The sequence below is a fragment of the Paroedura picta genome, chromosome 1 (genome assembly GCF_049243985.1).
Source record: "Paroedura picta isolate Pp20150507F chromosome 1, Ppicta_v3.0, whole genome shotgun sequence".
NCBI lineage: Eukaryota > Metazoa > Chordata > Lepidosauria > Squamata > Gekkonidae > Paroedura > Paroedura picta.
In genome coordinates, this window is record NC_135369.1 from 124,151,175 (window position 1) to 124,223,263 (window position 72,089).

Genomic DNA, 72,089 nt, shown 5'->3' on the forward strand with positions numbered 1-72,089 from the left:
CAACGGCCCTTCTGAATAAAATTTCAGTTTCCAAAACAGGATGCATTGCTTGCAAGGCAGGCTGTAGTAAAACTCCATAAAGCTAAGAAATGATAAATCCTAGCTGTAATATACGAAAGACTAAGAGAATAATTAGTGTAAATGAAGTTGAATTTCAGCGCAATCTGAATGCCAGTTTGTTATATGAGGAAGAGAAATGTGGACCCACTACTTTCATTGTTAGCAAGAGGTTGTGTTTGCCAACAAGATTTAATGAATAATTGCCACAAAAATATGAACACAAATCACCAAGCACATTGATCTTCAGCTGGGAGAATGTGGCCAGCCTAAAGTACTGCTAACATAATTTGATTGAATAAGTATTATTTTTGGGGGGTGGGGGTGGGGAGGAGGATAAGCATTTAAAAATAGGTTTTAGACCATAGGTGTCTTCTGCATTTATAAAGGCTGACTACCAGTAGCTTTCAATTTAGGAAGGTGGAACTAATCTATTGATGCTGATCAAGGTAGATTTCAGCAATTTGTTTTGTGGGGAAGGTTAGAGAGAATGCCATTGTCATTAGAATGAGCAAGCCCCCCCCCTGACTTCAGCCTGGTCCTAGGTATTTACAAGAGTGTGTTTTGCAATAGGAAGCATCCCCCTCTCCATTATTGGTGAAGATGGTTCTCAGTATCAAAGCCATCAGCTGGGTCTGGCATGTGATCTGACATGAGCGATGATGCCACCAACAGCTGACCTATCACAAGACCTTCAGGCGGGGGTGGAGTGGGAGAGTCAAAGGGATCCTTATTTGTTACTTTCCAGTACAGAGCTGCCTGCTAGTTGACGCTTGGAAACAGATTGACTAACATAATAGAATGATTTTGTAATCTGTCGTAATACCATAAGCTACAAGCCCATAGACTTTGACCCCTCACAGGTATAATAATAAGCTCCTTTATTCAGCTGCACATGCTCCCTTGATGGGGGGAGTCTTTTTCTAATTATATATCCAAAGCATATGTTTTGCTCAGAAACAAAGCATTATATTCATTAGGGAAATCCCATAAACTGGCTTCTCTTCAGGAGCCAGTTAACTAATTGTCAGTTAAGAAGTTGTATTAATATCATACTGTAACCATCAGTCACCTAATCTGACAATTTTATTAAAATTATAGCAATGTCCCCTTGATGCAGCTCAGGTTAAGGGTTTTATCAACATTCCAGTTAGGAGACTTTTGTTTAGATCTTTAGAAATCAGTTAATATATGCCTGTCATATAACATTTTGGACCTGATGTGATTAGTTTATCTTTAGAGGATAGACAAGAGGAAAGGTAGTTTCCCCCCTTAATAAATCCATCACTTTCATTTTCAGTGATTATTCTGGGATTTGACATGCATTTTCACATAAATAAATTAAATCTGTCAAAACTAAAGTATTCTAAATCTGCTGGAATGATTTAAGCTACTTGGTGAAACTTTAAGTCCTCAATTTTTTATTATAGAGAGTTCAAGGCCTTAGCTTTGTGTGGGACTTACAGCATCCCAGGGGACTTCATGGCCAATAAAGATGGGCCTATACAATATTCTTGGACATTCTGCTTTGCCTGATGGCTATCTCTAATGTAACATTTCCCTTTCAAGAGACAGCCAGAAATGAGCAAAATCTTAGTTTGTCATTATCAAAAGCTTCCCAGCATGTACTAGATACTGGAGATACATTAGATCCCCTTATGTCCATAATACATGTATCTTCTACTCCTTGCAAAACACTAAAATGTGGGCTTTGTGCCTATGAGTTTCTGGATTCAAATTGTTGCATCTGTAGTCCAAAGATAGCAATACTGGGAGATATTGGTGAATTTCTGTTAGCAAAATTATGTTCTTACTAGTAAAAGAGCCCATTGTATCCTAAATACAATGGGCGCTAGGAGGCAGTGGGAGAGTAAAAGATTCCTTACCCTGCGCTGGGTTTGCTGACTGGGGGCCATTTTTAGCGGCGGCTTGATCAGCGGCAGTAGAGGCTTGAGGGCGGAGGCGGCTTGACAATGAAGGCTGGCGGCCATTTTGAGCGGCGGCTTGATGGCGGCGGCGGTGGCGGCTTGATCGGCGGCGGCAGAAGCGGCTCAAGAGTCTTGAGGGCGGAGGCGGCTTTACGGCTGGCGGCCATTTTGAGCGGCGGCTTGATGGCGGCGGCGGCGGCTTGATCGGCGGCGGCAGAAGCAGCTCAAGAGTCTTGAGGGCGGAGGCGGCTTTACCGCGAAGGCTTGAGCGGTGGCTTGATGCGGCGAGAGGCGCTTCGCGCCTCTCGCCGCACCAAGCCACCGGCCAGGGAGCCCCCCGGCAGCCGCGCTTTGCGCGACTGCCGGGGGCTCCCTGGCTGGCGGGCTGACGTGTCGGAGGCGCTTTGCGCGACTGCCGGGGGCTCCCTGGCCGGCGGGCTGACGTGTCGGAGGCGCTTTGCGCGACTGCCGGGGGCTCCCTGGCTGGCGGGCTGACGTGTCGGAGGCGCTTTGCGCGACTGCCGGGGGCTCCCTGGCCGGCGGGCTGACGCGTCGGAGGCGCTTTGCGCCTCCGACGCGTCAGCCCGCCAGCAAGGAAGCAACTGCGAGCCGCGCTTTGCGCGGCTCGCAGTTGCTTCCTTGTGAGTGGGGTGGGAATCGACCGAGCCAATCCTCTGTCAGCATCTCTTGGCCGATGGTCCGTCAAGAGGAAGGGGCCAATCGGCACCCTTCCTCATCCCGGACCGAGCCCGCCCTAACTCCTCCTACACAGCCCTTACGGCTTTATTTAGTCCGTGGTGCCCGTGGCGCCACGGACGGTGTAAAGATGGATTACCCAAATGATCTGAATTAGTATAAGACAGCATTCAATCATGCCATCCTTGGCAGAGTTACACCTTTTTTTTTTGCCACAGAGTAGGCATGATAATTTGCTCAATCTCATTGAGTTTTCCTCAATTTGCCTCTCAACCATTTCATTTGGTAAAGTTTACTTATAGTCACTGATTGTGACTAGATCTTTGCCATCAGTTCTGCCAATATATTGGATTTGTCCTGGGTTGGAGGAAAGAAGAATAAGAAATAATGGTATGTAACACCTGAAGCATGGTTGAGAAAATACTTGCTCAATGGGACCAAAGGTAGAGACCCCCAATAGTCCACCAGGTACCATAAACCATCCGATTTCAGAGGAGAACAGTGCGACATAAATAGGAAACAGACATGTATGACCAAGAAGATGTCTGCTGATCAAACAGCTGCACCTGATTTCAATGAGTAGTGTGAGAGAAATAATTGTTTTTCTATAAGTTTAAAAAGATGGAGCCTGTAAGAATATGTGCTTTCTCTTCCCCAAGATGAATTTTCATATGCAATTCTGCTTTGCAAAATCAGTTGCTCTTTCCCACGCAAAGTTCACTCTTTCTCAGCTAGTGTTATTTTTATCCCCCCAAATTACTGCCAACAGTTAAACACAGAGAAGACTGAAAAGCAGTTGTGAGACAGGAGTCACAGACCTTTCAACAATTTGGTTGCTGCTGTTGCCATGACCAACCTCCTCCCCTCCTGCAAGCGAGACGTCTAATGGATTCTATTTCTTGACGCATGCTAGAAGTCCTGGTGGCACACACAGGTGCTGCTAGGCTCTTTAAATTGATATTCCAACCTTGGAGTCTGTTTGAAATGTCTGATACAGGACTGAGCCGTGTTAAACAGCAGCCTAAGATGCTTTATTTTTAAAAAAATCTACAAAATGTTTAATGGAATTCAAATAATGACACTATTCTCTACTGTAGTGGTATGTGACAGTATTTAAATCACCATTAACGCTCACCAAATTATTGGAATAAAAGGAACTGAAGCAATTTTGGGGTGATAATTTGAAGGAAAATGAATTAGTTTAGTTCTGAATAATGAATGATCTGTTGCCTTGTAAACTTGTAATCTGCTTGGGAAACACCTAACTCATAAGGATTGTCTTGCAAACAGCCTACTTATGTCAATGTAACCTGTGTCATTTTTGTTTTAAGAATTTCCATCCAACAGTTTAGGATTTAGGCCTAGGGAGCCAAAGGTTACAGAGCATGAGCAGTAAATTAGTTGCAAAAACCCCACCCCTCAGTCAGTCTGGCCCTGCAGCAGGAGAGAGAAGGCCCAGAGTTTGACTGAGGGAAACTACTAATTCTTTTGCAGGCCCAGTCCGGGGAGTGAACTCCTGAGCAGTAGCAGCAAGTCAACTCCTGAAGGAGCAGATGAGAAGCAGCAGCCGTGCACTTCTATATGTTCAAGTTTGGACTTTCTTCTTCCAACGTTTGTTGCGATTGTTCTGTTCTGAGTGCCCTTTTGGAAGGACACTGAATATTTTGTTCCATTAATGTTGCTCTGCTCATAGCCATTGTGATTTTGTTATTTACCTAGTTATGCAGTTCTAGAGTTGGTGATAAATATTGTTATATTGAAACTGTTAATGTCTGGAATGTTTTTTTTTTCTTTTGAAGCAATTTCCTAGCTTGTCAAGCCATAAAGGTGCTGTCATTTATTGATTTGAACCCCTCTCCATTATAAAGGGTTACATCTCCCCAAAGTATAAGCTTAATTTTTAAAAGAGATGCTGACAGAGGACTCTCAGTGCTGTGTACATACAGCAAAAGATATATATCCGTCAGTTTGTAAGACATTTTTTAAACAAGATGTTTAAAATGTTAGTTAAAATGTCAGTTTAAAAATGCTAATTTAACAAACAAGGGAAACAGAGGAAAGGGACCTTTCAAATAATCCTTTACATCTTTGTTATTCCTCTTCCACATCATTCCCAGAGCCCCAGTTGCTAGAGTTAATCACACAACCCTTGTTAATTTCTAGAGATGCAGCAGTGGCCTCTCCAGCTTTCATTGTACTTATTTACAATATATTGCTATTCTGTTCTAATTCCTCTGAAAAACAGCCGTTAATCCTGCTCTTCATAAAGTGTGCAACCTTATTGGAATATTGAACCCATTCTCTGTGTGAAGCTGCTCTCTTTGTGGATGAGATGGGAAGGGAAGAAAAAGAGTAGGGAAGGGAAGAGAAAAACCAGAGCTGCCCTCCTCTCTCTCTTATGAAGCTAGAGAGAGACCTCTCTTGGATGGTGGGAAAATAGAGAACGACAACTGCTTTGCAGGTTTCCAAAAGTATTCACAAAGCTCTAGTCTGGTTAAATCACCACTAGCGGAAGACGAACCTAAAGGAATACTTCATCACATCTTTCCATCCCACTAAGGAAGATGTTGGCCCCTCTGAATGTGGCCAGAGCATTGTTAGGCTAAACAAATCCAGGATCATTTGCCTTGTCTTTGTGAGCCTTGCTGCCCAAACTTTCTGAAACCCAAACAAGACAGGAGCTACTGAAGTTGATGGTGTAATCCAAGACTTTGCATACAATTGTACTTCATATAGAATATATAGACAACCATAAAGTTGTATATAACATTAATGGTGCAAGCAACATTGAATACTGGGTACAACAATCCCCTCTCCCTTTTAGAGTCCATGACCCAGTTTCTAAAGTTAGTATATTCAAGCCTTGCTAGGCCTGTACACAATACATTGGAATTGCATATGTGCATGCATTTTTTTCTGTGCACAGGAGGACTTTTACAAAAGAAATTAAGAGCCTGCTCCTTTGACCTACAGTGGTTCAATCCAGGAAATCTTTATCATGTCTAGTTGATCCAGATATGCCTATAGCTGACCTCTTGGCTGAAGATTATAATGGAATCATGGAAACCAATAGCTGAAGAATAAGAATGGCCTATTGAGTTACAACTGATTCATGACGACCCCGGTCATGGGGCATTCAAGGCAAGAGATGAGCAGAGAAGGTTCACCATGTAGCATTCTTCTTTGGTGGTCTGCCATCCAAGTATTCACTGTTGCTGACCATTCTTAGCTTTGAAACCCTAACCATCTCAGACCAAGATCTTCCAGCCCTAGCCTGGTGGAAGAGCGCCATTTTGCAGATCCTGTGGAACTGTGACAACTCCAACAGGGTCCTCAGTTCTTCCAGGAGATCATTGTACCAGCCAGGGGCCAGGACTGAAAAGGCCCTGGTCAAGGCCAGGTACACCTCCCGTGGGCTGGGAACCAATAGCATATTCATACCCGCAGAGCATAAGGGCACGGCACAGGGACATAGATGGTCCCTCAGGTATGTTGGTCCCAGACCTTGAATGGCCTTAAAGGTAAGTACCAGAATCCTGAACTAACCCACTAACTTCAGCAGGATTGGAGAAGCTAACATATGCATATGTCTGTAATTGCTCAGTGAACTTGGTCAATAATTGTTCTGATTTAACATAGTATTCAATTGCTGCAAAGTTTTCTGAGATATCTATTAATTTTTCTCAAAGCCAAACCTGGCCATTCAAGATCATGTTCCAAGACGGATCTAGTGGTTTTGATGTAGTGGTTAAGAACAGCGGCCTCTCATCTGGAGAACCAGGTTTGATTCCCCACTTCTCTTCCACATAGAGCCAGCTAAGTGACCTTGGGCCAGTCACAGTTCCCTCTCAGAGCTCTCTCAGCCCCACCTACCTCACAGGGTGTCTGTTGTGGGGAGATGAAGGGTAGAAGATTGAAGCTGCTCCGAGACTCCTTCAAGGAGTAAAATAGTGGTGTTCACAAAACCAGCTCTTCTTTTCTCAGTTGTGAATTAACAGCTGTATCATTTAGAGAATGTTTGAAAGAAGGAGCCATTTTTCTGCAGCAAGCAGGTGATCTTCACAAAACCATCTCAATTAACTTAATAATGCATTTAAAAGGTTACTAAGTATTCTTACAGGGGCAACAGGCTATAATTGCTAAAGAATTCAGCTAAGGTGTTACTTGATTAATCTGTGGGGGTTAATTTTTTATTGGTTAGGCTGCAAGTTAAGGGCACACTTGTTTACATTTTGGAGCTATTTTTGTTTCTGTTGTGTTCGTGTAATAAAGAAAGAATGAGAAAATATTAAAGATGGCCTTTTCTTCAGGAAAAAAGTGGTATTTTACAGTTGAATAAACAAAAGCCGTATTACATTTTTGTTATCTCAAAAAGCTAATTTATACTTAATTGATTAATTAGTTGTTGATAATGATTGACAATTGTTTTAATCAATTAGCAGCCTTCATTGTTTTCCTTTTAGAGATGGGTAATTGAAGTGGATAGTAAAGTAAAACAGGTTAAACACCTGAAGGGCTGAACAGCATTTATTCCAGCAAACTAGTATTTTCCTAGTGTGCTAGAGCAGGATTGGAACTCTGGTCTTCCCTCTAAAATGCTTTCAGGCAATGCAGGGAGTGGCTTCCTTTTTGATCCATTTTCATGCCAGTCTTTCTCCATCCAAACGAGAACAAGCAATCAGAAAGTGTGTGGCATTTGCAGAACCTTGACCAAAGGGAAACTGTTGGGCTAGAAAAGTGGTATTATCTATGCACAATGGATGAGAGGAAAATTCAACCTTGATTGCAACAAAATCCAGAATAGTGGCAAAGTTTCTCTAATCATACTTGATACAATAAAATTAATTTCCCTTCCAGTGTACACAAAGTAATTTCCTGGGTTATTGATGACTAGGCTGTATGCACAGTCATTTTCCTCAGAGGAAGGAATTGTTGATACAAAGTATCATACACGGTTGTTACAAGTGGCACCAAGGCTGAAAGAAGATGCAAGGCAAAAGCTGCTTTCTATATTGGGGATGGAGAAGTCATTGCCTAAGGCAGAGGAGGAACCCTGACATGCCCAAAAGCGCCCCATGGTGCCTCTGTTGGCTGTATTCCAACTAGTTACAGGTGTGTCTGATGGGGTCACAAAGAGCTTTTCTGTTGGCTGGTCTTATGCCACTGAAGTTCCATGTCACATATATCCGTTGCTTTTCTAAATATATTAGAAGAGATAATGTTCCTTCATATATACAATGCACTAGGCTGGGGCAATATGCTAAAATAGTTGCACTGGTCTTTCACTTTGGATGACATTTAAGTATTTGTCACTCCCCCCCTCCATCTGTTTGACTCAAATGAACAAGAGAAATGGCATGAAGAGGTGTTACGTTAAGTGTAGCTAGACTGCCATCTGCTGGTCACATCTAGTTCCTGAAAACTGTTTGCAAGATGGTTAGTATTGTGGAAGCTCCTCCTTGGTGGTAGCCATAAAATCACAAGAGCAAACACGACAGGGAAAATTTGAAAGTGCACTTTCAAGTGTTTTCCAGCACTTTAATGGTCATTTAGTAATCACATACGTCAGTTACTGTGCATTTCTACCACACCCAAATAAAGCTTTTGCTGCTTTAAATGTTCCCTTCCTTCTTCCTGCTAACAAAACATACTAGATGTTGCTAGATTCAAATGGGTAGCTGTGTTGATCTGAAGTAGCATAACAAAATCAGAGTCCAGTGCTACTGGACTCTGATTTAGATGCTGCTAGTTAGACTGGTACAATGGGTGGGAATCTTCTGAAAATCAGGATGGGTGAGAGGAGTGGGCCAATTCCGTTTTTCAGCTGGAAAGCACAGGGAAATAATAACTCCCTGTAACTTCCGGAGTTTTCTAAGATTGACTGTGTCCTGCCTAGAATGGTGGTCTGCCTACCCGTGCATCAAATCATCTTGGGGTACTTTACTGTAAGATTAATGGCCAAGGTGAATTGTAACACAGGTCTTAAATTGAAATTCATTTTCAGATAACCTTTATTGGCATAACATTAGATGTGCATAGACAACAGAATGTAAAATTTCCAATCAGAGGCATATGAAAAACAATTAAAGTGCCTTATAATACAACCAGTCTACATTAAAGAGAGGTTTGTCCTTAAAATAATCAGCAAAACTTTTGCAATATCCACAGTCATTGAAGGCTCCTTGCTCAGCATCTTCACCAGATGTTTTTCTCTACACAGGTCTTAAATAAAATACAGGAGTTGTTTGTCCCTTTTAAATTCTGCAAGTAACCCAGAAATACCTTGGCCTGTGAACTTTGTAATGTTTTACATTCAGACATTTATGTCCTTTCACCTTGCTAGATACTACTTTTCAGAAGGTAGCAGAGAAACAGGACTATGCTAGGTTTTAAACTTTTACCTTCTTGGCTGTGTGTTCTCATACCAGTTTAGTGCTCAGCTGGTGGAAATCACATGATTTATGCTCTATGTTTTAATTATTGTTCTTATGTTTTTGAATGTGGATTTTCTCTGTTAGTTCAATCAAGTTGCTTCTGACTGAAAAGAAGAGTTCATTTTTAACTCCTTGCTTTTCACTATCCAAATGAATCTCAAAGCAGTTTACAATCTCCTTCCCTTCCTCTCCCCACAACAGGCACCCTAGGAAGTAGATAAGACTGAGAGAGCTTGAAGACAAACTGCTCTGTGAGAACAGCTATCAGGACTGTGATCAGCCCATGGTCAGCCAGCTGGCTGCATGTGGAAGAGATTAGAGGCCAATGCTCTTAATCACCACACCAAACTGGTGACCCTATGAATTAATGACTTCCAAAACATTCTGTTAACAACAGTTCTGCTCAGGTGTTGCAAACAAAGGGCTATGGCTTATTTGACCATCTCACGGTGAGTGTATCAGAGTGCCTACCTAGGTTCAGTTCTGCACTTTGCCATGGAAGCTTGCTGGATGACTTTGGACCAGTCACGTACCTTCAGCCTCATCTACCTCACATGGTTGTGCAGTCTGGGCCCAGAATACCTGATGGGAACATCTACCTCACCATGCCCCTTGCAGGGCTTTATGCTCTGTGGGTATGAATATGCTGGTGGTTCCTGGCTGACAGGAGCTGTACTTGGCCTTGACCAGGGCCAAGGCCTTTTGGGTTCTGGTCCCTGCCTCGTGGAATGAGCTCCCAGAAGAGCTGAGGGCCCTGTTGGAGTTATCACAGGGCCTGCAAAATGGAGCTCTTCCACCAGCCTCTTGGTCAAGGATAGGGCCAGAAGATCTTGGGTTTCCTTCCCCTCTCCCCACAGCTGGTGCCATGAGTTCATTGAATTACAGCTGACAGCAATCCATAGGCTGTGTGCTGTCAGGGCTTTGAGGAAGGTGGGAAATGGGTTTTGATTTGACCTGCTGCCATTGATGGGATTTAATTTTAGTAACTGGGATTGGTTTTGTAGTTTGTTTTTATTGTGGGACTTCAATGTTGCATTGGCTGAATTTCATATTAGAATATGTTTAAAGGGGGAAGCTAACATATTTTTGGCACTGCTGTATATTGCTGAAGCTCTTCTATGTTAGCCTTAAATGCAAATTGGAAACAGCCCAAGAAGCAGAACTGCTTCACCTACTTTGGCAGCATGGTTGTGTTGTATAATCCAGGGGTAGTCAACCTGTGGTCCTCCAGATGTCCATGGATTGACTACCCCTGCTCTAATCCCATTATAAACCCTAGCTCAAATAACTCAGACAAGTCCAATCCCGTTGGATCTCAAAAGCTAAGCAGGGCCAACCCTGGCTAGTATTTGGATGGGAGACCTCCAGAGAGGTCTCCTCCAAGGATCACGAGGGATCATGAGGCAGAGGCAGGTAATGGCAAATGACCTCCAAATATCCCTTGTCTGGCTGTCAGGCAATCCTCAGACCTCCTAGCTGCATTACACATGCCGTGTAAGCACAGAGTTGTCATATTACGGCACAAAAGCAAACAAGCTACATTGATTTAAACCTGTACAGTTAGTGATTTCTACAGTCAATTACTTATCAGGGACGTGTTTATTTATAGATTTATTCATTCACTAGAATTAAAGCCCATTGTACCTAAAATACAATGGGCGCTAGCAGGTGGTCCCCCTCCCCCGGGGGGGGCGAGCAGGGGTCCCTGGAGATGGCCCTGTAGGCTGCAGGCGCATCGGCAGCTGGGCGCAGCATGGCAGGGGTCCCTGAGCGTTTGGAGGGGTGGCCACCGCATGGATGGTGGGGAGTAAGTAGTGAGTCTGGGGCAGAGCGAGAAAGAGGGAAGGGCAGCGTGAGGCAGGGAAGCAAACCTGTTGGAGCTGGAGGAGCTGGCATGTCGGCGTGGTGCGGCGGCCAGGAGGAGGATGTCAGAAGGCAGGGCTGTGGATGTTGTAGCAGGTGGGCGGCAGCGTCCTCATGTCGGCGGCCATTTTGGACGGCGGGCTGCAGCTTGGAGGCGGGCTCATGGTGTCAGTGGGCAGGAGGGTGACCCCTGAAGGTTGGGGCTGGGGTGTGGGAGCGGCTCGCAGGCCGGTGGGGGTGGGGGAGCCGCGGGAGGGAGCGGCACCGGCGGCATAAGGGCGGCAGGCGAGGCGCGGTCGGCATGGGCAACGTGCTTGCAAGGGCGGCGACGCTGGGGGAGGCGCGTGTGGGAGCAGGAACGGGCGGGAAGCAGCGGCGGTGATGGCAACGGGCAAGCTCCGGGGATCAGTGGCGAGGTGCGGCAAAGGGCAGCGGCAAAGGGGCGCGTTGTCCGAGGCCCTTTCGTGGGAAGTTGGGGGGTAGTGCGGCTGGAAAGGAGCAGGGCTGGCGCGTCCCTGCTCCTTTCCCCGCATCGAAGTGTACTGTATGGTGGCCAAGGAGGCAATGCGCACCTCCCCATTGCCTCCTTGGTCCAGGATTGACACTCGGAGGGGTGAATCGGGAGCCGCTTTGCGACTCCTGATTCGCCCCTCCGAGTTTTTATCCTGGACAGAGCCCGCCCTAACTCCTCCCAACTTGCCCTTACTCTTTATTTAATAACCGCGGAGCGGTTTACAGATACATACCCCACCCCTCTCAGCATGCTGCCTTGGGGTGGCTTCAAACAATGTTCATAAAAACCACACTTTATTTACAGTGATTCAGACTAGTACAATAAATGCTGAGATATCAAAATACAAGGTAAAATGTTAAATGCATTTAAAACTAAGAATCATAAAATTATAATTAAACAGCAATCTACATGAAATGTGTACATATATGACTATTATTAGAGCCTCTTGTGGTGCAGAGTGGTAAGGCAGCAGAAATGCTGTCTGCCCATGAGGCTGGGAGTTCAATCCTAGCAGCCGGCTCAAGGTTGACTCAGCCTTCCATCCTTCCGAGGTCAGTAAAATGAGCTTGCTGGGGGGTAAACGGTAATGACTGGGGAAGGCACTGGCAAACCACCCCGTATTGAGTCTGCTATGAAAACGCTAGAGGGCGTCACCCCAAGGGTCAGACATGACTCAGTGCTTGCACAGGGGATACCTTTACCTTTACCTTTTTATTACTATTATATTTAAAAATGCAGAAATATTTATTTCCCTGTGAAATTTTTTGTGCATCTTGATAGTGGCAGCACAAAACTTCATGGTGCATTGGGTTGTTTGGGGATTCTCATCATATAAATGTTTATAAAAACACACACAAATATAAGTAATAATTTACATATAATGTTCAAACTGTAAAACTATCTTAAAACAGTCATAAGAGCTGCATAGCCATGTTATTTCTTTTAAGAGTATCTCGGTTTTCAGTTTTCCAGTGGTGGGGGAGATATTCATACAGAAGGAATCCAATCAATGTTTAATTGTAATTATCTTGCTGTTCATTAATCCCAATCAAATGCCGAGCAGAAGAGCTCCATCTTAGCTCTTCTGCGAGCTCATTCCACCAGGTGGCGGCCAAGACTGAAAAGGCCCTGGTCATGGTTGAGGTCAGACATACTTCTTTTGAGCCAGGGACCACCAATTAGTTCATGTTGGACAATCTTAATGTCCTTTGGGGGTTATAGTCAGCCAAGTGGTCCCTCAGGTACACTGGGCCCTAACCTATTACAGGAGATGCCAAGGACTGAGTCTGTGCCAAACATGTTATCTGACTTATTTATTATGTTATTGTTTTCTTTCACCAGACACATTTTTCTCAGTCCTTCATGATCAAGAATGATTTGCTTCTTCAGCCATTTGCTTCTTCAGCTTCTTCAGCCCCCCCTTGCCTATTATACGTAGTATTCAGAACAACAGATATACCAAATCCTCATCAGAACCAAATTTATTTGGAAACAAGTCTTCTCTGTCTTTCATAGTTTATTTTCTAAATTCTAGAGATTTACAATGGTTGCCAATTTGTGGTTGGGATACACCTAGAGAGTTGGGTGGATGGGCAAGCCTTGGGGGAAGGACAGAGACCTTAGCAGTGTATAATGCCATAGAGCCCCCTTCCCAAGCAAGCATTTTGACCAGGGGCAATTGATCTCTGAAGTCTAAAAATCAGTCATAATTCCAGGATGGCCTCCAGGCCTGGATGTTGGTAATCTCAATACCCTATTTCAGCAGGTCCCTTTTCCCATTAAAAACTATTTACTGTCTGCTCCCCATATAGTACTCAGGCAGGTAATCACTTGGGAAAGCCAGCTGCACCCTCTCTTTTTAAAAGTGTTTATAAAGCCCTACTCTAAAGGGAGGTTGCTAGTTCAGTATCAGCTCACTCTACTAGAAAGCAAACAAAGTGGCACATTTTACGACCAGCCAAGGGCCATTTCACACAATGGGCAATGTTGCTAAATCTGAGCGCTATTGAAAAGTGCTGGAATCAGTAGCGGCAGGTCTCAGTAACTCAAACAGCCGTTTCTATCGAAAAAAGGCTCTCCCACTAGCGTTGTTTTCGTAACACACAAGTTTCGGTCTTGCAAAAATCACAACAAAGAAGGTGATATTTTTCCGTGCTTCCGTCCCTGGCCGTCAATCAAACAGAACAGCCAATTAACTGTTGTGTTCATGCTTCCCTTTAAAAACTGTTTTTTAAAAACCTGAAAACACCAGTAGCAATGCATATTCGTTCATTTGATGTATCAGAAAGACCTTTTTTGCTGGCTTAGGAGCTCGCGCTTAATCATTTACACGCTCTTAAAGTTTACAAAAAATCCCCCCCTGAGCTCTTTCTGGCTGAAATTACGGGCAGTGTCGAATGGGGGGCTGTATTGTGCTTGGAAACTTTACAGACAATTGCTTGTGGAGGGATTTCAGCCAAAAAATCATCGCTTATTCGTTGCTTTTGCCGGTTTAAGGGGAAAAAATGGCAATCACGATGCCGGAAGTTTGGGTGCGAGAGCTTAGGGAGAAACATGCTTGCTACCACTATACTGAGAACGCACATGTCTTTTTCGGATGTATTGCAGGTTGTTCTCAAAAGTCTAGCGGTTTTTTACAGTGAAGCGATTTTTGCGGGAGTGTTGCACATTGTGTACGTTGTGAATAACAAAAAATAGGTGGCGTTACACAATGGTAATACTTCAAGCAACATTAACGCTGTGCAGAATGGCCCCAAGTTTTATTTAAGGTAAGACTTTGTTGGCCTTCAAGGTGCTTCTGGGCTCGGACGTTGTTCTGCTGCTTCCTTCCAACTCGGCTACCCACCTGACATCTTCTAGAAAGAGTCCGTGGGGACGATTGTATCATAGGTGGTTCAAACAAGACCATTTTCCGGACCCGCCAGCAGAGGCCGGTAGGATTCACATCAGCCATGGGGGGGGGGGCGCCTTAGCATGGGGAGCCGGACTAAAGATCCCGAGAAATGAAAGCAGCAGCGGACTGTCATAATCCGCCGCGTGGTCGTTGTTCGTTCTTCATCACGCCCGCACTTCCTTGACGAGGAGGCCTTCCAATCTCGTGTCAAAATGGACGGACCTTGGGGTCTCGTAGCGCCAGAGTCGCAGCCTTCCAAGGCCGCCGGCGTCGCCGGGCTCAGTCGCCAGCGGCAGAGCAAAGGCCAGGCAGAGGTCGCGCGGGTCTGAGGACCACAGGGCGCGTGCCAGAGCAGCACTGGCCCCTGTTGCGCGTGCGCGCGCTCCACCTCCGTACGTGGGCGGAGAAAATAACCCGGCGAGGCCAATCCGATCCCAGCCTGGGCAAGGAACCGGAAGCGCGCGTGACGTCACAACGGCTGCGGGGGTTCCTGCGCAGTGACACGTCTCCCTACCTGTCCGCGCCGGCGCTGCCCGAGGCCGAAGTTGGCCCAGAGGCGGGGGCCCGGGAGGAAGCGGAAAGGGCGGGGCAGGGTCCGGCTTCTCCTGCGGCGGCGCCGGTGTCTGTTCTCGCGAGGCCGGGGCCGGGCTGGCCGTGGAGGGGGCGGGGCGAGGGAGCCACCATGGCGGGGCAGCAGTTTCAGTACGATGACAGCGGCAACACCTTCTTCTACTTCCTCACCAGCTTCGTCGCCCTCATCGTCATCCCCGCCACCTACTACTTGTGGCCGCGGGACCAGCACGCCGGTGAGTTCCCCGTCCCTCCCGTGTCCCCTGCCGGCTGACCGGCCGACCGACCTGGAGAGCGCGGACCCCTCTGCGCAGGCAGGCCCGGGGGTCTCTCGGCCTTGGCGGCCTGTCGACGACTCCCGCGCCCCCGCGCCCTGTCTCCGCCTGCCTCGCGCCTCTCGGGGGTGGTCCCGCCAGTTGGGCGCGCGGACCCTCTCTAGCGGGGGCCCACAGCCACCCTTTTCTCCGGCCCCCTCCGCCGCCGGTGTGCTGCGCCACGTGGGATTGTTGGTCATGGACAGCGGCGCTTCTTGGAATCTTTAGCTGCGTATGGGAAGCCAGTGCAGGCGTTTGCTTTGGGGACAGGCTGTTCATCGATATTTATAGTGCTGTATGCGTGAAAGCAGCCCGAGATGCTGCGTGTTTGGAAGCAGCCATGGTTTGGAAAGTCCTATTAGGTTTGACTGACGCTGCCTACCCGATCGTTGCTGGGCGTGCTTTGTGCTGATTTTCCTAGGAGGAAAAATCATCATCTCTTCCATCTGTTGTTAAAGTGAGTTTGTCCCTTAACACGGGCATGGTGGACTCTAATCTGGAGAACGGGGTTTGATTCCCCACTCCTCCACAGGCAGCCAGCTGTTTCCTTAGGGCTGTTCTCACAGAGCAGATCTGTTTGAAGTCTCTCAGCACCACCTCCCTCACAGAGTGTCTGTTGCAGGGAGAGGGAAGTTTGTAAACTCCTTTGGGACTCCTTCGGGTAGTGAAAGGTGGGGTACAAAATACCAGCTCCTTTTATCTCTCTAAAGAAGAAACTTTATAGTCTCCCATATTGTGATTATCACACATCTAGCAATCGATCATTATTATTAGGTGACTGAATGTAGACAGCAGGTTGTAGCCTCATGAAGATCCCCATAGCTTCAGTGAATCTCTCAGGAGTGTCAGTTCTTAGGTGGGTGAGTTGTGTATGTAACCATGTATGTGTGTGTTACAAACTTAAATGGACTCCGGGGAATGGTGGAGGACAGGAAGGCCTGGAGGATCATTGTCCATGGGGTCGCGATGGGTCGGACACGACTTCGCACATAACAACAACATGTGTGTGTTAAGTGCCATTAAGACATTTCCAGTTTAGGGCAACTATGAATTAATGACCTCCAAAGCATCTTATTAACAGCCTTGCTCAGGCTACCCAGCCTTACCATCCTTCAAGAAAACTGTTTCAGTGTTAAAAATATGAATGTTCATCATTAGAATTAGATTGTTAGCCACAGTCTGTAACTTGCTCAGTTATGGGACCCCTGGATACCTGTTTGCAGAACTCATAAGATTGTTCTGACTTACACTGATTGTAGTTAGCTACTGACTTACACTGGTTTTTCTCCTACTTGATATCCATATCTTTTGGAACCCCAAGATAGTGTTTTTCCTAATCCTTGGTACAGTCAGTAGCATCAGCTATCACACCATCTTTTCTCACATTGTTCCTTTACCATGAAATATTTCCTTGCAGCTGAGTGTAACCTATAGTCATTGTTAACTTCCATCCAGTGGCATCACCAGATAATTCTATTGTGCAATTTCTTGGTGACCATCCTGTCATCCTAAATATGACATCTTGTGTGCTCACCTTGATACGGTGGTGATGGAAGGTGAAGTCAAGGGGCAGTCCCTTTATGGTGACCCCATAAGATTTTCAAGGCAAAGAGAAAGATTGCCATTCTGCCTCTGAAGTTAATCTCCTGACCCTGCTTAGTTTTCAAGACCTGATAAGACAGGGCTAGTCTGGGCTGAAATCCACAAATTTTAGCTTTGTTTGGCTAAGATCGAGTGTAGTGTGTTATTTGCGATTGCCGTTGACCTCTGTTGGCATTTACAAGGGGAATAATGAAGGCTCTAAGCATTTAGTGATGGTGAAAAAATTACTTTGCTGCTGCCATCTTGGAAGATTCAAGGAAGTTCTGTAGTATTGCACTTTTCCTCCTGATCCACTGAGTAAAGTCGGGATGATTTTTGGCAGAAAACATTCAGGGAAAGGCACCATACCATATGGAGTGGCTTTTAAAGTTATACATTGGGAGACTCATTTCATTTATATTTAGAAAATATGTAGGAGCCCTACAAATGCTCTTGAAATACTGAGAAGCCTTTGAAATTATTGGAAGAACCTGATAGTAGGTAGAACTCTTGGTTATGTCTAGGAGCGTAGTTTAATTTTTAAATGCTCCTGGGCATGTAGATTTTTGTACCTCTGCTTACAGAGGTAGTGAGGTTAGATTAAATAAGTTAGCAACAGAAGCACACGTATAGCTGTTTCCCCAAGGATTTTCAGAAGGCTATTGTAACATGGGTGATATTTTCTCAGCTGGATACTTTTGATACTGTCATAGTTGGAACACATTCATGTGATTTGTGTACCCTGTCATATTCCATTATAATAACATTATAAATTCAACCTATGAGATGCCTACTACAAAACAAAATAGAAATAAAGTGTTGCGATATTAGTAGTGAGAGGGGAGTGGGGTTAGCACATGACTGAGCAGAAAATTTTAGCTATTATAAATAATTTCACTGTCCCCTCCAAAAGGAGGTCAAATCTGCTTCCCAAGTTTGAAACTCTTTTCTGTGTTACAGTATTAAGGGTTTTTTTTTTGTAATTCATTAGTGGAGTCTGAAGGAGTGTTGGTTTGTAAGACTTTCTTAGAACTGGTTGGGAATAGTCCAGTATTCTGAAACGTGGCTGGGGAACTTGTATCTAAAGAGAGAGAAGAGAAGATGGTTGTGTTTTTCTGTACCCTACTTTTTACTATCTGAAGGAGTTTCAGAGCAGCTTTCAGTTGTCTACTCTTCCTCTCCCCACAATAGACATGCTGTGAGGTATGAAGCTGATAGAGCTCTGAGAGAACTGCAACTGACCCAATGTCACCTAGCTGCCTGCATATGGAGGAGTGGAGATTCAGACCCAGGTCCACTGCCCTTAATCACTACACCAGAGCATTATTTCCAGATAAACCAGTTTCATCTTTAACACTGATCCCCTTATTCCCCTATAACTTCATGATAATTTGCCATTCTTCAGATTTTCTTCTGAAGCTTTCCAATTTGTCAGCACTCTCCTTGAAGTTGTAAGTTTTATGCAGCGTTTAGAATGAAATCATACGCACGTTTTCAAGGGTAACTTAAAATCTTAGTGTTTGAGAGGCCTCACTTGCTTCTGGTTTCTTGGAAACAGATGGTAGGTTTGGGCTCATATTCTACCTAAATGTAGAATTGCATCCTGAATATCCACATCACCGTCTCAATATGCAAAGTAGCTTGTGTTTCCCCTTTCTCCACCTCCTTTGAAATCAGGTATAGAGGCAAACAGCTGTTCAGGCTTCCAGCGAAGAACTATATGTAAACGTGTATATCATATTTCATTGTGATTCTCTCCCCCCCCCCCTGGCCTTCTGATCAGGCACTATATTGCCTTTCTCCCTTTCAGCCAAGTGTGGCTGATCCATCCATGAGGTGCAGAATGTTCCCTGCATGTACATGCCATCTCTCATTGTAGTATTCTCAGTCTTCAAGGCAGATATTGCATTGTATCCCATTTTTCATTTATCTTCCGTCTTTAAAAAGAAGAACATAAGAAGACTCCTGCTGGATCAGACCAATAGTCCACCTAGTCCAGCATCCTGTCTCTCACATTATAAGAATAGAAAATCACACAGTGACCAAACAGTTTGTCTGGATTGCTAGTAGCAGGGCATAGAAGCAGAGGTTTCCCCCTGATGTCTCTTTCCCTAGTGTGTACTGTATTTCATTCTGGTATCTACATATTGAACTGACTTGCCATATATATTACAAATAAAATGTTATCCAGCAGAATGCCATCTAATATAATCACTTGGGTTATTAGAGAATCCTGCCAAATGTTTTGTTGTAACTGGACTGGACTTTTGCCCTTGTTGTAAATTTTATTTTTATTTTATTTATTTATGCACATATTTATCGACCGCCACTCCCAAACAGTTGGCTCATGGCAATTCACAACGAGGTCCACATGGACAATTACAATAAAAACATAAAATCACATAAAAAACAAACAACAATTGCCATCAACAGTAATGGCGGAAGACATAACTATTCTCTTCCCCCCACCCACCCCTGACCGATGACAACAGGCCCCAGAAGTCCACAGAAAAACCACCATCACCCTCAGGATAGATGGCCATGAACAGATGACAGGCATATGCCTCCACCAAGCCTATACAGGGGCCTATCAGGGAGGGACCAGATCTCTCTAGCCTGGCCTCAACCAAATGCCTGGTGAAAGTCCTCTGTTTTGCAGGCCCTGTGGAATGCTGACAGCTCAGTCAGGGCCCTCAGCTCTTGGAGCTCATTCCACCAGGTCGGGGCCAGGACTGAAAAAGCCCTGGCTCTAGTCAAGGCCAGGCGAAACTCCTGGGTGCCAGACACAACTAGCAGGCTCCTGCCTGCAGAACACAAAGCCCTGCGAGGGGCATAAGGAGACAAGCGGTCCCTCAGATAAGCGGGACCCAGGCCACAGATAGCCTTAAAAGGTAAGAACCAAAACCTTGAACCTGTTCCGGGAGCCAATTGGTAACCAATATAGCTGCCTCAGCATAGGCTGGACATGGGCCCTCCAAGATGATCTTGTGAGGATCTTAGCAGCCGCATTTTGCACCAACTGGAATTTCCAAGTCAGAGACAAGGGAAGGCCCACATAGAGCAAGTTACAGAAGTATAGTCTGGAAGTGACCATTGCATGGATCGCTGTGGCCAAATGTTCCAGATACAGATAGGGCGCTAGCAGCCTAGCTTGGCATACATAGTAAAATGCCAGTTGGGTTACCTTCGTGATCCCAGCCTCCATAGATAGGGAGGCAACAAAGATCACTCTCAAATTCCTGGCCGCAGGCATAGCTGTAAGCTGACCTCCATCCAAGCAGGGGAGGCGCACTTAAGGTACTTAATGTTATGTCAACCATGCTAATCCAGAAAGTCTGCAGCCCTAAGGTCCCACCATGCCGCCTCATGCGGCCGTTTGTATCAAACCCTGTTTATATCTTATTATTGATATTGATGTGGGACTCATCTTCTGGCACGCCTCGTCACACGAAAGTGTGACGTCCTTTGTCCCGCCCATGAAGTGAACCAGAAGTTGGAAGGCCGAGCCAGCAGCTGTGCTGGGGCCTGGGCAGCTATTGAACGACCTGCTGGGCCCAGGCAGTGGTTGTCCTGTCCCTGAGGCTGAGGCAGCAGCCGCATCAGTCCCAGGGGCCAAGGCAGCCTCTGCACAAAGCGCAAGGGGCTGAAGCGGTGGCTGCCCCACCCCCGAAGCATTCACAGCAGCCACACCGGCCCCTTTAGAGCATGCTTTCTCAACCAGGGTTTTTTGACAGCCTTGGGAGGGTTTCCCAAATGGGTGAGAGTTAATTAATTTTTAATATATTGTTTAAATTTGTTAAATGTTTATTGGGTGATATGATAAAATATGATCATGTTGACCCGCCCTGCTCCAATGGCCAGTGATTGGCCTGGGTTGGGAAGGGGAGAGTCCCTAAGTGGGTGTGTAGACAGCTATGCTTCCCAACGATATTTAGCATGATCGCATCAGTTCTGGGGTTCCTCAAAGTGTGAAGAATGTTTCAGGAGTTTCTCAGTGGTAAAAAAGTTGAGGAAAGCTGCTTTAGAGTCTAGACATACCCTGCCTGTTGCTGCTCTAGGATAGGTTATTTGCTCTTAAGGTTACAGCATTCTATTAGTCATCCATTACCTTGAGTCTTTGTCTTGGCTGGCTGTCTATTGTTGGCACCATGCGAAAAAGGCAGCCATCAAGATGGAGCTCAGGTGAAAGGGCTCCTTGTTGCAAGTTATCCCCAGATGGAGTCAGCCAAGATGGACCTTGTTTCCCTTGTGTCATCTCCTCTGTTTGTCCACTCCTCCTTGTGCCAGTCCTCTTTCTCTTCTTCCCAGGAAGAGATACAGTCTAGCAATTGGCATTCCCACATTTCTGTCTTCCCTAGGTGTTAAATTCCTGCCAGGGTGTGAGATAGCTTTTGATCTCCATTGGCTTAGAAGCATTTGTATAACTTGTGAAAGCCACTGCCTGGATGAGGGAATACTAGCCAGCAATTAACTTCTCTTCTGTTTCCTGTCCCTTTTCCAACAGAGAAACATTTTGGAATGGATATGTTTTGGGTTTTTTTTTGCAAAAGCTAAAGTGGAAGGCACTCCTCTACACCAGAGTATTAGCTGAACATTATAAAAGATGCTACATGCCACTGAGAAGACATGAGCTTTCAACCATAAACCATGATCAAACAGCATCCTCATCATATGAACCTGTTCCTCCAAGGGGATGTACAAGCCCTTCGAGACAGGCTTACTCTTCAATCCCTGAACAGGTTCTCCATTGACCTACAGACTTCAGTAGTGCTTGGCCTGAATTGGTTCTAAACCATCCCTATTACCTTCTCCACTCACTTATTCAGGACTTCCCCAGAACTACCTGACTCAGCTGTTAAGGAGAAATATAACTTGATGTCACCTACATGTTTTAGTACTAGTTTCCTACAAATCCCTGGACAACCGCTTCCAGTGATTTCATTGAGATGTTGATTAGAGATTAATATGGACCTGATAGAATTTCCCTTTTTTTCTGTTGAATTGTTGTTTGGGGGTTGTTTAACCAATTTGGTTCCATAGTGCCATAAAATGTTCAAGAGACAAGTATTTGCTTATATGAAGTTTGTATGAAACACTAATAATATGTCCATTGACAAAGCCAGCACGCATTGGGACTTATATGAAGTAAGAATTTAAAAACATCTGAAAGTGAAGAGAGACAACTCTATTTGGATTTATTATTGCCATATTGGTGTCCCAGTGCATCTGTAATATTTCATATTGCTGGCTAAAAAGGCAAATGGGGTTTTGGGCTGTATCAAACCGAGTATCTTGTCCAGATCATGGGAGGTGCCACTTTATACTCCTCTGGTTTGGTGTCACTTGGAGTACTGTGTTCAGTTTTGGGCACCCCAGTTGAGGAGGGATGTAGACAAACTGGAGTGTGTCCAGAGGAGGCCAGCAAAGATGGTGAGGGGTTTGGAGAACAAGACATATGAAAAAAGATTGGGGGAGCTTGGTCTTTTTAGCCTGGAGAGGAGATGACTGAGAGGAGATTTGATAACCATCTTCAAGTATTTAAAAGGGTGCCCTATAGAGGATGGAGAAGAGTTGTTTGCTCTTGCCCCGGAGGGACAGACCAGAACCAATGGGATGAAATTAATTCAAAAGAAATTCTGTCTAAAAATCCAGAAGTTCCTGATAGTTAGAGCGGTTTCTCAGTGGAACAGGCTTCCTCGGGAGGTGGTGGGTTCTCCATTTCTGGAAATTTTCAAACAGAGGCTGGATAGCCATCTGACGGAGAGGCTGATTCTGTGAAGGTTCAAGGGGGTGGCAGGTTACAGTGGATGAGCGATAGGGTTGTGAGTGTCCTGCATAGTGCAGAGGGTGTAGATTGGAAAATAATTTGATTGTGACAAGTGCTTTCTGATTAACCTTGACTTGTCCCCTTTAAATCTAATATGATCATAGGGATGTGTGCCCTGGCTCGGCTGCCTCAGTGCTCACCATAGCCTGACGCGCGTAAAAGGCCAGCACCATGGTGCGGAAAAGAGGGTGGCGCCGGCCATAGTCAGGTGCAGAGCATGCAGCCGCCTTTTTATGCCGTGGCGCTGGCCTCCTAGTGCTGCCTTGGTCTTCGGTGATCTCCCAGTGGCTGAGCCAAGGCGCACATCACTAATCATGAACTTGTATGTTAGGGAGAGAGAAAGAGAAGTGTGAGAGGAAGGTGTGCAAGAGTTGAATTCAAAAGCGTGTGTTAAGATAGTAAAATACACGTTTATTTCTGTTTTGATGTGCTTCTCTGTATGCATCCATATAACTTTTCATAGTCCTGGTTGTGCGGGGTGTTTGCAAATTGTAAGTTTGATATTTTATTTTATCCATTTATTATTGACAGGATTCCAGCCTGAAGGCTCAGGGTAGGTAATACTTTGAAAGCACTACGTAATTACACAGAGCAAAAGTTTGCCATACTGCAATATCATTCAAAACTCAACATTTTTTCCAGCTTATGGTCCTTCAGACACTCTCTGCAATTGAAGCAGCTGTGAGTGGAGTGTGTACTGTGGCATCCACATGCCCTATCCCTTTGCCACTTACTCCTGATGCCACCCCCTCCCCTTTATTCTGTTGCATTGATGTGACAACAATTGTGCAGCTCCTGTGATCTGGTAATTCTTTCCCCCTTCCCAGCTGAGTTGGGGTGCAAAGATGTACCCTGCTTCAGCTGTGAAATAAAGGCGGTTAATGGGCCAAATTGGGTGTGTGTGTGCAAGGTCAAGCTCATTCTGTTTTGACTGTGGTTGGGCATTTGTCTATTTGACAAATTTTGAATTACGTGAGGATAGTGTAGAGTGGGGCTTAATAGATGTTTTCACTTGTCCCCTTTTCTGACTGACTAAAATGAATGGATTCTAAGGTATTTATAGTGGCATACATGAGGAAACAAACCTTGTCTGTCTATTCATCTATCTCTTAGATTTGAGTTCTTTCTCTGATTTCTTCAAAGGTTTGTTTAGTGGTTCTACAGGTTGTCAATTGTATACTGAAATAAGAGTACTTATCCCCTTCCTGCACTCTCTTGGTTATGTTTTTGGAAACATTTTATGACTTTAGATGCAGAGGACCACTATTAGCCCAATTTTTAGATGCTTATTGTAATCCTTCAGCAATAAGTTGTTCTGGTGCAGTCATCAAGTGATGTATGTATCCTGGGTTCTGAATTAGAACTGTTGGTTGATTCTTGGCAAACAGTTGGACTCTTTAATTTCCCCACAAATGTGTAGTAAATTTTAAGTATGAACCTCTCCCAGCAGCCACACTTCATTAGCCTGCATCCTCAGGTATTATATTTATATATGTAGTTGATGATTGTGAGAAGCAGCTGCTACAGTTAGCAACAAACTCCAAGAATGTACATGTTTGGTTTGCAAAAAAGCCTAGGATGATCTCAACAAAATAGCTGTGTGCTGCTGTATACTAGAACCAAACTACTGTGACATTTTAACTTCCGAAAATCAGTGTGAAAGTAGATTGCTGCCATATAGCTTGGCTTGCAGAATTATTTCTCTGGGACCTCTTCTGGGTATACCTGAACCAAGTGACTGTAGCTTAACCCATTTTAGATTCACTGAGTTGCTGATCTAGCCAAACTACCTTTGGTGAATTGGATGGACTGAGAAAACTTAAACATCAAATTGCATGCTTCTCATGTAGCAGGCATTTGTGTTGGATCCAGCAGAAAAGCTAGCAGAAGGAATTAGTGGGATGGATCTTTCCCTGTCTTGTATTTGTTCCATAAACACTTTTAGTGTGTGTGTGTGTGGGGGGGGGGGTAAGAGAGCCTCACTGACAAAATGTACCATGATAGGAGGGTAATGTATTGAGAAGGCAGAATCAGGTAAAATCAACTGATGCAAGCTGCCAACAGAACATGGAGGAAGTGGTTTTACATGTCCCTCTTTTTGCTGCAGCATCCAGTGTCATGGTGCATTTTCTGAGGCTCTTCCGCCCCCCTAAAAGAGGTTATGAGACATACAGTAGGGTGCTTATAGAAGGCAAGGAAAGACCAGCTCTGGCTATGCCTGTTTTTCACTGGATTTAAACCAATATTAGAATTATGTAGTTGATGTATGTACTGTAACATGTATGTACTGTAACAAGAGTAAATGTTAAACAGCAGCTGCCGGGGGCTCCCAGGACGGCGGCCAGACGTGGCGAGAGGTACTTCGCGCCTCTTGGCGCGTCAGGCCGCCGGCCAGGGAGCCCCCGCCAGGCGTGGCATACTGGGCTGCGGCAGCTCCTTGGCGGCACCTCCACGGCTCCTGACATGGGTCCTCGGCGGCTTTTTGGTTTCCGGCGGCTCCTCGGCGGTTTGTGGTGTTCTGCTGCCATGAGGGCAGGGAGCTCCCGGCAGCCGCGCTGCGCGTGGCTTCCAGGGGCTCCCAGGCCGGTGGCTTGACGTGGTGAAATAAAAGACAGGGGAGATCAGACTAGGAGAACAAATCATCCAAGGTATGACTTGCAGAAGGTGCTAGTGTCTCTGTGTGGGGGAATCTGCAGTTATTCAAATAAGTGTGAAACAGCCCTCAGATGGACTTGCGGACAACCTCTCAAAGTTAAAAAGTAGAATTTTTACCTTCCTACATGATTATTTCCTATCATCTCTACATCTGCAAAACTCTGCAAGTCATCAAACATTTCTTGCAAATTAAAGCTATGGAGCCAGTACTGGAACAAGAAATATGGCCAGGGTGTCTATTTCATCTTTTTCACCATTTCAGAGAAAAATGGGGACTGGTGACCGATATTGGACCTGAAATTCTTCAACGGGTTTAATCATACACTAGTATTTTGACATATCAGACAATCGGGTTCCAGAAAACAAGCTACTCTGGACACACAGGAAATAATTGACTGTCTTCAGAGTTTCAGTTTCATGGTAAATTTGCAGTAGAGCTGTCTTATACGTTCCTAAAAGTTGGAACACTTTTGAAGTGCAAAGAGGTATGACCCCAAACCAGTTTATGTTTACAGGCAAGAAAATCAAAAAGACCAAAGACATGTTGACAGTGATAATAAGGAGATCTTTGTCTTTAATGCACCTACAAGCTTCATGAGTCTACTTATTGCTAGCATGGACACTATTCAATGGGGCAAAATGCACTTGCAGTGTTTCCAGCAATTCCTCAAATCTTTTTAGTCTCAAATTACCAGGAAGCAAGATGCATTGTTAAAAATTCCCCAGAAGGTCAAGAACGACTGCATTGGTAGACCAAAGTAAAAAAAAGAACCTCAAACAAGGAAGATTTTACTCAGTCAGTGAGGAACTTCAGATCTTCACAGGTACAAATCTGAAGGGTTGCGGCATGGTTCTGGATGGAATGACAGCACATGGATTATGGGTCTCATTAGAGGTTTCTCTTATTGGACATATTGGACCTTCAGGTGATTTGATTGGCACTGCAACACTTCAGGAACTAAGAGTCTCCATAGCACATCCTCAACATTGGAGTCAAGTCATACGTGAACAAGCAAGGCAGCTCCAGGTTATTATACAGAAAATTACCAAAACATTGTTATGGGCCTCAGAAAAACCTCTTGTCAATTCTGATCGAGCACAGTCATGGATCGAGCAGATTGGCTGAGCCACCGAACCATCCAAGAAGAGGAGTGGTCCCCAGAAACGGAAGTCTTCTCCTTTATTGTGAGCCACTTTGGCCAGCCAGTAGTAGACCTGTTCACAGTACACAGCAATCACCGAGTGGGATGCTTCTACTCCAGGTTTCTTCATACAAAAGCAGAGATGACAAACATCTTAACATCAGATTGAGTGGAGGGACTACTCTGTGCCTTCCCTTCAATACCTGTCATCTCAAAGCTTATTTGAAAGATCAATCAACAGTATGCATAGATACCACTAGTAGCCCCATCCCGATCAAGGAGGCCATGGTTCTCCACTATCCTCCAGATGATGGAGAAGCCTCCGCTCACCCTGCCAGGATCAGCTGACATGCTTCACCAGAGCCCCATCTGGCATCCACATCCGGATTGGCTGAAGTTAATGATGTGTAGATGAGAGGGCATTTAATATGAAAGCGGGCTACAGCATGGATGTCATTAACACCATACTAGCCTCCATACATAGATCCACAGCTTGAATACACAGCTGTACCTGGAAGGAGTCATTGAAAAAAGGTAGACTTCATTCGTCCAAGAATCAGGGACATCCTGGATTTTCTATAAGAGGGAATGACCAGAGACTTGCACTTTTGAAACAACAATAAATAGTGTTAAAACTCAGTTATGGAAGTGAAAAATGCAGTTTAAGTGTAAACTCTTGAATTGGGTCCACTTTGAAAATTAACAGAACCTCATACATGATGCATTGAGAAAGTCTATCTTGAACTCCCTTTTAAAAGTAAAGTTAATATTTTTAATTGGAAGACAAGATGTAGTAATTTAGGTACAGTATATATTGCAATCACCAGAGAAGGCAATATTGACTGCAAGCATAACTTTTAATTCATTGTGTGTTTTAAATGCAGGGATGCTTGGGTGAGGTCAAAGGAAAGTTTCATTTTATCATATATTTATAATTTATCCCAGCTTCCTAAAGCAAGTGCTTTAGCAGGCTCCTAACTAGGGATGAAAGCGATGAGAACATAGGACCACATCTTTCCTCAGACATAATGCAAAATCTGAGTGAAGGGATAGTAGAGAGAATTTGTGCACCAGGGCATAGTCAGTAGCTTGATCTAGTTGTAACTAAACTGGTGTGGTGTTTTCATTAGTGCTAAGGCTCTGAGTGCATGTAATTAGAAACATCATATTAGAATACTTGAGTAGTGTACATACATTTATTTAGGGCTGGAATGTCAATTCAAAACGGGACCTGAAGGATAGTGGTATGTTGTAATAGTCTGAGAAGTATGATTTGTTTAATGACTGCATTTAATATCATGCTAATAAGGATATTTGTCTTCTATTTGCCTGCCGTTAAAAAGCAATGAAAGGAACAAAAGGCGTTAGCTTTAAGAACTTTGCTTAGAAAATTATACTTCACAGTATGTTTTGTTGATCAAATAAAACAATCTCATCTTTAAAATTGGATTTTGTTTTCCCTAGTTCCCTAGTTAAACATCTACTAAGACCCTCTCTTTGCACATATAATCATAAGAAAACTGAGTACATCTGGAGCATCAGGACCTAGCTTTTTGCACTATGCACAGATAAGCAGAGTTTGTAGCTCTGGAAGTTATACTTCAGTTCGTAAGTCTTCAGTATCACATTTTGTTTTATTCAACTTAATGTACATGTGCTGTGTTTATATTCATGATGACTTTTGAAGACGCTTTTCCCTTTTTGAAAGGCAAATGATACATAGGCTGCTGCAGAGAGAAAAATACGTTATTGCATATTTCACATGTCAACCGCACCATCTCTTCTGCAAGCCTGCTATTGAAGCTGACAGTCTTGGATGACATTTTGGTATTCATTGTCAGAGTGACAAAGGGTTTTTAAAGGTTTGATGCAGAAACATTTCAGATTTGAGGAAATGTTTTGTTGCTACCAGATTTTAAAACTCTCTCTCTCTTTCAGAGCAAATTCGTTTAAAGAATCTAAGAAAAGTCTATGGAAGATGCCTGTGGTATCGTTTGCGATTATTAAAACCCCAGCAGAATATAATTCCCACTATAAAGTAAGTATACATAATTTAGTTTTGCTTCTTTCCTTGATCTATTTTAAAAGAACAGTTTAATCTTACACTGGGAATGTAATTTAATTGCCAAATTATTACCCAGGGTCCATTGGTAGATCATAGTAGATTTGTAGAGGTCATAGCTGTAAAGGAACTAGTGACTTCCAGAGTTCTGTTTCATGTAATTATCACTGTAGAGAATTCCAAATTCTAGCAAGCAGTCTATGATTACTTTTAAAGTCGTGTTATTCACGCTGCATTTTGCAAGGTCCCAGGGTTCCTTGAGAGTGTTATCTGACAAGGATAGGAATGACAGACATACCACAACTGGTATTCCCTTGTTTGGGATTGTTAGATGAATTATACCTGTTTGGGAATGTTAAATGAATTATAGGCTGTTATCTTAATTTCTATGTAGCTATGGTAAGGACAGATAAACCTGGCTGGCTCTCTGCGTGAACTCATACATAGGTAGGGTTGCCACTGCAGGTATATAGAGAGGACTCCTTGGTGGACATATGAAATTGATTCTCTTAAGGTAGGGAATTTGAAAAGGAATACAAATGAATTAGATTGTTGGAATACATAGACAGCAGATCTTAAATTTTGCATTGGTTAACTAATCAGGACAGTTTGTATACAAACATTCACTCGGTCATTGGTTTCAGAACTCTGTTCCACACAAAAATTGCATCATCGTATCGTATAATCACAGAGGACAATAAGTCACCTTGTGACAGAGATTCTTACATCATAGGTTTTTCATTATTGTCAACCTGCTTTGGTTGTCTTGTGCAGTCCATATTTTTTATGACACTGTTGTCTGTGGGTAACCAGGTTCCTTCAAATGTCAGTATGCAGTTGTTGCATAAATTATTTTTGAATTCTTAAATGTTGGGAAACGCTTTATTTTTCAACTTCAGGAAAATAATTTTGCTTGCTGGATGGGCACTCCTTCTGTTCCTTGCTTACAAAGTGTCCAAAACCGACAGAGAATATCAAGAATACAACCCATACGAAGTATTAAATTTAGACCCAGTAAGTAACATCATTAACTTTTTAAATGATTTGTTTGATATAAATTTACACGTGCTTATACAAAATGACGGGGGAGATGAAGGAGATGTGAAATTCTTTGTTTTCTTGCATGTAATGCATAGCAAGAAGTAAAACACTTGTTTTTTTCTCTGAGCATCTTAAAATTTGGGGTATACAGAGTTTCATACTTTCCGAGTAGCATTTGTGTAATGTAAAACAGTCATGAAAAAACAAGCATTACTGTATAATAGAACTAAGTTTGAATCCAGTGGCACCTTTAAACTTGTACCCCAGGCTCAGACCAACATAGTTCCCCACCTCAATTAATATGTCACTCTGCTATATAGTGCAGATATTTTTTGAAAAGTTATTCAGAATTAAGATAAGAAAGAATTAATTAAGATTTGGAGGTGTGTGATCACAGTCCCCTCCCTTTCACTGCCAGCTGTCTCCATAGGCTTTCCCCTTCTGTCTTGCAGCCCCCTTTAGCCTAGAGTTTGCTAACTAGTGGTTTGTCACTTCCCCATTCCCTGGTTTACTGCTGCTTCCTGGCAGTCATGGCCATTGAAGAAGAAGAGTTGGTTCTTACATGCTGCTTTTCTCTACCCGAAGGAGTATCAAAGCGGCTTACATTTGCCTTCCCTTTCCTCTCCCCACAATAGACACCCTGTGGGGTGGGTGAGGCTGAGAGAGCCCTGATATCACTGCTCAGTCAGAACAGCTTTATCAGTGCTGTGGCAAGCCCAAGGTCACCCAGCTGGCTGCATGTGGAAGAGTGCAGAATCACTACACCAAACTGGCTCTCAGATCAAGATGACTTCTGCATGTTTGTGCACCATTTTGAGGGGTTGCATTTTGTGTACATGAAATCTGCACATTTAGAACTTTTTTCTCTTCCTCTCCAACCTTTTTTATGTGTGGTTTAACTAAGATTTTTCTATGCAGCTGACTTGTATACCTTTGGCCCTGTTGTATGGATTTGGCTAGGCACATGGAGGCCAGCTCATGGCTATTAGTTATTGGGATTTGAGGGAGGGGAATATGTTGTTTCTTGAATTGTGTGAAGAAAGCATTCTTATACTGCAGCATTGTAATCCGAATCCAATTCTGAAGCTTTAAAAGGATCAGTTCCTTATTTACCTGTAAGGAACAATGGCACATTATAACATATTCAGTAACAGCAACAACTGAAAAGAAGCATTGTTTGTTCCTTTCTTGTTGGGTTTAATCAAATCTTGAACTTTAGAAAGGCACATTTTTAGTGTGCAGTGCTCAAGGTGGATGGAGATATCTAAACCATGGTTCTTGCAAAGCTCGGCAGGGGGGTGGTATGGTAGAACATGTCATAGTGTGTATATTATAACTAATGCGAAAGTTTATTTTATAGGGAGCGACTGTGTCAGAAATTAAAAAACAATACCGTTTGCTTTCGCTGAAATACCATCCAGATAAAGGAGGTGATGAAGTTATGTTCATGCGGATTGTTAAGGCTCATGCTGCGTAAGTTCTTGGCACTAGAAGCAAAACTGGCAGTTAATGGAAGAATAAGTCATCTCTAAAGGCTGACATCCTGATCTTAAACCTACTGACATCAGCAGTTGTTGCAGTGCTAGTCCAAGTTATGACTTGTGTTTTTGGTATATTTCATCCTAAACCAGGATGAGATGCTTTTGCAAGACTTAAAAGTAGGCTGCTAAACAGTTTCTAAAGCATCATATCTTCATCTTCTAGCAGATTTAATAGTTACATAAAGACTTAAATTCTCCCCCCCCCATTTGAGATATCAGGACAAAACATGAACTTCCAGATGTGTATTTTGTCATAGGTTTAAAGGGCTCTTCAGGTGGTTTGAGCCATGCATGTTTTTCTTATGTATAAGTAATTTAAGAAGAAGTAGTGGTGCAGCCATCAGTGTACACAAATGAGGATTAAGCTGCACTTTAGGATCACAGTTTGTGTCGAAGAAACACATTCCACTTTGTCCAGGTACCCTCATTTGGGCTTCATAATACACTGGGATTAGAATGAAGACTTCCAAAATTAGGGCTTGACTCACATCCCATTTCCAGGTGAGAGGGAGGAAAGGGAAGCATGAGCTTGACCAGCCAAGTGTTTGTCTGTGATAAACAAACACTGGGAAATCTGAAAATGACCATTGTAATAAGATGCTTAAAGCTGTGGAATTCAAAGCTAGGGACAGAGCGTTCCTTGCGGTGCATGTCTTTATTTCACTGATTCTGTGTTCATCTCTCCCCTCCTTTCTTGCTTTTTAACACTGCAGTTTTCACTAGTATCATCAGTTTTGTAAAACCCCAAACAATATGCAGGACAAATGATACACAATGATATATATGGTTTATATAAATTGGTTGGATAAATTGGTTCAAAAATTTCATCAGCCTAATTCTTTACTGGTAAGCTTCTTTTTGGTTTGTTGAGAATAACCATCTGGAAAGCCATGCAAACTTTTTGGTTCATTGAGGCACATATGTTATCTTAATAGCTAACATAAAACTGCGATTTCTGTGTGTGCCATTTTGATTGCAACAGTGGCCAGCAGAGGTCACTATTGACCAAATTTAATGTTAGGCCTTTAATGAAAAGCTTGCACCCTGATTCTTAGCTTTGCTTTATATGCTGGCTTTGCAATATCATGCTGTGTTCTAAGGAATAGCAAGCAGTAGGATCAGATATAGAAGAAAAATAATGGGATTTCTAACATGCTTTTTCCCTCCCCTCTTGTTAGTTTAACTGATGAAGAAGCTCGAAATAATTGGCAAGAATACGGCAATCCTGATGGGCCGGAAGGTTGGCTTTTAATGATATAAGTTACTGTAGCTGTTTTGAAATGCTCAGCTCTTGTCCTGATTCTTGTATTATTACTTTTGCATTTGGATTATTGTAGACTTTAAATATGATGTATTTTTGTTTGATACAACCAATTGAGGTCCTTTAAGATTGGGAAAAAGCAACAGGGCCAGAGTTATTTGCATCATCTTGAAACAGGGATACAGTATCCCAACTCAGTAATTGGTCCATTTTGTTACACTGGACTCAGTAGTAGTCCAAAGAGATCCAGGATGGTAAATTTTCTCAAATTTTGGTTTATGAATTTGATCACTTAAATGCATTATTGTACACAGCTAAATTTTAGTAAGTTAAATTACAATTAAGGGAACTTACAAAAATTTAGTAAGTTAAATTACAGTTAAGGGAACTTACAAAAAAAAAGTACTAGAAAATTTAAAAACACAATATATACTGTTTCTTTAACTAAATGAATTTATGTAATTCTACTGACTTGCCATTTCATGACTTTTCTGTTCTTTGCAGTTACAAGATTTGGGATTGCATTGCCAGCTTGGATTGTGGATCAGGAGAATTCTATTTTGGTAAGTTAACACAGTGTTCACTGCCAAACTAGCCATCGAGCTGAAAGCTGCGATACAGATTGTGTGTGAGCATACAGGTCATGGCCATTTATGGAAAGAAGATCGTGCATGCAAAAAAGTGAAGGTAGACCTTTCTCTTTAAAGAGCAAACTGTGAGAAGTACATGAACTGGGCCCAGTTGGAATCAGCCATTCTGTAGAAGGTTCATACATTCTTGCTTGTTTACTTCCTTCTAGAATAGTGCAATCTAATCTGACTGTGATTAGTCCATGATAACTTATAGGAGCTGTTCTGTAGCACTGACATTAGCAGCATCTGCGAGGCATGAAGAAAATGACCTCTGAGCTCCTAGCCAGTTTAACATGGAGTGAGGAAATTCTTTCCTAACAATCTGCTTCCAGTTCTGTTTGTTATCCCATGTTCCTTGTGATTAACTGCAGCCCCATTTTCAACTTCTCCCAAAATGGTAACAGCTCACTGCAAGAACAAGAAGGGTATCCTCTAGTGTAGGTGCCACCATGCTTATAAAAGTAGTGTCAGGACTGTAACATAATGAAGTTGCAAGTCTTTGCTTTGGAATTGCTGCTATGGTTTGTTGTTGTTAAATTTATTACCCACCACTACAAGTTATACTTGTAGGTTTCTGGAATTTTTCTTACTGCTTCGTGGTTGTACCCTTTATCCGAACAGATGGCTGTAATGATGATGACTTTGATAATTTAACATTTATAATTATGTTGTAACTTTCTCAGACCACTTTGGATATTTTCTTTCCATTCTATCCTAGGTTTTGCTGGTGTATGGATTAGCATTTATGGTTATTCTTCCAGTAGTTGTAGTAAGTATTACTTTAAGTGTGGTTTCATAAAACCCTGATCTCACTGCCATTTTCCCCCTGCAGGTCCTAGAAGCAGTTATCTTTGATTTTAATATATACATATTGAATCAGGTCAATTCATTATGAATACATCAGCTTTGTAGCAGCTTAGTTTCATTCATTTGGTATATAGATTTTAGTTTTTATTTCCAGGAACAGAAAACAGTTGAAACCTGAACAACATTCATATAGCCATCTAAAACCATTGGTAATGTTACTTTGCCCCTTATGCCTGTGTGTGACTGAAAGTGAACATTGGCTTGCTGAGTCCTCATAAATCTCTATTTGCTGAGGTTCTTTGCAGCACAGAGCAGGTTACTAATATGTAAGACTGCTCAGAGGGTATGAATAGGTCCCTGTAGAGAACTTTAGCCTTTATATGGAAGGCAAGCAAGAGGCTATAGTTGGAAAACTAAAAATGGCAATAAGCCTTTGACCTGCATCTTGTGTTTGCACATGAATGAAAGTAAAAAGAGATTGGCCTTCACAATAGCACTTGCATCAAGTAAACAATTTCAGCCTGCTTAGTAAGTGATGCCTTCCAGTAGAAGCCTGAGTGAGTGATACCTTCCAGTTGAAGCCTGGTATTCTCATTAGCAGTATTTTCTCCCATTCCCTGTATGTTGGCATCCTATGTCTCCCATTTATATAATGTAGAAGGTCCTTTTTCTGAAGTGTAAAGTAGTGAGAACTTACGATCTTGATCCTTTGAAGGAAGTGGTGGCTTTAATGAAACAGGCAGTGTTCCTGTGGCCTGATATGGCCTTCTCAAATGTAATCTCTTTTGTTTTGCCCTCTAATTTTGTGTGTCCATTTCCTTTGGTATTGGAACCGAAAGAGTGATTTGGTTGTGTCCAGTTGTGATTAATAGCTACCATTTTACTCATCTTAAATATTTTTAGGGTTCCTGGTGGTATCGCTCAATACGATACAGTGGAGACCAGATTCTCATCCGTACAACTCAAATCTATACCTATTTTGTTTATAAAACAAGAAATATGGATATGAAAAGTAAGTTTTTTCCAATTGTTAAACACACAAGGCTGGAACTACTGTATTTTATATTAATTTAATTTGTTTTTAGATTAAAGTGGGTAACAGACCAAATTTAGAGTCCAGTGGGACCTTTAAGACCAACAAAGGCTTATTCAAAGTATAAGCTTTTGTGTGTAAGCACACTTTTTCAGATACAGTGAGACAGAATTTCACCAACCATTACATATAGGATGAGAGAGGATGGGGGTTAGTTGCCAGGAAGTTGAGTTAGAGTCAAGATGCATAAGTAACTGGGCAATAACTGAGATTTGATTAAGGTGGTTAGTAAGAGCCGTGAATGGTAGTAAATTAGCATACAAGTATAAGAGTTAACAAACAGATTCTGTTTAGAAGCGAGAACAGAGAGGCTTGGCATCTGTAGATGCAAACTCGTTTTGATACATTGAAACTTTCACAAATGTGACATTTGGGTAGGGGAGGTTAGTTGCCAAGAATGGCCAAGTTAAAAAGCATAAGTAACTGAAACGTAAATACAGCTAAGATTGGAATAAAACATTTTATTTGCATTTTATTGCACAGAAATTTCAGAAACAGTCTGGAGTGAGAGATTGCTGAGTTACAAGCTATTATAACATTCAGGACAATGTTAAGCCCCAAGGCTAAGTCACTCAGTTCTCATATATACCCACGAAAGTAGTCTGCCTAGCATTTTTCCACCTTCACCAGCCACAGTGTTCCGCACAACTTCAGGACTGACTTCTGTAACTTGCTCTAGGCAGGGCTTCCTTTGTCCTTGACCTAAAAATTGTAGCTGGTACAACAAAAGTTGCTAGGGTACTCAGTGGAACACCTTGGAGGGGGCCATTATCCAGCCATTGCTGAGGAAGTTGCATTGGTTGTTAGTTGTGGCCTGGATCATGTTCAAGGTTTTGGTTTTAATCTTCAAGGCCCTTTGACATCTGGGACCCACCACCTATTGCCTTATGCCCCTCCCCCCTTGAAGGACCTTACACTTTGCAGGTACTAACTTGTTGGTGGTTCCCTTACTAAGAGAGGTTCACCTGGCCTCAACCAAGGCCAGGGCATTTTTGGTCCTGGCCCTGACCTGATAAAATGAGCTCCCAGAAGAGCTGAGGGTCCTGCAGGAACTTTCTTGGTTCCTCATGTCCTGCAAGATGGAGATCTTCCACCAGGTCTTTGGTTATATAGTGGGGTTTTTATTACTTTAACCTGCTGTTACTATAACCTTATAGGGTTCTTGTGAGTATGAAATGGAAGTGAGAATGATATAAGCTGCTTTGGATCCCAGGCTTTTGGTTGGGGCCAGTGAAGCAGACAACATCTATTGAACCCCCCACCCCCCAATCAAAGCCACCTCCAGATTGAAATCTACTTCTAAGAGAATTGAGTGATATAATGTTAGTCTGGTTGATGTTGACATTGTTTACAAAGATTTAATCTTAGTTTAAATCTCATTCTACTGTTATATTTTTAATGTGTTATGTTTAAATGTTGTTCACAGCCTTGAGCTTGTTCCCTGGGAGGGCGGTATATAAATCATCAAATAAATAATAACAATAGGGGAGAAAGGTAGGGTATAAATGGAGTAAATAAATGGTTCATAACACATCAGTCTGCAGTGTTTTGTTAGCTACTGAGAAACAGGCTATAGGACCTTGCTAAAGAAACCAGTGCTACTATAGCAAACTAGTTTGCTGTGTATGAATGGTTTTCTAGAGTGTGAACTATTTGTAACAATGACTATAAGGAAGAAGCACTATACAGGAAATTATGGTATACAAAAATAGTTTCTTGGTGTTGATAAGTGGAGAGAAGCATGCCTTGTTTAGGGAGACAGTGTCTACTGATATGATGGATGAGCGGAAGGGTGGCCTAGAAGTCATCAAAATATAAATAAAATAATTGAAACACGTATTCTGCTGGACCCTTTCTTTTTCGTTCCATTGCTACCCCGTTCAGGACCTTGAACTAGCTCACCTCTGCCCCTTTCTCTATTAATCATGTTTGTTGCTGTCTTTGCAAATGTAACTAACAGCTAATTGTTCTTTATTTTGGGGTATTGATAATAAAGAAGAGCCTTGTTTGAGCCAGTGTTTGAAAGTTCCTAGAATAAGATGTTACATTTCTTCATTTGCAGCTGTTTCTGATGTGTTTGCTTTGCATTTATACTCTGATTTTCCTTGCAGGGCTTATAATGGTTTTAGCAGGAGCCTCTGAATTTGATCCTCAGTATAATAAAGATGCCACAAGCAGACCTGTAGATAACATTCAAATACCACAGGTTAGTTACTCAGATGTCTTGTATTTATTAGTGTGAAGCTGTGAGTTTTGCTAACCTCTCTTTGTTTACCTTATTTTTAGCTCATCAGAGAAATTGGCAGCATTAATTTGAAGAAGAATGAACCTCCTCTGACATGCCCATACAGCTTGAAAGCCAGAGTGCTTTTACTGGCTCACCTTGCCAGAATGAAAGTTCCTGATACACTTGAACAAGGTAGTTCTTAGGAACTTTAGTGATGCAGTCTTAACCTGGAACTCCTCAAGTTGTATGCTGTTCTGCCTTAATCAGACTTATTGCTGGTCATGAGAAAGAGGAAAACATAATTTTTGTTTTTAAAATAAACACATACCAAGATCAAAATTCTGTGGCCTCAGATGATGTAAATTAATTCCAGTATTTTCACCTGGCATATTTGAAGGGACAGTGGAACCCATGTAAATGTAAATATATAAAATAAATCCTGTGATATTAACAGACAGGCAACATATAGAAGAGAGACAAAGTAATGAAGTCATGGGTTGTATTGAGATTTACAGAACTATTTAGATGGATGGTAGGTGCTTTTCTGCTGTTTTAATTTGTAATATTTTGGTTATTACTTGTAAGCTGCCTTGAGCCAAGATGGAAAGTTAGGCTATAAATATTTTAATAAATAACTTCCTATCTTGCAGATCAACAGTTTATCCTGAAGAAGTGCCCTGCTTTGCTTCAAGAAATGGTTAATGTAATCTGTCAGCTAATAATAATGGCTCGTAGCCGTGAAGGTAGGGAATAAATTTATCATAGGGTCACTAGTAAAATTAATCTTCTGACTGAATTCCACAAAACGTTCTTCTTAAATGTTTTGAGTTGCTACAACAGCAAATTGTGCATAGATTCAAAATAGCCAGTATTCTGAAAGAAGAAAGGACTCTTCAATGACTTTCAGACTTGCATTTTCTACATGTGGTTTGGTTCAGAGAATGATTTCTAGCAAACTACAGATGGGATGATACCAGAATTCTTTTGTTATGTCAGATCTTTATCTAAACATTTTGAGTAGTGTGACAAGGTGTATTTAAATGGAGCTTAAATTGTGCTCTATTAATACACTTGAGCATGTATCACAATGGGAGGCTTTCTTGTTGAGCAGTATTTAAAAAACCTTTACTTTTTATAGCACTAAAGTATAATATAGACTATCACATAAATCAAATAATTGGTTTCTTTAGGGATCTTTTACAAAGCTTTTCCTATTCCATTGTGTTTTCACACTGACAGTGTAAAAGTCTCTTTCTCCTCTTCTCCCCCTATCCAGAAAGAGAATTCCGTGCTCCTTCATTGGGCTCCCTGGAAAACTGCATGAAACTTTGTCAGATGACTGTGCAAGGGCTTCAGCAATTTAAATCTCCACTTTTGCAACTTCCGCATATTGAAGAAGACAATCTCAGGCGGGTTTCTAATCATAAAAAGGTAAAATGCTTTTGGATTATGGTCATCTTGCATTTAATGTCTCAGTTACTCAGTAGAAAAAGTTCTTTCTGAAAGCTGCTCGTTTTTGTCTTAAAGGCCAAGAGGTAGAAGGCAGTGCCACTGATAGGCTTCTACTTCCTTTCTGCACTTCCTACATGAGCCGCAGGAGTAATGCTGCCATCTTAACAATTAGTGTTTCTTTATGCTGGTGACATAGCAAGTCCCCAGTCTTGTGGACTTTGTGACTCCTTTTGGAGGTTTGAGGAGAGGAGTAGACTCCTCCACAGAATTTCTGCTGGGGGGGGGACAATCCCCCCAAATGCCATGAAGCCACCAAACGCTGGAAGTTTCAAACCAAACATCATTTGGTGTTGAAAGCAGCAGTTTCTGAATAGGTGCTTCCAGGAGACTTAAAGGTTGATGCCTCCTGAGCTGTTTTGAAATACAACCTGTTACTATGAGGCAGGGAAGACAAGACATGCTCCGTCAAAGAAACAAATGGGGTGCCACGAAACCCCTGAACCTGCTGTGGGCTATATATTCAGCCCACTGCTTCTGCCATTGTCTTAGTACAAGTCTGGCCTTGACTGTAAGTGGAAGAGAAGGGTGATCATGCAGATCAGGCTGCAGGTTCAACTGTTTTGAAGTTGGTCGTTGCCTTGGCTGGAAAGGCACGTAGGGAGGAGGAGGAGGAAGGCACCATATTTGTTGCTTCTGTCACTTTCAGACAGTGTAAAGTGCTCTTCTACCATTGCTTTATGTTCTCTGCAAACTAGTGAGAGCTAAATTGATGTGGAAAGGCTGCTGTCATTCCCCCCCCCCGAGGTACTCAGCCATAAATGTCCATGACTGTTGTGCTTCTAGAACATTTTGCTTTAACTGAGAGAAAGGATAGCATGAAAGATGGGAGAAGCTTCAAGAGGCTTAGGGCTGTCCCCTGTGAAATTTATCTACAATGCTTGCTATTTATAGTTGTTCATAATTCATGAGTGGATGTTTGGCAGTGTCACTTTGAAGAATTTTCTTCCCTGTTTAAACAGCAGTCACTGTGTTTAATTTCATTACATTAATTAATATTTAAAACAATTTCCCTATTTTGTGTACAACACTAGTAGTTCTTTTAATATCAGTAGTGCTTTACATACAAATTTTGTTTGATTGGAAAAATATCCTTGGCATGTATAGTATGAAATTATTCTAGATTTAAATTAGCAGTGCTTATGCAACAAAATATTATTTTTTTTGTTTTGTATATTTAACACAGTACAAAATTAAGACTATACAAGATTTGGTGAGTTTAAAAGCATCAGATCGCCACAATCTACTGCACTTCCTTGAAGAAGAAAAATATGAAGAAGTTATGGCTGTCCTGGGAAGTTTTCCTCATATTACTATGGATATAAAATCCCAGGGTAAGAAACAAGGGGCGAGAATCCTTGTTCCTTGTCCACTCCCCACTTACCTATTGCTTCCCTTACCTTGTCCCTGGTCCCTCCCCCTTCTCAGAGACACACATCCAGACTCCCCCCCCCCCCACACTCTCCTTATCTCCTTACCTTTGGGTCTCCTGCAGGGCCCTTGCTGGGCTGGCCTCCACGGTCAGTGCCTCTGTGGCTGGGGTTCGCACCGAGGCTCACTTGCCGCTGCTGCCTCCGTCAGTCTTCTGAGGCTGCTCCTGCTCTCCGGAGGCTGGGAGTGACTACAGAAGACTGTCAGTGGCGGTGACACCAGGGCAACAAGCAGGCCTCAGTGCTGGGTCTCAGTGCTCTGGTGCTGACGCCACCACTATGGGCCTTTACTGGTGCGCTCCCTGAGGCAGGACAATGGCTGTCACATCCGTTATCATTTCCATTATAGGGAACATGCCAGTAGATATTACACATCAATAATTTAAAATTATTCATACCTGGGGAGTACTTTGGAGAACCTTACATTGTGTTTGACCCATTTTGAGACTTTGTCATCTACATGGGAGCCAGCTATTCTATTCTTGGATGCAGTGATTTGTGCCCTGCTTTTCAGGCATTTTCCAGAACAGCTCACATTATTCAGGCACAGCCCCCTTCTCTCAGGCTTACCAATTCAAAAGACATGATACACCAGAGAAGATGAGAGAAAATGTAGAGAGCAGTGAGCTTCACAGGAGGAGAATTAAATGAACCCTGTATCTGTGATCAAACCAGTTTTCCTTGGTGGTCTTTTAGGATGGAGTCCGTTCTCTTTTTTTATTACTTTAATGCCCCCCCCCCAATTTTATACTACTTCCAGGGGAGTTACTTTATAGGACAGAGTCATCTTTGCCTTTATTTCCTTTGTGTGAAATTATCTTAATTACCTTGCAATGTTAAAGACTGTTATATCACATATGCTTCTAAGTTCAGCCTGTGATCCTGACTTGGACTAATAGCTACTTAATAGGAAATTTGTCAGCAAACTACATTCACATATTTCATAGTTTAGTAACTTATTTACGTGAGCTATGTATTTGGGAACCCGAAATAATTTGGACTTTTCATTTCTTCTTCAACATTACCTCAGTTCTGGATGATGAAGACAGCAACAACATCACAGTAGGGTCCTTAGTTACAGTTCTGGTCACTCTAACAAGACAGACAATGGCAGTAAGTATTCATTGTTCTTAATACTTCTTATTTGTTCAGAGTGTTCTTGAAATTATTTAGTATCACTAACTTGTTAAATGCTTTTTAGGTGAAAGAACCAGATTTTCTAATTAGCTATATTTTTTGCTTCTTTGAAAAGATGCCACATTTGAAACGTGACTCTTAGATATTTACTAATATCTCTTTCCATGCTTTGTAAACTCAAAGAACGTCTGTACTAAGACAACAACAATTCTGTGACCTGAAAACAAATTCATATCAGCTACTCTAGGTGTAGAGTTTGGTTTATGCTGATAAAAGAGAGGAACAAAGGTGTATGCACTAAAGCCCCTTCCCTCCTGCCTGGAAATCATGGATAGGATTTCTTCTTGTATGTTGCATGTTTATCAAAGGTTGAACAAAAATTGAGGGCAGTTTAAAGGTACCTGGTTGTCAAACTGTTCTTATACTGTTGCCATCTGTGACACCCTTTGCTCACTCACAAAGTGCTTACCTCCCTCTACAAACCTCTCTTATTCAGGTAATGGGTTATGCATCAGTTTGAACATCACACTTGCTAGCTTCCTTGTCTCTTTTAAAATCTACAGAGAGCCATCATCTCAGGTCTTCTCTTTCACTCCCAGAGAGATCCACAAGAGGTAGCTTTCGCAATCGGCCCTCACAGAGCTATTGGGTTTGGCACTGTTCCAGTCACTCACTGCCACAATTCATTCATAGCCTAGAATATATGTACATTGACTGAGATAGTACATTGAGTTTGTGTGCATGTGCTTCTTTCCCTAAGACTTGCAGCCCACAGAGTTAATCAAAACAAGAAAAATGTATCTATAAGAACAAAACACTGAGAAAACGGAAGTATAAGAAACAACATTTCACTTCCATTGAACTCTTGAACTGAAGTCCTATACTACACTGGGACCCTTTAGTTACAAGTTTACTATTTTCAGCCTGTTCCAAGCAGCTCTTCTGCCCAGCCCCCGTTTCCCTCAGCCCTTCAGCTGTCAGCTTCCCCTCTGGTGCTGACCTCTAACTGTCGTTTCTCAGCTGCTGTTTCTCAAGTCTCCTCATCTCAACATTCTGTCCATTCTCATTGGTTGCTCTTGGAGAGGGGTGGAGCCTAGCCTGTCTGTCACACCTGCTTATATGGCCTCAAAATGATTTGATTTTCATTGTCCACTGTAACATGAGGCTGTTCTCGGTGAATGCAGCTTTAATATAATCCTGAGTAGGGAATGGGAGGCAGAAATTGAGCTCACAGCAAACAACAAATACCAGCCTATAGTGAGTCAGGAACTCACTCACTCACTCACTCACTCACTCACTCACTCACTCACTCACTCACTCACTCACTCACTCACTCACTCACTCACTCACTCACTCACTCACTCACTCACTCACTCACTCACAGAATCATAGAATCATAGAATCTAGTCCAACCCCCTGCACTATGCAGCACACTCACATCCCATTTGCTCATCTACTGTAACCTGCCACCCCTTTGCCTTCACAGAATCAGCCTCTCCGTCAGATGGCTATCTAGCCTCTGTTTAAAAATCTCCAAAGATGGAGAACCCACCACCTCCCGAGGAAGCCTGTTCCACTGAGAAACCGCTCTGTCAGGAACTTCTTCCAGATGTTTAGATGGAATTTCTTTTGAATTAATTTCATCCCATTCGTTCTGGTCTGTCCCTCCGGGGCAATAGAGAACAATTCTGCTCCATCCTCTATATGGCACCCTTTTAAATACTTGAAGATGGTTATCAGATCCCCTTTCAGTCGTCTCCTCTCTAGGCTAAACAGACCAAGCTCCCCCAACTCACTCACTCACTGACTCACTCACTCCTGTTTTGGATTCAGGTAGCCAGTGTACTATTTAGAACTGTGGGTGTTTAAAAGACATATTTTAATGGTTTTTATTTTGGAATCTCTTAGTGACAGGCTGCTATAACATCTCAGGCTCAGGGAAGTTTACATGGAATGAATAAAGTAAATGTTATTTCTGACGTGTATGATCTGGAATAATTATTAAATATGATAAAGTTTTTAAAAAGATGTAAGGTTTAAATAACATTCACTAGTAATATGTTCACATGGATCATGTGTGTTTCTTTCTCATTGATAATACAGGGAAACTAACAGACATTGTTTGCATCTCTGTTTAGGAAGTGTTTGAAAAGGAACAGAGTACCTGCTCAGCTGAAGAGCAACCTGCAGAAGATGGGGTAAGTCAAGAACTAGTAGTCTTGAATGATGGCTGTAACTCAAAGCTCATAGATTTTAACAAAATTATATGGAAGCCTGCATGTATAAGAAGATACACTGCTATACTTGAATAAGAACATGTTTAGAACTCCATGGCTCAGCATTAAGATATGTTTCTGGATCATTTTGTGTGTTAGTGTGTGTGTGGGGGGGTAAACTTTAGTACAACCATTGTGGCTTACAGAAACCAGATAAGTTTCTTCATCATTTTCACAGCCCCATGACACCTTCTCTACTGGAGTTACCTTCTGACTTAACCACCTGGCAAATAAGTTGTTAGGTAGCATTTCACCAGGCTCCCCAGCATTCTGCTTTACACCATGCTGAAATAGTGTCCAGAGACACAGTTCTTGCAGCTGCCCTTGCATAAAGATTTACGAGGTTGCTAATGTTGTCATGGGTTGCTCGTAAGGCTTTGTTGAAACCTTCCTCAGATTTTTGGAGCATTCATGCAACCATTCTAATATTAACCTTGCCTTTTTTTGTCTGCAGCAAGGAGATGCTAACAAAGTTAAGAACAAAGGATGGCAGCAAAAGAATAAAAGCACCAAGAAAGCTTCAAAGTCAAAGAAAAAGAAACTTCTGAAGAAAAAACCTGCTCCTGCACCTCTGCAGTTAACAAAGCAGCAGAAGCAAAAGCAAGCCAATGGGGTAGTTGGGAGTGTACGTTAACTCAAATGCATAAGGGGGGAGGGGGTGACAGTAGCAGGTAGTGGAAAGTGCAACATGAAGCACTAGATAAGGTCCTTGGAAAGAGTCTGGCAGAATTTGACCTTACCCTCCTTCAGAGTATTACAGAAATTGATGGAAGAGGTTGCTTCTTGGGCACATTTATGAGTCAAACTGGTTCCAAGGAATAGTGAAGGTTCATCCAATTCTTCTTAACCGTTCTGTCTGTATCATGATAGACAAAAGTCGTTTCTATTTCAATCATACCATTATTTAATGATTTGGGTTCTTTCCTTCTTTGATTTGCAAATTTAAAGTGGCACTCTTATATTTAAAATATTCTCCAAATGCACAGAAGAGCCAATTTATAAGGTTACGGGAATCCATGTAGCAAAATGTATCATATCAAAGTACAATTTCAACTTCCACTATCAATCTTGGGTAAAAAGTTCTTGAATTCCGCCATTATCTAGAGAACTAAAGGGTATGTGGGTTTTTCCCTTTCAGGAAGTTGTAAAAGAAGAGGATGATGAAGTTTCTGATAAAGGAAGTGAATCTGATGAAAATGACACAAACAGAGATTCTCTGAGTGACAAAGACGATGGAAGCGACAGAGATTCTGACAGAGAGCCTGATGAAAAGCAAAGCAAGGATGATGAAGCTGTAGGTGTCACTTCCCATTGCATGGCATCATTACTATGAGGTTGGGGAAAAGAAACTCATGCACAGCATGTATTCCATGTGTCACCTGGAAATCTCTTCTCTGCTCTTGGTCAAAGTACTCTTTGGCAAAAGGAAATGCTTTTCTGTGAACAGGGAATGATATGAAACATAAGAGGCTGCTCAGAACGGGTAATTAGTACAGTTGGTTCAGAAAAGGGGCTCACTGTAAAACTCTCCATATGAAATCTCGGTTTGTAGCTATGATGGCACACTGAGCACCATGTTGTATACACTTGGTGTCATAGGATTTGAATTCCAGGGAGCTAGGAGTCAGCCTGTCTCCTACACTACTTTTTTGTATTACAGCTGAATTGTGAGAAAATTTATGAAAGCCTTCAAAGAATTGCAATGGAAATAACTTGAGAAAATCCTCACTTTGTAGAATTCAGCAATACAGCAGGTTATTTCTTATTGTAGCGCAGAGGGGTATTAGGTCAGGTTTATTTATTTATAAAGAAGGCTCAGGGCGGTTCGCATGGAATGAAAAACAAAGAACAGTAGATCTAACTCTGTGACTGTATCAAATAAAGGTAACAGTAATAATAACAGCAATAAACAGAGACAGTAACATTCTAACAATAACAGTGAACAATCTAACAGACCCATGATTGGTCAGCATATGGGTATAAGGGAGGGAGGTTCGGAGGCCCAGTTGATGTTGTTTGGCTTCAGATGACCTCAACCAAATTCCTGGTGGAGGAGCTCTCTGGCCCCAATTGAAGTCAAGTGGACTTCCTTGGGGCCAGATGCATCATTCTTTCAGGAGAACTGATTTTCTGCCCTCTCATAGATGTCAGTAGTAGTCAGATGAGGGGCATTCTTTTGGGCATGGATATATTCACCTGTTTCCATGGTGAAACAAGGAGGTTGTTATATCTACACAAGGGGGTTCAGGTTCGTTTTTACCCATTGTGGGGAGAATTCCAAATGATCCACAACACTAGAGAATTCTTTCAAAATACCATTTTAATAGCTGCAGCATTAAAAGGGGTGATACTGTAACTCCTGTCCAAAATCCAGCGTTCACTCAGAGCCGCACTGGGTAGTGATTTTTATACAGTCCAAATGACACACCCCAATTAGGTCATTATCTAATTATCTACTCTGTACGAAGTTTGATAAGCTCAAGGGCTCAGATTTATCTGTAGCCTTGTCAGTCTTCAGGCACATGGTGGGGGTGCCTTCCCTATCCTGGCCAGCTTCCAGCGACTTTCCCCCTGCATCAAGCCAGCTGTCAAGGCAACTGGCAGGTATCTTAGTCTGAACAGGATGCTTTACAAGAGGGAAAACCAAAATGATCACTCCATCAAGGTAGCTGTATTGACTTCTACATTTTTGTCTTTCATCAGGAATGGCAAGAATTACAGCAGAGTATACAGCGAAAGGAACGAGCTCTTTTGGAAACCAAATCAAAAATAACCCATCCTGTTTACAGTCTCTACTTTCCTGAGGTCAGCTAATAGATAATTGTCATAATAATGAAACTAATTACATCATGAAATGATTCTCATTTTGTTATGGCACTATGTCTAGGTATCAAAATGCTTTGTTACTTAAATGGTTTTTCTTGTATACTGTCTTTGAAAGATTAATTCCTTAATAGTTCTTTAAAAATGGAGGGTGGACCCACAGGGCTTTAAAACAGCAGTGCAGGATGCTAGCAACTTGGTGACTGTCCTCCTTTCCTAGAAACAAAGTATGCCTCTTGTATATTTCCCAGAATGTCACACAGGAGACCTTCCAAGTGGGTTAAGCTCCTGGGCTGTTACGGAGAAATTCCATTGCTGTGATCCACTTCAGCTACAGTTGATTTCCTCCTTCTTTGGATCCTTCTCCCTTCTCATTGCAGCATGTTTGCCTGGGTTTTGCTGAGGCACTCTCTGTCATCTATAGTTCCTCAGCTAAATAAGTGATGTTTTTTTCAGGAGTAGATCTAAGAACTGCACAGATTGTGGTTTTGACATTTTCCTATGGAAGCTTGCCCTCAAATTTAAACTCAGAACACACACTGATTCCCTGGCATGCTCATATTTGCTGTCCATCTGTTTAAAAAGAACAGTGCCCACGCAGCAGGTAGCTTGCCAGCTTTAACCAGATACATACCCTAGATTGCAACCAGTGATCTACTTACACTGTAAATTTTTCAGAGCAGAAATCTACATCTTCGGAGCCAGGAAGTGCCAGATATAGGCCCACATGCTTAGATCTGTCTGACACATGGGATCACTATGAATTTCTGCAAGTTGTGTCTAATAGTCTCATTAATATTGGCTTGCCAATGAACAGTTTACTCTTCCCCCATCTGTCATAGTTGAGTGCAGAAGACTGTCATTGGCCATTATGATTAATATTTTAATGACACAACAGCCTTTATTTTTGTAAACAATTGTCCTGCTAAATCCCTGTTTGGAGAATGTTTGTACCATTTAAGAAGGCAGATCAAGATGTGCAACCTTTAACAAGACCTATTTGGTGGAAATTGGAAGCCCATTGGCATTCTCTTCTGAGACAAAACCAGGCATAACAAAACAAATACCAATGTGGCTATCTTAAAATTGGGCTGAGCTGACTAAAAGAGTTCTGAAAGACAAATATCCAAAAATAAGAAAAGAGGCAGGGCAGATAAAAATAGTTTTCTGCTCCTTGCTTATATTTGTATGCAAGTAATATGTTAATTAAGCATTTTGGTATCTTCGCTGATATCATTAGGGCAAAAAACGACAAAGGACTCTGTGAAAAGCAACCATGTGAAGCTTAAGAGTTTGCTGTTTGTCACCAGTAGCATATTTCTAACTTCTTTTCCCCCTGTTAAGTCTGCATGTTATTAGCCATTATTCTTAAAGTGGACTCAATTTTACAAGTATACATTTTTTTAAAGTAATGACGCTGGCTATAACTTTGTTAGCTTCATGGAATCAAGGCTCTGTTAGCTTCATGGAATCATGGATAGCAAGTTTTAGGCTGTTCTGTATCATTGACAACCCCAGTAGAACATAAGTTGAGATTATTCAGAGTTTAGTTCAGAGTTATGTATAAAGTGTTACTTCAGGCAGAAGTCAAGCTCACAGTGCTTTCCATCCTTTGTGGGGTTGTCATTGCAACCTTCACCCTTGGGCAGAACAGAGAGTGATGATATTAAGCTCAGCAATTTACTTATCAGGTTGGTTTTTCTCTTGGCTAGTCATATGCTCATGGAGCTTATTCTGTTATGCTGTTGTAATGCACACTACATGGGTCTACCTTTAATGACAATTTGGAAATTCTAGCTGGTGCGATTACTTTTGGAAGCAAAATATACAATTATGCCAGTTTTCCAGACAGTTCATTGCTTATCTGCTAGTTACCAGGTTCTGGTCCAGGTGCTAGTTATCACATGCAAAACTCTTTGTTGCCATGAATCCTTGTATCTGCAAGGCTACCTCTTAGGCTGTGCTCCATCATGACACCTTCTGAAGGTATTAGCCTGCAAATGGTAAGATAGATAGTTGCTCACGTGCATTCTGTATTGTGGCTCCAGTTTGTGGAATGGCTTGTCTACCATTCTGCAGAGTATGCAAAATAGAAATGTTCAGGAGGGCATTTTAAGAAGCAATTAGATTAGTAGAATGGAAGAGTCCAGGAAGATACTTCCATAATAGATTAGGATTCTAATCCACTGCAATGAGTAATATAGGTGCCATCTGCTTTTACTGCATTGTTTTATATACTAATTCACTTTCTGTATTGTTTATAGCAGTGGTTCCCAAACTTCTTTGGGTTACCACTCTAATCTCTAGTCCCTCCCACCCCACATTATGAACACAACTCTTTCCTGGTGTTAGATCTACTGCAAAAAGACATTCTTTCTTGGTTGTTGTGCAGTGGCCATATTTCAGTCTGGAAAAAAAAACTTTGTAACAGCCACTTTTGGTCCTTATTGGGGAGAAAGACAGATGGAGAAAGAAAGGGAGGGAAGCAAGCAATGGAAAATCCATTGTCACGACCAAGCTGAAGGTTTTTCAAGCTTCCCAAAGATGGAGACTTTTGGGGAATTTTTTGCCAACCCTGGGTTAAGAAATTCCTGGAGATCAGGGATGGAGCCTGGGAAGGGCAGAGTCTGAGGAGAGAAAGTAGCTCAGTAGGAATATGATCCCTTCCAGGCTCCTTTTGAAGTTGTCATTTTCTTCAGGAAGCTAAGCAGGGTGAGCTTTGGTGAACACTGAGATGAGAGACTACCAAGGAAGTACAGGGTCACTACTACTCTGAGGAAGGCAATGGCAAGCCACCTTGGAATGTTTTTCACTAGGAAAATGCAGCCACAGCAGGAAGAGTCAGATTGATGCCCCACCCCCATTCCTCACTGGCCTCCTGGATCCTTCCACCGCCCTCAGTGTGTGTGTGTGCCACCCACTTTGAAAACCCCTAGTTTATAGTCTATGAAGAAGAAGAAGAAGAAGAGTTGGTTCTTATATGCCGCTTTTCCCTACCCGAAGGAGGATCAAAGCGGCTTACAGTCGCCTTCCCTTTCCTCTCCCCACAACAGACACCCTGTGGGGTGGGTGAGGCTGAGAGAGCCCTGATATCACTCTATGTTGCCCTGCTTTGTTGTTTGCCTTGTTCTCTAATTCTGTAAGCCTAATCGTATTGCATTATTCATTGTGCAGCTCATCCTTATTTGTTCCTCTTTCTTTCACAGGAAAAACAAGAATGGTGGTGGCTGTATATTGCAGATAGGAAAGAACAAACATTAATATCTATGCCATATCATGTGTGTACATTAAAAGACCGAGAAGAGGTAAAGTATCTTATAAGTTTTCTCTGTTCACTTAAGTAGTTGTAAAGTTATTTTAAAGGTTATGCTCTGGACTAGACTAGAATGGCTAGTAATGTTAGTGATGACACCAACAAGTTCAAAACACACATTGCAAGAATATTGATTTATAAACTACTTTTCTAGAAAAAAAAACTACCACCCCCCTCCCACCAAAGGTAGGTGAGAAACTTCTTGCTTGCTGTTAAACTGATTTTCAAGCTTGGAGTGTCATCTAAGGACAACCACCTCCTATGCGACAGCTCCCTGTTTTTTACTGGAAGTCATACCCTTGTTCAAAATTTACTTGTAACCGGATATAACAGTGTTTTGATTGTGCTGGAGCAATGTGGAAATCATACTGCAAAGAATAGGCAGTATAAAAATCTGAGTGAGTGTATCTTATCTGGGAGACTGTTCAGTTTATTTAAATGAAGAGTGTATTATATATCAGGGTAAATTTTGTGTTGCCGGAAGCTTTCAGGGTCACAATGCAACTTGCTTTCTCTGTGCTCTGACATCTCCCTCTTCATAAGTCCTCACTCCTTCTGTGTTCACTATTTCCTTCTTCCACAACAGCCTTTCTAAACCGTCTCCAGCCAGGACATGGTCCATTCTTGAGTATCTTGAGGGGATCTCTGCTTTGGGCCTCTTCCACAACCTCTTCAGTGAACACTATTTTCTGACCTGTTAAGGGCTGGTAGAGTAGATAAAGTATTAGGATGGATATAACCCTGGAGCTGTTAGAGGCCAATTGTGGTCCATAATTCTCAAACTAGCTTTTTGGAAACAACTGTTTAACAGAGAAGATTTAGTATTAGTATAAATCAGAAATATTAATGGGCTGAGATGTACATATTAAGGGAAAACAGAAAAAATGTTAATGCAAAAATCTGGCATTATGACAGTCCTGGGTGGGTATGCCATGATTATTCACATGGAGGGCAAGCTGTTCTAGCACTCAACAGTAGCACTAGAAATGGTAAGGTCCAGATTCACATTTACCTTCTATGTACTTTCTCCCAAACTGCAAGTATATTCAAATGTGAGCTGTTGTACCAGCACAATAATATTAAAGTTCTTTCTGATCATTGCAGCTTATTCCTTTGCATTTTTACTCAAAAGTTAAGTGAAAAAGACTGCAGCTCAGTTGCAAAACCTGATTTTCTTGTAGATTCAGCCCTTAATATGAATCTTAGTGTGTTGGGTTAGGAAAGATCAATCCTCAGAAGTTGGTCACAACATTGTTGTCGTTGTTAGGTGCGAAGTCTGACCCATTGCGACCCCATGAACAATGATCCTCCAGGCCTTCCTGTCCTCTACCATTCCCCGGAGTCCGGTCAAATTTGCACCTACTGCTTCAATTACTCCATCCAGCCACCTCATTCTCTGTCATCCCCTTCTTCTTTTGCCCTCAATCGTTCCCAGCATTAGGCTCTTCTCCAGGGAGTCCTTCCTTCTCATGAGGTGGCCAAAGTATTTGAGTTTCATCCTCAGGATCTGGCCTTCTAAGGAGCAGTCAGGGCTGATCTCCTCTAGGACTGACTAGTTTGTTCACCTTGCAGTCCAAGAGACTCACAAGAGTCTTCTCCAGCACCAGAGTTCAAAAGCCTCAATTCTTTGACGCTTGGCCTTCCTTATGGTCCAACTTTCACAGCCATGCATTGCAACCGGGATGACCATAGCCTTGACTAGACGCACAACATATTGTGTAATTAATCTGTAAATACATGAGAAGCACCCCCAAAATTGTATTCCTTTAGACTTGATTAAAAAAAAATAGAATTGGTTTCATTGCTGTTTTTGATGTGGAAACATCTTATGGTGGACACACAGTACAACTGCAACAGAAGTTGCTACAGAAGTGGTGGTGGAGGGGGGGTGAAAGTGTGGGGGAACTCCTATGAGGTTTTGGAGAGCACCAGAATTAGGATGGCTGGCCAAGCACTGCACTCCCTCCTGGGTCTGCAGCCTTTTTTTGCTCCCACTCTGCCACCTATCTGGTATTGATCACTGTCCTGTCCCAGGCAGTGCCCAGGTCACTAGCCACACAGTGCCCCCCTGAACTATCCACATGATATGTTCCCACTAACAGCATGGCCACATGTGCACGTGTGAGCCATTCCCACCTGCAGCCTGCACCTCTCGCACCCTGCCAAATGTTACTGCCTTACTTCACCACATGGACCACCTCCAGCCTGCGTTCCCTGTGGGGTGCTCTGGCCAGAAGAGGGGCTGGAGGGGTGCCCATGGCAAAGGGGAAGCCCATGTTTGGGGGTGGAAAAGTACCTGCCAGGATGCCTGCAAGGGAGGGCGCCGGGGGTGGGGGGGAGCAGAAGGCTGTCTCTGGGGTCCACGTGCCACCCTCTGACCTAGCAGCTGTTTTCTGTAGGGTGGCTTCTCTCTGCCATCTGGGAAATCTCCCTGACCCACCTGGCAGTTGGCAAGCTCATGGACACCTTTTGGTTATGCCAAAAGCTGGAAGTAGAGGGAAAAAAGGCGAGCGGGGGGTGTGAGGGTGCGGGGAGAAACACCCAGTAAGCCAGGGCTGGCACGTAAGATGTTTCCACATGCATCTTACATGAAAACCGAATTCTTACACATTTTTCTAAATGCTTGTTAATAACTTGATGCTCTGAATTTTTTTTTCTAGGTAGAACTAAAATTTCCTGCACCTGGCAAACCTGGAAACTACCAATATACGGTTTACCTAAGATCAGATTCATATATGGGCTTGGACCAGATTAAACCATTGAAGGTAGCCTTCCTTGCAGTTTTTGGGGGGTTGGGGGGAGTTGTAATTTTATCTTGCTTGCTTTTTTGCTGCTAAGATAAAAGTGATTATCACTGTGTAGAGCTGAATTTGGGTTGCAGTAATTTGGAAGCTACATTATTTCATTTAACACAGAGAGAGAACTGAATTACACATTGTACTATGTAATGTTGCCATAGATGATACAGTCACTAATGCTGAATTTTCCATGTGTTCAAAGTCTGTTAACAGTTTTAGAAACTGTTTTGTTTCACCTTCAAGGGGACTAAATTCTTATTAATAGTCATTGAACAAACATAAGTATTAATGATATAAAACCAGAAGGAAACTACCTTCAGAACTACCTTCACACTTTCTCCCATAAACACGTTGGATTTCATCCCTTCAGATAATTTATTTCCAAGTTCTAGAGCAACTTGTAGAAGGCTTTGTATCTCCCCACCAGTGACAGTGGCTTTATTGCCGAAGGGTCTTAAGGCTTGATTACTGATTCTTAAGAGAACTCATCCTGTTGCTCATGATTAAGGATGCTTTCACAAATGCTAAATAATGCAATTTCAACCCACTTCAGCAATGATTTGCAAGTGGATTCTGCCATTTAACACAGTAAAATCCAGTTGCAAAATGTATGGAAAGTAGATTGAAAGTGTGTGTAAAAGCAGCCTAAGTTAACTCAGGAGCCCTCAGTGAGGGAGCACTTTGAAGTCCAAATATATAATGCCAATCAGCCCTCTTTGTACATTCTTTTCTTCTTACAGTGCTGTCTGCCCAGCTATGTTTGCATTGTGTTGAAAGCATTAAGATATGATAGAAACACCTAGAGTGCTGTAAGAGCCCTAGGCTGTATCAACCAGAGATGCAGAAATAACCTCTGATTCTCATAGTAGTAGTCTTTCGTCATGGTATTTAATAGTACAATCCATAAACCAATTAAATGAGCTAAGTTTCATTGGCTCGCTGCTGGTGGATTGTCTTTAAAGGTGTCCAGTGATCAGTAATGAAAGGATTGGGTTGGTAGCGAGCCATGACCAGTGTTATATTTTCTTTCCACAATTAGTTGACTATACAGCATATGTTCACAGTGCAACATCACAATCCTGTCCTGTATAAAAATTGATCTTTTGAAAATGTCACTCTCAACTCTGCTTACAGTTGGAAGTCCATGAAGCAAAACCAGTGCCAGAGAATCATCCACAGTGGGAGACAGCAATAGAAGGTGATGAGGACCAGGAGGACAGTGAGGGTTTTGAAGACAGTTTTGAGGAAGAGGAGGAAGAGGAGGAGGATGACGACTAAAACACACTATGAACTAACTACATTTCTTGGGACATCTCTGCAAACTGGCCTCTGGGACTGGATAAACAGAAACAATGCAGGAGTACTGACAGTGGATTTTTAAAGTATCTCTTTACCAATTATGAGTGCTTTATGTAACTTCCCAGTGGAAGTCTGTCAATCATTTGGCATAACCTGGAAGATGCTTAGGGCTCTCTACAGCCTCCAAGTACAGGACAATGCATTTATTTCAACTGAAAAAAATAAAAACTTTTTTATTCTAAATGTCCAGAAGTGTGGGCTATGTTGTCTGATCAACTTTTGGTCCAATATATTTAGAGGTACTATTACATAGAAGCAGTCTTTAAATGAACTTTTCACACTAAAAGGTTTATTTTAGAAATTGTTTGAAATGCATTTGCATTTAACCACCTCTCGAGTTTCTGCCTTGGTAAAATCCAAGAGATCTTCTGCAGCGTGACATGAGCATTACTGAAGCTAATTATTATTCTTGGCTTTAAGCTTTGTTTTGCTTACTTTGGACATCAGAAACTGGCATCCTGTCCTTTGTAGGGTACATTCCATATTGTCATGAGGGCTGCTTTTCAGGACTTAACCTACTCTTATGGGTATGGGGGAGGGGATTCGACTCTGCTAGAAGTTTTGTGCAGATAAGTATTTCTTCACAAGGGAACCTCTTCTTAGTTCCTTAAAACAGGGGTAGTCAACCTGTGGTCCTCCAGATGTTCATTGACTACAATTCCCATGAGCCCCTGCCAGCGTTTCCTGGCAGGGGCTCATGGGAATTGTAGTCCATGAACATCTGGAGGACCACAGGTTGACTACCCCTGCCTTAAAACATGTTTAAGCATCTAATATTGGCAAATCATACAGAATTTATTTCTTTGAATAAAGCTGTATGTATAAAATGAACCATGGGACCAGATGTTATATATGTGTACAACAGTGGCTTTTGTAAAAAAATGCCTTTTATAAAAGGTAAAAGCTGAAATTCTGTCTTTTAATCTACTTTACCCTTTAATGAGGATTTAAATCAGACACACTCAGAGACATGCTGTTATGTTTTTTGTATTTATTGAATAATTAAAATTACACTAAATTCAATAGAACTTTGCATCGTAAAAGTGATTTTTTCCTCTCTATGGAGGGTTGAACAAGGTTGTTAGCATGGAGAGCCTGGCTTGATTTCCAGCAGTTGCTTTTGATTTGATGCTGGGGGTTTTTGTGAAGGACAAACAGGCTCTTACAGTAAAATCCTTTCTTTTCCTTCCCACATGTAAAGGCAAGGACTTTATTGATGTGGTTGGAAGCTATAGAAAAACAACCAGTGTCAATCATGTAGTAAGATTTCTATCACTTAATGCTGAGGGAATTACAAGGCTAAAATATGTTGTGACAAATAGTTTTGCCGTACAGCAGAAATGTCCACATAGTGGAACACGCCCCAAATCCAAAAGAGCTGCTCACTAATTTTTGACCTTGTTTATTAGAAGATTGTCACTTTAATGCAACCTTTCATTGATATTTCTTTGTAATTGCAATAATTGCAAATAAAATTTGGAAAACGGCCTAATTGTGAAAATGGCTTCATTTAGAATACTCCTTTATTAAGATGCTTGAACTAAATTGCAGTGTTTTCAGTCTAAAAGAGGATGCACACCATGCCACATGTATGTAACACATCAGTGTTAGAGGTCATTTTCCTGATCTGTTGCATACTGCATCTAAGGTACCCAGCATAGAATGAAACTCTCATGTAGCTTGCTCTTGAATGGCCAGGCAACAAAAGGTCTTTATGGTGCTGCAAAATAGTTCAGGGCAACAAATGAACCCTTCTTCACTTCAGATTACACAAACAGTAATTTGATCCCAAAGAATCATGAATGGGAGTTCAGCTCATGGAATGGATCTTCCTGCCTCTCCCCTATTTTCCGCTGACTTCAGTCCCTTGAAAACTGATTCCTGAGAAGGCAGGGAGCTTTCAGGTAGCATATGGGATACAAAGGAGGGGCTTGAGTTTAAGAGATATCCACAGAAAGTGTGAACTCTCCTTGCACAATTGGAAGAGCTTTCTGTTTTTTCAAATTCAAGTTTCCCATCTAAGTTCCTAATAGATCTGGAATTTGTGTAGCTAACCCCCCCCCCCTCACAGAAGGACAGAAGCCCTCTCCTGGTTGCCTGACAAGAATTCCGGTCTGATAAAAGTATTTTTGAACTTCTGTTTGTCATATCCATACTTTAGGTGTACAGCTGCAAAAATATTTGATGTAGTGAAGGTAGCGTGAAGACAGGCCCTATGACAACCTACAACAGGCTTTTAAAAAAAGTTTCAAAACCATAATATCTTATCAGTTGGGTGCACATAAAACATCTCAATGTGTACACTGGTTGTATCTATAATTAGCACATAGTTTTTTCTTTGTATAAGAACTGTGCTCAATATGTGGATGGAATGTATTTTGCATTGCACAAAAAAGTCTAAAAAAATCCCATTTCCCCTTCCCTCCTCTGCATGACACAGCAAACTGAAAGTTAGAGACACTTACTTATAAGATGATTGCAACAGTTCAAACTTTATTACAGTCATTCAGACCAAGTTATAAATAAAAGACCAAAAGAATATGGTCATTTAATATAATACAATTTAAAACAGATCATAAAATTGCATCATGTGTAGTAACCTTAGCCATATTACCTGTATGAATGGAAAATCACCTCTCACTTTGGACCTTTTAGCAGAGAAGCACACAGCAGGATGTTCCAATGCCCAGGGGACTTTTGTAATTTTATGAAGATACCAATGTATAATTATTAATTCTAAATTCTTCATTAGGTATAGGGATTATTTGCTGGTTGAGGATTCTGAGTACTTTGTGGGACCAAAGCCAATCATAACATTAATGAAGTAAGCAAATAATAATATTAGTATTTATACAATTGAATAAGAACAGCAGCAGCATTAATTTCTCATTTTTGTTACCCACAGATTCCCCCTGCTGCAAATTTAAAAATTGATTATATACAGCTGTGTATTGACCTCTGCTGAAGATCAGTATGATCAAAACACACTAGGTCTGAACTTGTCATTCGTGGTGTACACTTTGAGATGTTTTATGTGTGCCCAATGAATAAGATATTTTATGGTTTTTTTGATCTCTAATAATAAATTCTGTTTTTCTATATCTGGTTTTAGCCCTAATCTTTGGGGTTCTCACCTGTTTTCCAGGTTGGGTTTTTATTTCCCTTTATGTTTCTTTTTTAAAAGTTTTCCAGGTCTAGCTTTTTTGCAGAGCTCTAGATGGAAGTAGATTGTGGTGTTTCCTTCATTTCAGAGTAACTATACAAAAAGAGGTTTGCCATAAGTACTTTTGCCTGAATTTCCACTGTCAGACCAAGGAGCCACTACTATGGTCTGTTTTGTTTTCAACTTCCTCCCTCTTACCTTAGTGACTGAGGCAACATCCTTATTCTCCCCTTACTCAATGTCTAAATGCTTCTAGGAGTCATTTGGAGATAGCAGGATACCTGATCATCCAAACATGCCTCATATTCAAAGTATTTGGGGGTCACAACAGTGGATGGATTGTATTAGCTAATTCAATAGGAGCATTGCTCTGCTGAGTAAGACGTTCTTCCCACCCCCATTGCAGTTCATGACTTTCCAGCAGGGGAGGCAAGTGTACAGGGAAGGAAAATATTTGCTCAACGGAATAAGTGTAGTGCTTTTAAAAAGGTTCCCAGCACAAAATAGTGCCAAAAGTATGTTGGTAGTATATCCTGTTAACCTTGATCAGTTTTGTGTGTGTGTGTTGCCATTCATCTATATTCTAAACTTTGCTATGATGTAGGTTAGATTAGTAGAAAGAAACCTGATTTAATGTCCTGCATTAAAATAATAAGTAGGCTACAGTTTTCTTTGGTTCAAGATAACTACAGGCATATGTCACAGGAGACGGAGAGGCATCGGAGTCAAGCCTGAACTCTGGGAGCCTGCTGTAGATGTGGTTGCATGTTTTCAAAATATCTCAGTAACGAGGTCTAGAAAATGGCATTGTTGCATACAAGAGTGAAGTTATTGGAATCCTCTATCTTCTAAGGAAATATGGGAAACTACTGATGGAGATCCCTAGATATTCCAACTCTCATACAGTTTTAATAACTTGTCTGCACACGCTTCTTTTTTAGATATGAAAATAAGCAATGGCTGATATTCTGTGGAGCTCAGTTTAATTTTTCTCCATCTGATAGCAGAAAGAAAGGAGCTGATTAAAAAACCTGTAAAGCTGCTAACCTGCTAAGTCCTACACACCTTGACCCCATTGGCAGCTCAGCCAGAGTCTCAGGCAAAATACCAGGCCAGAACTTGCCTTCTGCATGCCTAAGCAAATAGCCACGGTGGTCTGAAAAACTGACCTCTCAGGTTTTGTTCTTTTCCTCTGAACTCTGATAAACTGGCAAACTGTTCTTTATCTGTATGACTTAATGACATTTCATATCTTTCATCATCTCAGGAATTATCCTAAAATTGTACCTATACGCTGTTTCAACTTATAGTTATGCCAGAGATGTAGAAGGAACCAAGTTTTCCAAGGATGGCTTACCCCAACGGAATTCAAGATCACATCAAGAACCTGAATCATAATAAATAGGTGGTAAAAATTGGGCTGGGTTTCTGAAAATCAAGACACTCCGTCTTTGTTCACCTGTCTAGAGCTGAGTGCTGTGATGTTCAGATGTAAAACTTACTCGACTGCAGCATAATGAATTTGGTCTGGAACAGAGTAGCTTTGCTTGTTGACAAGCCTCTGTAGGCAAGGATCACTAAAGCCAACCTCCCTCCTGCTGTGCTTCTTCAAAGGAAAATCTATCACTACAAATACAAACTCCTTTTAATGAACTAATCTGCTGCTTTACAAACCAGGTTTCTGCTATTCAGTTAAATGCTTAAGTGGGTGATTTAATTTAATTACTCTTACTTGGTGGTTGAGCTGTTTGCAACAATGAGGTTCAATATGAAATAATTTTATATAATTCAAAGCTGGTATTAAGAAGCTCTGTCAAACTCTTTGTCTCAACTTTGGATAGAATTTATTCTTTTAAAATATGTGAAAGAAAAGCTTTGTCTCTTGCACAAGAGGAAGAATCCTTGCTTAAACCCTGCTGTATAATCATAGTGATTCTGAATTTCAGTACCGTATCTCCTTCAAAATGTATATAGAAGAATGTCCCATGTACCATTTCATCATTCAAGAAAACATGTTTTCTCCAGCTTTGATAGGAATGGGAATGTGTTCTTTGTGAACTATGAAGACATTTTAAAGTATTAACACTTTCCCTCCCACATCTTTCAGAACCACAATGACACAGAAACGCCCATTCCGCACAAGGATCAATGTGGCAGATTGCTTACAGAAAGAAATAACGGAATTTAAAATAGTGGAATTCGGCGTAACGCATACCTGCCTTTCTAGTGGAATCCAGTAGCGTTTCAATCGTTTCCTACAGGTTTCCAGTCTCGCCAAAAATTGCTAGAAAGGAAGCGATTTTTTCCGTGGTTTGTCCCACCCCTGGCCGTCAATCAAACGAACAGCCAATGGGCGGGTGTTATCATGCTCCGGAGAAGCCCCTTTCCCTTTAAGAAAAGGTTTAAAATAAAAAAAACACACGTTGCAATGAAGATGCCTTGATTCCTTGCTTCCTCCTAATGTAGAGACCCATCTAGCTGGCAGCTGGCGTGTGAGCTGCCGATTCATCGTTGCCACGCTCCTCCGAGTGAAAAAAAATCCCCCCCCCCGTGCAAGGGTGCGATATTCGGCCGAAAATAAAGGGAACTTGCAAACGGGGCTGTTTTGTGCTTGGTGATTAAAGCAGCTCTGTGGAGGGACTGCAGCCAGAGAGGCCTCGCTGGGTGAATGAAGGCTCGCCAGCTCATTGCTCTCTGCTTGCTCTGAGAGAAAAAAATGGCGATCGCTTCGCTGGAAATTCAGAGGAGAGAGCCAGGGGAGGGACTTTGCTGAAACCGCAACAATGTTAATGCACAGGTATTTTTCGCTAGTGTTTCAGATTGCTTGCAAGATTGTAGCGCTTTTCGGAGGGTGAATCCACTTTTCTGGATTCCCCTTTAAGTGCTACAACGAATCGCTTTTTGCGGATCGGTTTCAAGAGTGTGGCAGATTGTGTGCAACGTCGTGCATAACTGCAAATTAGTAGTGTTTACAATTTGCCACAGTCCTGCTACATTTAACTTGTGTGGAATGGGCCAAAGTATTCCATACAATTTACATACAGATATCTGAATTCTGCTTTGTTTCCAGCATCTGAATATTCATGACTTGGTGCAACCATGCCCGGGCCATCATCAGTAAACCTTATAAAATCCAAACTGATTGCTCAACTACTGTCTGATTGGCCCTCATCCGGGAATGGCCTGCCCAGTTAGTTTAGACCCAGTCAGGAGGCAGCCCTTAGTCAGGAAGGGCTTAACAAGGGATCAGCTCTCCCTCACCAACTTCCTGCCAGTTTCAGAAGTTTGCTGGGTGGAAGAGGCACCAGCCTCAGAGCCTGCCCTGCTGCCGGTAAGTTACCCTGGCCTCCTGGCCTCTTTCAACACAGGGGACTGGAGGTGGGGGACTGCAGGAGGCCCACAACCGCCCCCCCTGCTGGCTCTCTGGGACCTAGAGTGCCCAGAAAAAGCCTCTGCCCTGGAAATGTTTACTCATGAGTAAGTCATGTGAGGTTTGCAATTTGCAGTCTGAGAAGGGAGGGATGTTTTGGGGGTACCCATCACAGGCAGGTAGGGATGTGCACCTCAGCTTGGTTCAGCCACCTCGGCGATCACTGAAGCCCAAGGTGGCATGTAGGAGGCCAGTGCCATGGCATGGAGAGGAGGGGCGGCAGTGGTGGCGGCATGCCAGCTGGTGGCCACACATAGCTACCTGTGTGCGGCTGCCAGCTGGCATGCCGTCACCCCTCCTTTTTGCGCCATGGCGCTAGCCTCCTACGCGCCACCTTGAGTTTCAGTGATCGCCGAGGCAGCTGAAATGAGCTGAGGTGCACATCCCTACTTTCAGCCTTCAAATAAAATTCTGATTTAGTTGTAGAATCTGGGCTACTCCCATAGGAATTGCATTCTTATGTCTGGTTCACATGCAAGAGTTCATAATCTGATGTTTCATCAGTTAATGACTCTCAGCTCTATAAACAAATTCCACTCTGGTGAATTCCCACTTCCTAACCCCATTTGAAAATTCATCATATAATTGTGTTGAAAATTCATAGTATAATTTATATAGGGAGTTTTCCCCGTTCCTCAACTACATTCCTACTCAGTAGAGGAACTCATCAAAAGCCTTCAAAACTATGACTCTAGTGCTCGTTATCAGTTCTCGTAAGACAGTAATATTCAAAAGCTGTTTTGGGGGAATTTACAGTTGCTTGCCAATGTACCAAGGTTCTAAATGAGAAGACTGTAATCATTGACAATTTCAGAAAAGGCCCCTTGTCCTCCTATGGCTGGAGTCTACCTACAGTGCCTACTTGCTGAGGAATCTTGGTTCACTAATATTCTGGAAAGTACAAAGGAAGATATGTTTTCCAGGAGCTTCCTGGTAGACAAACCAACAGAGGAAGGCAAAAAGTTTGAAAACCACCATACTAGATAATGAGCACTCATAAAGCTGCCTTAGGCAGAAGCCATCCATTGGTCTATCAAGGTCAATATTGTCTACTAAGCTCTCCAGAGTCTCAGGTTGAGGTTTTTAAATATCATTTAATATCTAATGCTTTTAAAACTGTAGATGCTATGGACTGAACCTGGGACTTTCTGCATGCCAAGCATATGCCCCACCACTGAACTAGAGCCTGGAACACAGGAGCTGGAAAATTAACATGTCTGTGCCCGTTCACATGGTGAATGTGATGTTGAGTATCCATGCAATCAAAATCTAACCTACAACTCTCCATTAGGTTGTTAAGGCATATTGCTATTTTATGTAACTAAATTTACTGAACACCATTTGATTACAACATATCCATTACTGGTCTTATTTTTGTTTTCTCCCATTTTCTACAGTCAGCCAATGCTACTGAAATATACACTTCCTTAATTTTATTCATTGCAATGATTTGTATTCATGGGGAATGACTGATTTATTAGCTTTCTAGGCTTCAGTAATTACTCAATGTAAATCAAGTTTGGAGAGATTAGGTTGTAATGGCTGCAAAAGTACATTACTCGTGACAGGGCAGTTGCTGGTCATACAAGAAGGGTTATTTAGATGAATGTATTAATGGCTGCAGTTCTGTAGATTGTAGGTAAAACTCAATCTCATTGAACATAACAGATTCACAGGATGGATGCCTGAAACGACCGATAACGTATAAGGTTGGACATGTTGTAGCTCATTTATCTGAATGGCCCTGGGGGCCCTTGAGTTGGAACTGAACTGATGTAGAATACATACCTGCAACATTCTGTCAGCAATATTATATTTTATCCCACTCTTATTCTATGGAGTTCCAGGCCACCTGAATGGGTCTCCTTTCCTTCATTTTGTCCTAACAATTTTGGACAAATAAAAGAGACTGTGACTGCCTTAAGGTCATCCAATAATTTTTTGGGTAGTATGAGGATTTGAATATAGGTTTTGACATTCTAGTTCTGGTCTCCCACATTCTACTTCTGTAGTACTGTAACTTCTATGCAACATTGGTTGCTTGTCTTTCTCCTTGTGAACAGAGTAAAAGTATAGAATTATGTACATTGTCCTGAGTCCTTTGGAGAAAAGGTAAAGTAAAAAGGTGATGAATCCATGTATAATCAATCTATTTTTGCCTCTGAATTAATGGTATTTGTCAAGGACACCTACTTTATGTTGGTTTGTATTTTGTTCATTCTAAAGTAGCTGCCATATGTTTGGCCACTAATGTTGAATTAATTTACTTCTTGTAATTAACCTTTTAACATAAAGGTACACTGTTTTATCGTTTTTCCCAATATTCCTCTGCTTACAAGCTCAATTTTTTTTTAAGAGGGCTAAGCAATATTAAAAAATGCTACCTTGGTATAAGTAGTGTCTTTTGAAACACACTATTCATATATTGTACCACCATAAACTATAGCCTCTCTTATACACATGACTATTTTAATTGCATTGTTTTCTTATTTTGTTTTTCAACTTCATCACACTGCTATAGTATCACTACTATTTTGCTGAAGTTTGTAATCTGCCCTAAGCCATAGAGAGAAAGGCAGACTATAGACCAAATAAATACATGATTACATAATCCTCACAAATGCTTGGAGAGCAACAAACAACAGCTATGATTTATGATAATTGCTTCTATGCAAGAAAGTGAGGAAACAGTGTGATTTGAATATACTGAATACACAAACAGGTGATATGTATAAATAAAAGTGTATGTCTGTTGTAGTTACTTGATAAAATTGTCTTAAAAACCTAGTGCGACAGTCAGGTAAGGTTCTACCTGCCCTATGAGTAGCCAGTAGGAGCTGACAGAATGTTGGTGAGGGGAACAGTTGAAAACAGCCATTAAGGCAGTTGAGAATGCGTCTGGCTGAGTGAAGCCCTGGCAGAGTAGCTTCACACTGACTGAGAATAGGTCCACAATAAAAACAGAGTCCAGTAGCACCTTTAAGACCAACAAAGATTTATTCAGCTTTCGAGTGCGAGTGCTCTTCATCAGACTATGATCTTCTTACATGACAGGGAATATATAGCAAAAATCAATTATGTTACTTCAGTAGACTGTGTCACAACCAAATACAGCCAATGATAATCCTTTGTCAAAAGGTCCATTTGTAATGAAGAATCCCAAATATATGAACAAGAAACTAGGTCTAAAGTTCAACTGAAAACAAATTTTGTAATCTCTACCTGATGTTTTTCAATGTTATTTCTAAACCATAGGCAATAGTTAACTCCTGTCAGCTGGTTATTTATGGTCTCAAGGAAAAGAAGCACACACATACAACCACAAGTTAAGCTCTTGGCCACTCTCTTTATCTCTCCTCTTATGGAGTTAGAATCATAGAATCATAGCATCATAGAGTTGGACAGGGCCATACAGGCCATCTAGTCCAACCCCCTGCTCTATGCAGGATCAGCCCTAAGCATCCTAAAGCATCCAAGAAAAGTGTGTATCCAACCTTTGCTTGAAGACTTCCAGTGAGGGGGAGCTCACCACCTCCTTAGGCAGCCTATTCCACTGCTGAACTACTCTGACTGTGAAAAACTTTTTCCTGATACCTAGCCTATATCGTTGTACTTGAAGTTTAAACCCATTACTGCGTGTCCTCTCCTCTGCAGCCAGCAGAAACAGCATCCTGCCCTCCTCCAAGTGACAACTTTTTAAGTATTTGAAAAGTATTTGAGGGCTATCATGTCCCCTCTCAACCTCCTTTTCTCCAGGCTGAACATTCCCAAGTCCCTCAACCTATCTTCATAGGGCTTGGTCCCTTGGCCCCAGATCATCTTTGTCGCTCTCCTCTGTACCCTTTCAATTTTATCTACGTCCTTCTTGAAGTGAGGCCACCAGAACTGCACACAGTACTCCAGGTGTGGTCTGACCAGTGCCGTATACAATGGGACTATGACATCTTGTGATTTTGATGTGATGCCTCTGTTGATACAGCCCAAAATGGCATTTGCCTTTTTTACCGCTGCATCACACTGCCTGCTCATGTTTAGTTTACAATCCACAAGTACCCCAAGGTCTTGTTCACACACAGTGTTACCTAGAAGCGTATCCCCCATCCAGTAGGCATGCTTTTCATTTTTCTGACCCAGATGCAGAACTTTACACTTATCTTGATTAAATTGCATCCTGTTCTCATTTGCCCATTTTTCCATTGTGTTCAGATCTTGTTGAACTCTGTCTCTATCTTCTGGAGTATTTTCCAGTCCTCCCAATTTGGTGTCATCTGCAAACTTGATGAATAGTCCCTCCACCCCCTAGTTCCAGGAACCCGTGTGTTTTCCTCAACATTTCTGTGAACTTTCCCAACCCTACATTGCTGCAGTGTTTTAGAGAAAATCTCAGTATAACAGGATTGGCTGCCGTTTGGGTGGAAAGTCCAGATATTCCTGGTCCTACCCACAGCTGCCATTTTCTCCCTTTCCCATTTCCTGCTGCAGCCCCCTGGCCTTATGACAATGAAGGCTTCTTAATTTGTTTTTTTGTTTTAATTGGCAATTGGTATATTGATATAATGATATAGCACCCATAATGCAGAGTGGCAATGGCTGCAATAGGGACTGGGATGGAAAAACTGCACTAAATGCTGTCATCTAGAAGCTCTGTTGCAGCTGTGTGGCATAGGCAGCTTCCATAGGAAGGCATGGATGGCCATATGGAGAAGGTCTTGCTGCTTCAGTAAAAAACCTTAGTTCCACACATATTGTTCTTGAGTTTATGGACGTTTATCGTGTCTCTTCTCTTTTCTGCCACCCCATTGGCTGTCTTTCTCTAATTTAAAAAAGACCCAGATTTTTCAGATTTTTCTTGTTTAGAATATACTCCAGTCTCTTGATCACTTTTAGCCAACCTTTTGTACAGTTGCTCAGTCTCTACAGTTTTAGAAGAGGGTCTGTTCCCTGCCTTCCCATTTTAATTTCTAGTCAATATTGGATTTTGGTTGCAGAATTGTTGAGTGTCCATTTGGATAAGAGCTAGTGGTCTGTCTGCCTGGTGTACACGCATAAGTCTTTGGGGGTTCAACAGAGATAGTCTCAGATGGCATGGAGGCAGATCACAATCATCCTTAAAACCCTTTTGGAAAATTCAGTAGCAACTAATTTTTGATTGGTTTGTGTGCTATATTTTAGTACTTGCTTAGCATATGAAAAAATAGCTCTGTTATGCTGCTATTTTTATTTATTTAACTTGTGGGTGCTCAGAAGTAAAGCTACATGTTAATCTGGAGACAAAAATAGTAGTCTGAAAGACAACAGAAAGTTGGAAACTGCCTGATTTTTCATGGAATCTGTACACTCATTTTTGTTGTTATATTGAAGTCTGTGGTCAGAAGGAGTTTACAAACTTTTGAAGAAATGCATAATCATGTTTGATGAAAGATGGTAAAGGAACAGGGCAAAGAGGGCTCCATCATGCCACATCAATTTCTGATAAATGGATCTCCAGTCTGAATATTTCTTATGTTTGGTGTTGGCCATGCGGGTCGCGCGGCGGCTGTTCGCGGGCGTGCTTAGGAGCGGACAGGGGGGGTACGAATGGGTGGGGAAGGGGAAGGGGAAGTTGGGCGATGGTCTGGTGGTGTGGATTGGGGGGTGGGGAGGTCCAAGGGGGTGGGGGTAGACGGTGAGGGGGTGAGCAGCGGGGAGTCGTGGGAGTGGGGGTTGTGTGCAGGGAGAAAGCATCGGGGAGTGAGTTGCAGCGGCGGGGAGGGGGCTTTGGGGGATTGAGGTTGGGAGTGGGAGCGTCCTCATATGTGGAGGGTAGGCTTACCGTCAGTGTTTGCGTGGCATGAGGGCTGGTGGTCTGCAGCTGGGCGGCTCCGTAGAGGAGGCTGCTGGAGGTGGACTGTGGGCGATCGGCAAGTACGTGCCGGGGATGGGGCGTGTCGGGAGGCTGGGGAAGGCTGGGCGGGCACCACCGGCGAGGCTCGTGGCTGGCCTGGTGAGAAGGAGCAGGGCCTGGGCGTTGGCAACACAGCAGGCCTGCTGTGAGTGTGGAGGCCTTCTCGGGAGGGAAGGGCGATGGTCCGCCGTCGGGAAAGGAGCAGGGCTGCCGCATCTTTGACACGGAGGCCCTGCTCCTTTCCCAGCAGCAAACCATCTGGGGACGGAGTGTGGGCACCGAGTCCGGGGCAGGCCAAGTGGACAATAGGACAATTGGCCACTTGGCCCCCGAGTGGCAGTCAGAGCGTCCCAATCAGGAGCCGCTTTGCGGCTCCTGATTGTCCCCCTCCGAGTTTTTATCCCGGATGGGTCCCGCCCTAACTCCTCCCCAACAGCCCTTACTCTTTTATTTAATCCGCTCTGTAGGATTAAAGATAATGAACCCCTACACTTCCTCATTCTGAGATAATACCCCCTCCAAAATAAAGACTGATTTCGCACAAGGAATCTGCCCCTGGACAGCCTCTGGTTGCTGGTGGGTTTGACAGCTTCCTATAAATGAAGTCATTTGCGTCCCAAAGCTGGCTCAAGTTTTGCCTGGAGATGAGGGAAATTGCCAAACCTGTATTTGCCACTTATTGACTGATTATGCACAGGGCACGTAATCCGGGGTGGCGGCAGCAGGGCAACCCCAACTGTGCATGATGATGCTGCCATCCTAGCCCTGGCCTGGTGCAGTGCCCTGAAAGGCCTACAGTATGTGAATGTGGGAACTCCCGTATTCCCCATGATACCAAGGGCGCCATCCTTGGCCCTCTGGCGCCAGCCTCATGCATAACTGGAAGAGACAATCCCCGACCTATGGTGTCCCTGCAGGGATACCACACACCCCTGTCAGCTCCACAGAAATGGACAGGGCATTCCCCCACCCCCACCTTGGTAGAAGAGCAGTGGGGGCCCCCTGCCTCCCACTCCCCCTGCTACCACCACCACCACACAGCACATCTAGGCCCTTTCAAACCCGGTGTACTGCACACTTGTGCACTATGCCAGGGCAGTCCATGTACACTGGGGGATTCCCTCACCGTGCATACATGGGTAGTGGCGGGGCATGCCACCCTGGCATTAGGACCCAGCAGAAGCCCATCATGGCTACTGCCATGCATAATGGGTCATAATATCACTTCACATCAGGGAGCAACCAGGGACAATCCTGTGTGGAGAGAGAAACACGTGACAGTCCGTGTGTTATTTTGCCTGCCCTCGCACCTGCCCTCCCCTCTCCATTTCCTTCTCCGAGAATATATATTTTTTTAAATGGCATGGTCCGCATGCCATGGGACTGCAAAGCTACTTTGCATAAGTTAAAATAAAATGTTCCCTAATGTGTCCACAGCCTTTTTGGGATCGGGCAGGCAAAACACCAACCGAGGAGCATGGGGGATAAGTTTGACTTGTTTTTCCTTGCTGCCTCATCAGGAGGTAAAAACCCATGATGAGGTGGAGGGAAAATGCAGGAGAGGTCTCCCATGAGGAAAATTGCAAATGCATGGGCTTACAATCACATGTTTGCAAGTAGGAGGCAGCGCAAGTTTTGTGCCTCCGTGCAGAATTCGTCAAAATATTCCCTCAAAGATTCAGCTAACCTTGTAGTGTGGTTTCTTAGTTATAAAATCCCCGAAAGGCGGGATCTGGCAGATCCTCTCCTCTGTGAGGTTGAACTAGCTGTTAGGTGTCAGGTTGGGTTGGGCGGGCTAGGGGGGATTTTTTTGTAGGGGGCTGTGTAGGGAGGGTGAGGTTAGGGTGGGTTAGGGAGGGAATTGGTAGCAGCTAGGTTAAATTAGATTAGTTAGATTGGTTAGGGCCAGTGAGAGGGAGGAGCTACAGCCGCTCTACCCAAGGTATTGCAGTAATTAGATAAGGTTGGGGCCAATATACAGGGCACTACTGGCTGTGTCTAGACATGGCATGGTCTGCCAGACAGGAACGACAGAGTGGGCATGGAAGGGGAGAGGGGGTTATAACCCAACCTGGGAGAACTATTCCAGCACTTCTGGGCCAAGGGAGGTATGGCGGTGGGAGGAGGTTCAATAATAGGGGGAGAGCGGCACACGCAGGTCCAGAAAGGCCCCGACCGTGGAAACACGGTCGGTGGCCTGGTCGATGTGCTCGCTGTCCTTCAAACCTCCGTCCCATCCCCAAATTTGTAGGAGAGAGGGCTAGGGCGGAGCCGGTGCTGATGCTATGCAACGCCAGGTCGATCAAGAACAAATCCTCAACCCTGCGGGACTATTTCGCAGGGCATGGGGTAGACCTGGCGTGCATCACCGAGAGCTGGGTGCGTGAAGGTGAAACAGTCGCCCTTAAAGATCTTGCGCCACCCGGCTTCTCGGTCCTCCATCAGCCCCGGCTCCATGGTAGGGGGGGTGGGGTGGCGATCCTAGTCCGGGACAGCTATACCTTCAGGGCTCTCCCAGCACCATCGATCCCAGGAGTTGAATGTGTCGGCCTGACGTGGGAATCGGTCGAGAACGTGGCCATCTGGGCGGTGTACCGTTCACCCACTGCCCCGCCCGATGCCCTGCTGGGCCTGCTGGAGGCGGCGGCCGCCTGGACATTGCAGTTCCCCAAATTATTAATTTTGGGGGACTTTAATGTCCATGCGGATTCGTCGGCTCCAGGACTTGGCCTGGACCTGGTGTCGGCCATGGCGACACTGGGGTTCTCGCAGTTTGTTGCTGGTCCCACTCATCAGGCTGGCCACACCCTGGATTTGATCTTTGGTGCTGGTGTTGAGATCGATCTGGTGGCTAACAACATCGTTCCGTGGTCTGACCACCATACCCTGAAGGCTCGCCTACGGATGCCACCCCTCCCCTGTTTGGGTGACGGACGCATTTTAGTCCGCCCACGGAGACTTATGGAATCTGAAGGATTCCCGAATGCTCTGCGGGACCCGATGCCCTCTGGTGTCTCGTTGGAGGCCTTGGTAGAGGACTGGCAGTCCCGCCTGTTGGCCGCCATTGACGAGATAGCCCCTGAGCGCCCTCTCCGCCCTCGCCTCAAGCAGGCTCCGTGGTTTACCGTGGAGCTTCGGGAGAGGAAGAGGGAGGTGAGACGGCTAGAGCGAGTGTGGCGGAAGACCCGCGACGAAGCTACAAGAACATCTCATCGCACGCTTATGAGGGCGTATGAGATGGCGGTGAAAGCGGCAAAGTGTGACTACTTTGCTGCGGAAATCGCGTCCGCTAGCTCTCGCCCAGCCCAATTATTTAGGGTAGTTCGGACCCTTACTGCCCTCGAAGGAGGGCACCAAAATAGTAGACAATTGGAACTTGGCTGCGAGGCTTTTGCGAGCTATTTTGCGGATAAGATCTTGTCGCTCCGTCGTGACCTTACTGCCACAGTTGATACAGTTTGTGAACTAGAAGCTCCGTGGCCGTTACGGGGGATCAGGTTTGATGGCTTCAGGCGGCTCTCTTTATCCGAAGTGGACAAATTGCTAGGGTCAGTGAGGGCGACCACTTGCCCCCTTGATCCCTGTCCGTCGTGGTTGCTTAAGACCAGCGACCCACGGATAGGTGTTCCCCTGAGGGAGATTATAAACCTCTCCCTTACATCGGGAGAATTCCCTCAGCGGCTCAAGGAGGCAGTGGTTCGCCCTCTTCTGAAAAAACCATCGCTGAATCCGCGGGACCCCGCCAGGTACCGCCCGGTATCGCATCTTGCATTCCTGGGCAAGGTGGTTGAGAGGGCCGCCGCGGACCAGCTCCTAGCATTTTTGGAGGAAACTTCGGCCCTTGATCCATACCAGTCTGGCTTCCGTCCTGGCCATGGGGTGGAGACCGTGCTGGTCGCCCTGACAGATGATCTCCGGCGCCAGCTAGACCGGGGCGGGTCGGCCATTCTCGTGCTATTAGACCTGTCAGCCGCATTTGATGTGGTTGACCACGAGCTCTTGGTTCACCGCCTCGCTGATACTGGGATTGGAAGGGTGGCTCTTAAATGGCTATCCTCCTTTCTAGAGAACAGGTCACAGAGGATCACTGTGGGGGAGGAGTTATCTGACTCCTTTGCACTCCCATGTGGGGTGCCACAGGAAGCGGTGCTCTCCCCCACGTTATTTAACATCTATATGCGTCCCCTGGCTCAGCTGGTACGGAGTTATGGGCTTGGGTGTCATCAGTACGCTAATGATACCCAGCTCTATCTCTTGATGGATGGCTGGCCAGATCTCCCCCCAGAAAAATTCGCCAGTTGTTTGGAAGCAGTGGCTGGATGGATCAGGAGGAGCCGCCTGAGACTCAACCCCTCCAAGACGGAGGTCCTTTGGCTAGGCCGAAGGGAGCAGGAACAGGAAGCGCGTCTTCCCTGCCTGGACGGGGTACAATTGTCATCTGTGCCCCAAGCCAGGAATTTGGGAGTGATTCTGGATACCTCACTTTCCATGGAGGCCCAGGTCACTAAGGTAGCTCGGACGGCGTTTCTCCATCTACGCCAAGCTCGGCTACTAGCGCCCTACCTGCCCCCGGAACACCTGGCCACTGTGATCCATGCAACGGTTACTTCTAGATTAGACTTCTGTAACTCGCTCTACGCGGGCCTACCCTTGTCTCTAACCCGGAAGTTACAGCTGGTACAGAATGCAGCTGCACGGGTCCTCACTAAATCATCTTGGAGGTCCCATGTTCAGCCTCTGCTGAAGCAGCTGCACTGGTTGCCAGTTCGTTTCCGGATTAGGTTCAAGGTTTTGGTATTAACCTTTAAGGCTATACGCGGCTTGGGTCCTGCATACTTGAGGGACCGCCTAACTCCTTATGCCCCCCGCAGGGTACTTCGCTCTGCGGGTAAGAATTTGCTGATGATCCCAGGACCCCGGGAGGCACGCCTGGCCTCGACAAGGGCCAGGGCCTTTTCGGTCCTGGCCCCTACCTGGTGGAACGAGCTCCCTGAAGAGCTGCGGGCCCTGTCGGAGCTCTCTGAGTTCCGCAGAGCCTGCAAAACGGAGCTCTTCCGCCAGGCGTTTGCCTAAGGCCGGGGGATGGCCCGGGGCTAAGATCGGACCCCTCTCCCCGGAGGGGGGAGGCCAGTACTAGACTGACCTGGTTCCCCAGATTGTTCCACCCTATGCCCAATTATCCATCCGTTCCCTTCTGCTCATCCAGTGGGCCTGTACGGGAATAGTTTTTTAATCGCCATCATTGTGACTCAGTCATTATTTTAATGGGGTTTTAATGGGGAATTTTAATGGTTAATATATTGTATTTGTATTAAAACATTGTGAACCGCCGCGAGCCGGGTTCCGAGAGCGGCGGTCATACAAATCAAATAAATAAATAAATAAATAAATAAAATGAAGTTCACAAGTCCCACCCTATGATTGTCTTCTTTTTGGCTTTACCCAGCTCTAGAACTTTTTGAGAAGTTGTAAGAACACTCTTTTGTTTAACCTTTGTCAGAAATGACAGTTAGGCATTGTTAATGACAAACAAATAGAAGACTTTATTTTACAAGGAGAAACACAATAGTTGGAAAAAGAAAATTAAGCTTTTTCTATATAAACCAGATATTGATACCTTTATTGGCATACAACAAAAGAAAAGCGAATACAATCCGGGGGGAGGTGGGATATAAATAAAATAATAATAATAATAATAACAACAACAACAATCAAACAAGGTGAATATAAAATTACTTTAAAAATTGTAACTCTGACTTGAATTACATCCATTAAAAATTCAATGTAGTTTCTGCAGAATGATCATTCAGAAGAAACTGAAGTGTAACT

The 72,089-nt window shown here is 43.1% G+C and overlaps 1 protein-coding gene across 2 annotated transcripts; it reads left to right on the forward strand.

The window, feature by feature from the left end:
- The first annotated feature begins 14,983 nt into the window (after positions 1-14,983).
- Positions 14,984-53,966, forward strand: SEC63 (SEC63 protein translocation regulator). 2 transcript variants are annotated; one of them, XM_077302641.1, is made up of 21 exons: positions 14,984-15,191; positions 28,413-28,512; positions 29,436-29,550; positions 30,938-31,050; positions 32,297-32,358; positions 32,884-32,942; positions 33,730-33,780; positions 34,722-34,830; positions 37,023-37,117; positions 37,198-37,330; positions 37,789-37,881; positions 38,415-38,569; positions 39,834-39,981; positions 41,108-41,190; positions 43,353-43,412; positions 43,945-44,103; positions 44,629-44,784; positions 46,194-46,295; positions 49,520-49,618; positions 52,287-52,391; positions 53,559-53,966. In XM_077302641.1, the coding sequence occupies exons 1-21, from the start codon at positions 15,068-15,070 to the stop codon at positions 53,700-53,702; spliced, it is 2,265 nt and encodes a 754-aa protein (XP_077158756.1). In that variant the 5' UTR covers positions 14,984-15,067; the 3' UTR covers positions 53,703-53,966. The 2 variants fall into 2 exon arrangements, with proteins under 2 accessions (XP_077158756.1, XP_077158751.1); XM_077302636.1 differs by having other exon boundaries at positions 14,992-15,191; positions 43,945-44,115.
- The last annotated feature ends 18,123 nt before the right edge of the window (positions 53,967-72,089 follow it).

Bases quoted from the DNA above. Each gene is read 5' to 3' on its own strand.
- SEC63 (XM_077302636.1), top strand. From the start codon at position 15,068: ATGGCGGGGCAGCAGTTTCAGTACGATGACAGCGGCAACACCTTCTTC. The intron at 37,118-37,197 runs GTTAGTTACTCA...CCTTATTTTTAG, and splicing joins ATAACATTCAAATACCACAG to CTCATCAGAGAAATTGGCAG. The intron at 44,785-46,193 runs GTAGGTGTCACT...GTCTTTCATCAG, and splicing joins AAAGCAAGGATGATGAAGCT to GAATGGCAAGAATTACAGCA.